This window comes from Cervus canadensis, chromosome X (genome assembly GCF_019320065.1).
Source record: "Cervus canadensis isolate Bull #8, Minnesota chromosome X, ASM1932006v1, whole genome shotgun sequence".
In the NCBI taxonomy this organism is placed as follows: Eukaryota; Metazoa; Chordata; class Mammalia; order Artiodactyla; family Cervidae; genus Cervus; species Cervus canadensis.
The window spans coordinates 109,329,288-109,401,376 of record NC_057419.1 but is presented as its reverse complement, the minus strand read 5'-3'; the positions used below and the strand labels follow the sequence as shown (position 1 = coordinate 109,401,376).

At 41.0% G+C, this 72,089-nt stretch overlaps 1 protein-coding gene, 1 long non-coding RNA gene and 1 pseudogene across 2 annotated transcripts; 1 reads left to right on the top strand and 2 right to left on the bottom strand.

Moving 5' to 3' along the window:
- The first annotated feature begins 20,334 nt into the window (after positions 1–20,334).
- On the top strand, positions 20,335–21,089 carry LOC122434529 (annotated as a pseudogene).
- Positions 21,090–39,598: 18,509 nt separating this feature from the next.
- LOC122434531 lies at positions 39,599–46,979 on the bottom strand. Its single transcript, XR_006267398.1, has 3 exons — positions 46,779–46,979; positions 45,047–45,466; positions 39,599–41,246 (listed from the first exon to the last, which is right to left on the bottom strand). It is a non-coding gene; the product is annotated as an uncharacterized LOC122434531 (long non-coding RNA).
- A 153-nt stretch (positions 46,980–47,132) lies between these two features.
- Positions 47,133–66,431, bottom strand: LOC122435686 (basic proline-rich protein-like). The gene is made up of 4 exons (XM_043459813.1): positions 66,387–66,431; positions 60,182–60,973; positions 52,298–52,887; positions 47,133–47,380 (listed from the first exon to the last, which is right to left on the bottom strand). Exons 1-3 carry the CDS (start codon positions 66,429–66,431, stop codon positions 52,867–52,869), a joined length of 858 nt encoding a protein of 285 aa, XP_043315748.1. The 3' UTR covers positions 47,133–47,380; positions 52,298–52,866.
- Between the last annotated feature and the right edge of the window lie 5,658 nt (positions 66,432–72,089).

The window sequence follows — 72,089 nt, the reverse complement described above, 5'->3', positions numbered from 1 at the left end:
CATAACAGCTAATAGCCTCTTCTTCCTATCCTGGAGAAGTGTGTACTGAGAGATTTGACCTATTTAAGAAAGTATGGAAGCTTTAGCTGAGATCTGAAAAGTGAAAAGGAATTAATTAGGGTACGGCGGGGTGGGAGCATAGATAGCCTCAAGGAAGAAGAAACAACTTGTGGCAAATACCTGCAGTGGGATCTATCTAAACAGGCCTGAAATAAGGCCAGTGTGACTGCAGTGAAAAGTGAAACTACACATAGCTGTGATTACATTAATATCAACTAATTAAAGCTCTAAGTTTAACATCAAAATTTTCCTTAAGCCTTTAAGTTCAATGTAAAGCTTTGTTATTCTATTCATAAATCTGGTATGTTTGTACAAAAATTAAAAAAAAAACACTTTCACTTGTTCTTTCAGTAACTCTTAATATATTTTCCCTTAAATTTTTTACTTTAAATACATTTGGAAATTGAATAAATTTGATTCCCACAGACGTTTCAAATACTTGACAGGGTTATCTTGTGTGCATGTTTAGGTGCTCAGTCAAGTCTGACTCTTTGAGAACCCATGGACTGTAGCCCACCAGGCTCCTTTGTCTGTGGGATTCTCCAGGCAAGAATACTGGAGTGGGTTGCCATTCCCTTCTCCAGGAGATCTTCCCAACCCAGGGATCAAACCCAGGTCTCCTGCATTGCAGGTGGATTCTTGACTGTGTGAGACACAAGGAAGCCCAAGAATACTGGAGTGGATCACCATTTTCTTCTCCAGGGGATCTTCCTAACCTAGGGATTGAACTTGGATCTCCTGCATTGTCAGGATTGTTGTTGTTGTTTTTTTAACCACTGAGCCACCTGGGAAGCCCCCAGGGTAATCTTACATACCTAATAAACTAAAATGTTTCTAAGTCCTATAGTAATGCTGATAAATTTAATTAACCAAAAGGTAGCTCACATGGGAAAGCGTCTGTCTATAATACTCCCCTGGTGGCTCAGATGGGAAAGCATCTGCCTACAATGCGGGAGACCCAGGTTCGATCCCTGGGTGGGGAAGATCCTCTGGAGAAGGAAATGGCAACCCACTCCAGTACTCTTGCCTGGAAAATCCCATGGGAGAAGCCTGGTAGGCTACAGTCCATGGGGTCGCAAAGAGTTGGACACGACTGAGCGACTTGACTTGACTTCACTTTCACAATGTGGGTAGACCTGGGTTCGAGCCCTGGGTCGGGAAGATCCCCTGGAGAAGGAAATGGCAACCCACTCCAGTACTCTTGCCTGGAAAATTCCATGGATGGAGGAGCCTGGTAGGCTACAGTCTGTGGGATCGGAGTCAGATACGACTGAGCAACTTCACTGGTTCACTGGATAATGGTCTAAATCACATTCTGATGAGCATTCAAACTTTGTATATACAGATTACAGAATTCTCTTACTCGTTTTAGTAGTTTAATGAAAATTAAACATTTCAAATTAAAAATATAATTTCAGAACCTCCAATGGGTCATTTTTTTTGAAATGTCTTAAATACCTTGAATTGCAAATTCGCAGGCTAATCAAGATAATAACAAAGCGGATTCCTAAAATGAGAAGAGTTATTTACTAAGGGTTTGGTTTGCTTCAATATTTATATACTTATTCCTGTATCTTACTGGCTATTAGGGTTGCCAGATTTAGCTAATAACAATAAGATACCTAGTTAAGTTTGAATTTCAGGTGAACAATGAATAGCTTCAATAGCTGAAATTTAATTAAAATGGGTGTCCTGTATTTTATCTGGCAGCCCTACTGGGTTTGCAAAATCACTTACCCTAGTGGGAGAGCAGAGTTAGTCCATTTCTGATGGACTGCACTCACTTGCTCAGAGATTTGTGGTCATAATATTGTTATAGTGTCAAAGATTTGTGACTATAATATGGATGCAGATTAGGGATCCTAATCAGGAATTATAGAGATCTGGGTTCTATTTCATGGATGGTTCTACCCAAGTCACAGTTTAACATACTGAGATATTTCAAATTACCTGAATGTGACCTACTATGTCAATGGTGACGCCAAGTCCATGCATTTTAACTGGGATATAGTTTTGTAGCCATGGACATCATGGATTCTTTTGGGTATCTTATAGGTTTCACCATTATCTAATTTTTATTGTAACTGGTCTTAACTGTTTGTATCATTTGAGTTGATGGAATTGTATGCTTTGAAGTGATGGAATTCAGCCAGCCTCTGACCCAAATCTGACCATGTAAGACCTTAGAGGTCACTGGAATAATGTGACTTCCCCCTCCACCCCACCTCATAAAAGTAATGGGGAACCAGAGAGGAGTTTAAGCAACAGTGTGACATGACCAGATTTTTGTTTTTTGAAAAAAAATCACACCGGTTGCTGCACAGAGAATAAATAGGAGGGGTTTGAAGTGGGTGATGGAGACTATGAGGCTTTTGCAGTAGAGGAACTCAGAGATTATGATAAACTTGGTTGATGCTGATAGAGAAACAGGACAAATTTGAGGCAGAATCAATAGCAAATGGTGATAGACTGAATACAGGCAGTATGAGAGAGGGTGGTATCAAGCGTGATTCCCATGTGTCTGGTGTGAGTGACTGGATGAATATTGACATTATTCACCCAGACAAGAAACAAGTAAGGAGATGAGCCATTTGTTTTTAAGTTTTTCTTCATTTGTTTTGCTCTCTTTTAGCAAAAGAGGGGAGAAACAATGAGTCCAGTCTGGGTATATCTTAAAGATACATATGGGCCACGTAAGTGGAGATGGTCAGCAAACATCTGGAAATGCATGTCTAGCTCATCCTTTGGTTTCCGTCTGTGACAATTGAATCCAGAATGTTCCACAGCAACATAATTACAGTTTGTGTTTTCAAAGGCTTTCTGCCTGGCCATGTTTCTCCAAAGAAACTTGTAATGTGCAAAGTATCCAAAATCAATTTTAGTATTAGAGCAACTGTTCTGAACTGGAATATTCTACTCTCTTGTTGGTTGGTGATAGCATTTTAAAACTGTCACTTCATTGATAGATTCAGGGTCATATCCCTATTTTTGGTATTTATTTGAATGATGTGTATTTATTTAAACCAGTATCCAGAAAAACATTGTCTATATGACTTAATTTAGACTTGAATTTTGTGCCTTGTTACTCTGTTTAACGATGCTAAGCTATTTAGAAGAAGTAGGTAAATAATAAATCTTTGAGCTTGGATGGCCTGTTTACAGTCAATTGACTTCTACCTTCAGGAGATGGGAAATTAATGAGCTCTATCCTTTCTGTGACAACAGATTTTACTCAGTTCTTTTTAGGTGTTGCAAAGAATTCTTGTATCTTTTTCAATTAGCCAGTACTTCCTCACGGTGTTTTTAATTTAGGGAATCCCTGCTCTTCAAGACATAACTCTATGGTTTGTACACTTTGCTGGTATGCTTTATGTAGACAGTGGCTTAAATAATATTTTGGTCTCTTTCTCACTTTGTTTTTCCAAGCCCATGCATTTTCCACTCTTATTCAGAATAAGTAGTTGGAGGTCTTGATGGCAGTTTTCATTCATTCTTTTATTTATTTATTTTGTGTAGGATATCTTGGGATAATTACAAAGATAGAGTCCTAAAAATAGCTTGCTTCTAAAGTGAACTTTTATAACATATGCTAATTATTTTGATTTTTATTCAGCTGCAGAAAGCCATTCATCTGTTCTATTCAAGCTATTTTTCTGATTACTGAAAATGAGAATATAATTATTATTTATTAACTACCCCCAGTACTTTCTCTGGGATACAAAGCATTGCTATTTCTATACAATGCAACTTTTGACTAATTAATTAGAATGTATGCCCATATTATCAAGAGTGTTTATTTTTGGAAAGAGGACAAGAACACTTTTAGATTTCTTTTTTTTTTTTATTAGTTGGAGGCTAATTACTTCACAACATTTCAGTGGGTTTTGTCATACATTGATATGAATCAGCCATAGATTTACACGTATTCCCCATCCCGATCCCCCCTCCCACTAGATTTCTTAACATGTAAATTCTTTGCAGGCCTGGTTCCATAGCTAGTCTGGGCCTTAATAAATCATCTTGAGAGTAAATTGCTAACTGGTAATAGATGATGAATAACTCAAGTATTTAGAGTTATTCTTAAGTAACAATTACTCTTAACCTGAAACCTTTCTTCCCAAATAATGAATGGTTAATAGAAAATAAAAGATAACCATGATGTCATTAAAAAGTTAAATTAGTCATGAGATAGTTTTTAGGAAACAGAATTGTACAGTAAGGAACCTTTCCAACCTTGTGGTTAGTTTTTAAAGTACTTTGCTGGCTAAAGCAGGATCAGGGGTGAGATGATTACAGTCAAATTTCAAAGATACACAAGTGATCAAGCCAGAAAGGAGTGGGAGTCAGAAGCAGAGACAGAAGAAAAATGAAAGAAGTATGCCTTGAGAACAGTAGTCCAGAGACTAAAATCCAGAGGGAGAGGTAACATGTGAGATGCGGGTAATACTAGAGACATCTCAGGAAGAGGGGAGCAGGTCCAAGCGAGGCTATAATACTGTTGAGACCACTTTTTTTGACCACATTGTGTCTTCATTGCAGCACGCGGGCTCTCTCTAGTTGTGGCATCACAGGCTCTAGAGTGCCCAGGCTCAGCAGTGGCAGTGTGTGGGCTTCTCTAGTTGTGGCACACAGGCTCTCTAGTTGCAGCATGTGGGTTTAGTTGTCCCACGGCATGTTCCCCCACCAGGGATCAAACCCCTGTGTCTTCTGCACTGGAAGGTGGATTCTTGACTGGGACCAACATCTACAACATAGGTTTAAATTTTCCCTTTACTTGCCTGGTCACAGGAAAATCCTCAAGAGATCATAGGCACAGGCTGAAGAAAACATAGTAGTATGATAAGAGGCAGATCAAGATAGTTAACACTCTGCCCATGCAACTTATTTTTGCCTTCAGTGGCTGAAAGTTAAGTGTGGTGCTTGACCATCTGGGGCCCACTAGACAACCAGGCAAAAAATAACGCCACAGTTTTTGCTGGGTGATTGATACTATGTAGGAGAACAAGGGTGCTGCAACATAGTGGGGCAGAGAAGAACATGAAAGGAATTTGGGGGAATCTCCTGGGTTATTCTGTTGTTCTACAAGTATGCCCACAGGTAAAGCATAATGGTCCACTACTAGAACCATACAAGTAGGGCAACTGAGAGCTCAGATCCCTCAGGAATGAAAACTGGATCATACCACTCAGATAGACATCCTAAATAACAAACAGCTGCCTACCAGGAGAATTGATAGGTGCTGGAAAAGTGGTGTTTATAAAGCCTTATGAAGAGTCGGACATGACTGAGCAACTTCACTTTCACTTTTCACTTTTATGCATTGGAGAAGGAAATGGCAACCCACTCCAGGGTTCTTGCCTGAAGAATCCCAGGGATGGGGTCGCACAGAGTCGGACATGACTGAAGTGAATTAGCAGTAGCAGTATGAATTATATATTTTATGCATATTAGATACAAATAATATTGAGCATAACATGTTTAAATAGTGATATCCCAAACTTGCTTGCCTTGGTTGGTGGTAGACTATATTTCACTGTGTTACCCATGAGGTATCAAAGCCCTTTACAAAAGGAAAATCTTATAAATTTGGATTCCAAGTAGGGAGAGACCTCCAGCCAAAGAGGAGATAAACTCCTGTTTTTTCCCTGCCTCCACTCTTGCTCCCAACTCTTGTCACTGCATTCAGAACCATGTGGTGTTAGGGAAAGGGCTCTGTCCACGAACACAGAATGCTCAGGTTAAGGAAATACAGTTATTCTCAGCCCTTGATCACCACCTTCTATTCATCTCCTGAGGTCTTTGTTCTTGTTCCCATGGTCTGTAGTGAGGTTAGCCTGTGTTCTGAATCTCTCCTATTACATGCTGATAGTAGACATCACTAAACAATTAAGGCATGATTTCCCATTGAGCTAGACTGGTTACACAGTCTAGTTAATCTATTTAATGTCTATTTAATCTATTTAATATTAATCTATTTAATGTCTTGCATTTTCCTTGTATCAGGAAAAGGAATTAGAAACAACTATAGGAAAGCCTGATCATCTGCTGACTCATTTCTTAGTAGGCTGACAGCAAAAGCATAAGGGTAGACAGTTGTGTCTATATATTCTAATGCCAGGAAACAAATGAAAAAAATAGATGCAGAGTGAGGGCAGTAGAGCAGAGAGCAAAATAAGCTATTAACTAAGTGAGGGCAGTGCTTTTCTAATTCACCCAGTATTAGGAAAGACCGCTGAATAAGCGTCTATAGTATTAATCAATAGGTTATTATCCCATTTGATAAAAAGTGACCAATTAAGAAGTGCAAGAAACTGCAATTATATGGCCACTCATCACCTAGAGGAAGGGAAGGGTGATTACAGGCATAAAATAAAACACTACAGCATGCATAGAAAGTACTTCAATTACACTATATGTTTGTCATACAAATAATTAATATTAAAAAAAAAATACTGTTAAGAATACCAGAAGCCAGGAATTCCCTGGAGGTCCAGGGGTTTAGGACTCTGTGCTTTCACTGCCGTGGGCCCAGATCTGATCCCTGGTTGGAGAACTAAGATCCCACAAGTCACACAGCCAAAAAAAAAAAAAAAAAACCAGAATTCAGAAAAAAAAAGTTTCCTTTAATGTTAACCCTAAACAAACTTTACCATTTTTGATCTACAACAGCTATGTCACTAACCATCAACATCAATGGGCTCAAGATTTTTCAGACCCAGCTGCCTTTTCCAGCTCCACCAGCCTCAGTAGCCCCACAATTTCTGAAAACACACTAAGGAGAATGCGCTCTCTGCTGCTCATATCTGATAGAAGTCAAGAGCTGGACTTTGCTAGACTATCTATTAACAAATTCAGTGAAAATATTTATCTCAGCAATATTGCAAAGGACAAATATGGTACTTAAATAAAAAAAAAATCAGAAACCTTAACTTCAAGACTGTCCCATTAGAAAACAACATACTAATTCAAAATACACAGTAGGCAAATAAAATATTTTTGGAATTCCTTCCTGAAAATTTCTTCATAGCGTGCCTTTGAATCAAAGAATTAAACATTGTCTCGTAATATCATAATTTATTTTTTAATCTAAAAAGATAATGTCTGGTTTATTCACTTTCTGTTTTGACTATCCTTGGCTCTGAAAGACTTTTGGTAGTTTCCAAAACGTAAATTCATCTTTAAGAACAAAAGGAATTCAAACTATATCCCTCGTGTTTGAAGATCCCCCCAAATACTTTGTGCAATAGTTGCTTCCCTGAAATGTGTTTAGTTTTCCCATATAAAAGTATGTATTATTTATTCATTTATTCACCCACCTAGTTATTTGACAAATGTATACTGATACCTATTCTCCTGGTAGATTTCCTCTAGAGGCTGGAGATGCAGGACTAAACAAACAAAAGACAAAGGTGTCTGCCTTGAAGTAGCTTATAGAAAAGTAAGTTAGATGAACAATAGACAATAAATATAGTGAATAATATATAGTAGGTGAGAAGATAATAAGTGCTACAAACAAAACAAAAGATGAATAGGGGAAGGGGAATAGGAGCCATGAAGGCTGGGGGTAAAAGGTTGTGGTAAGGAAAAGGTGACAATTTGAGCTGAGGTTTAAAGTAGTGAGAGTCTGCCTTCTGGATATTTGGGGTAACTTCTATAGGGAGAGGAATGGAAGTAAAGAACACATTTGATATGAAAGAACAACAAAATCAATGAGGATGAAATGGATTGAATAAAGGGAGAGTAAAAGGAGAAGAGGGGGCTTCCCTGGTGGCTCATTAGTAAAGAATCTGCCTGCCAATGCAGGAGACTCGGGTTTGATCCCTGATCTGAGAAGATCCCTAGGAGAAAGAAATGGCAACCCACTCTGGTATTCTTGCTGGGAAATCCCACGGACAGAGGAGCCTGGTGGGCTGCAGTCCAGGGGATTGCAAAAAAGTCAGGCACCACTGAGCAACAAAACAGCAAAACAAAGGAGATGAAGGCAGAGTAGTAATCGAGGACAGATCATGTAGACTGATGTAGGTCTCTTGGCTTTTATTCTGGATAATTTGGGGAGCTATTAGAAGGTTTTGAGCAGAGGTATTACATGGAAGATCCCCTGGAGAAGGAAATGGCAACCCACTCCAGTATTCTTGGAGTGAGTGTCCTGGAGAATCCCCATGGACAGAGGAACCTGGCGGGCTACAGTCCATGGGGTCATATGGAGTTGGACATGACTGAGTGCACATGCACACACTACATGGCTTGATTTCTATCTAAAAGAATCACTCTGGGAGTTTGACTTCTAGTATGTCTAAGTAGTTCCTATTGGACCTGCCTCTCCATAGCAACTATAAACTCTGGAAAAAACTGAATGAAGAAGAAAGTGAACAAAAGTGGGAGCCGGAGGGCACATGGAGAGGTTGGCACTTAGAAGAAGAAATGGATGAGGTTGACAGTCCCCTTTTTAGGTTTCAGCCCCAGAGCAGGCTGAATGCAGCGCCATAAAGTGACTAAAACTCTGACCGAAAACTTGTAGCCTTTCCAGTTTTAAGAATTAGAGTACAAAGACTGGGCAACCATGGCCTCAGCAGCTCTGGCTGATGACTTGAATCACTTGTGTGCAGGGCAGGCTTCAAGCAGCTGAGCTAAAGGTTAAAAGAAGCAGAGAAGAAATTATGAGACTTGAACAATAGCCCAAGAGACAGACTTGATGGACGATCAAGGGGAACACCTACTTATGGATGAGACGGAATTTCTTACTAAAGAGTTAACATTTATGCTGAAATCTACAGGATAAGAAGGAGCAAACCAATGAAGGCTAGAGGGGAGGGGAGAGGGAGAAACAGAATTGCAGGCTTTGGAAACACCACGACAGGAAATTCAAAGGCAGGAAAGAGCCTGGTGTCTTCCAGGAAATGCAAGGAGGCCAAAATGTGGAATATGTTCATGGAGAAATGGGTCAATTGATACTAAAACAATAAACCCTCTAAATATGCAGTAGGGAAAAAGCATTAAAATTGATCTCTATCCTCAAGGTGCTTATAACCATGTGAGGGAGACAAACATGCTAATGTCAATGAAACAACTGAACTTCAATACTAGACAGCACACAGTTGGCCAATGTTTTGAGTTTTCCAATCATATTTGCAAGAATCATCTTATTTGGTCCTCGTAATAGTCCCGTGAGGCAGGTACTCTTATTGTTGCTATGTTTATTTAACCTGGTTGTTTTCTCTCTGTCCCCACACGATAAGCCCTATGAGGGCAGAGCCAGACCTGTTCTCCTACCATTGCACTAGGCACAGCTTTGAGTTCAGAGAAGTGCTCAGTAAATCCTTGTTAAATGAGTAAGTTTAACAGATTGGAAACTCAAAGCTTTGAGGGGACAGGACTTAAATGGTCAAGGGAACACAGCATATCCAAGATGGAATCACCTAGAATTCATGGCTCTAGTCTCCTGGGCTAATATTATAACTTGACCAATGATATTCAAATTGCTCTCCCTATCTCTTTCTCTCCATCCCTCTTTCCCCCATTTTCTCCTTCCTTTTCTCTTTCCCTCCTTCAAGTAGCAGAATGCTTTGCTTTCAAACAATTTTTTTTCACTTGGATACGGAAACAGAGGGCTTTCCAGGTGGCGCTTGTGGTGAAAAACCCACTTGGCAGTATAGGAGACATAAGAGACGTGGATTCAATCCCTGGGTTGGGAAGATCCCCTGAAGGAGGGCATGGCAACCCACTCCAGTATTCTTGCCTGGAGAATCCCATGGACAGAGGAGCCTGGCAGGCTACAGTCTATGGGGTCACAAAGAGTCGAACATGACTAAAGCAACTTAGCACACACATGGAAACAAAAACTTCAGTTATAAAGACATTATAAATTCAATGTTATAGGATTTATTGTATCAGTCACTGACAATGATGACAGTTGTTGTGATGAACATAGAAATTAGGCATCAGGTGTTTAGATGATAGTGGCTGTCATGTGACAGGTTTGCCATCCAACTTATTAAGGAATTTTGTTTTGAATGCCCAGTATTGAGAAAATCCAGATGAATCCTAAGAAGTGCAGTAGCTAAAAATAGTAACAGGTGTTAAATAGTGTGCCAGCAATCTTAGGATGCTTAAACTCGACTGATCCTGAAACATGAAAGAGGATTAGGAAAGGATGTCTTTATTTTAAATTTGAATCACTAACAACATCTATTAACGTCCATGCCATGCTGTTAATACAAAAATCTGACAAGAAGCCTTTAGCCTGCTGCAATCCTTTATACTATGATAATACTTTCATAATGCAACATGTTATGTGTACGTTTGTCATTGCACAACTGACTATTATGCAGAAAGTGAGAACAAGCACTGATGAAATGACTGTCTTGTCTTGCATTTCATTGGATCCAATACATGTGTTCCATGATCCTCCTCTTATTTGTACAATTTTGTGTGAGTGAACCCACACAGGCTTGAAATAAAATGATGAGTGGAGACCTATAACTTCTCTAATCAGTGATATATGTCCATAAAGCTCAAACCCATAATAGAGGTGATAGGAAGAGTTATATTCTGAGATCTGCCGTCCAACATGTTCTACACTACATAAGAAAATATGTCTATGGCTTTCGGTGTGCTCAGACATGGTACATTTGAGTGAGCTTATTATGTTTACTATAGGAAATACCATGGACAGAGGAGCCTGGTGGGCTACAGTCCATGGGGTTGCAGAAGACTCAGACCCAGCATAGGTTAACAAAGAATTTAGGGTGGTTTTCTAAAATTAAATTTAATCCAAAATATTTGTACCCTTGAAGCACTTCAAGGTAGTCCAAGGGTTCTACAAAACTAAACCAGGCCCCCTGGCACTATGCTTTACCCTAAGCTACCTCCAATGTAAGTGGCATGACTTTGTGGTGGGGTAGGCAGCTATCACTCACACTCATCTCACACGCTAGTAAAGTAATGCACAAAATTCTCCAAGTCAGGCTTCAGCAATATATGAACCGTGAACTTCCAGATGTTCAAGCTGGTTTTAGAAAAGGCAGAGGAACCAGAGATCAAATTGATCCGATGGATCATCAAAAAAGCAAGAGAGTTCCAGAAAAACATCTATTTCTGCTTTATTGACTACACCAAAGCCTTTGACTGTGTAGATCACAATAAAGTGTGGAAAATTCTGAAAGAGATGGGAATACCAGACCACCTGACCTGCCTCTTGAGAAACCTATATGCAGGTCAGGAAGCAACATTTAGAGCTGGACATGGAACAACAGACTGGTTCCAAACAGGAAAAGGAATACGTCAAGGCTGTCTATTGTCACTCTGCTTATTTAACTTATATGCAGAGTACATCATGAGAAACGCCGGGCTGGATGAAGCACAAGCTGGAATCAAGATTGCTGGGAGAAATATCAATAATCTCAGATATGCAGACGACACCACCCTTATGGCAGAAAGTGAAGAGGAACTAAAAAGCCTCTTGATGAAAGTGAAAGAGGAGAGTGAAAAAGTTGGCTTAAAGCTCAACATTCAGAAAACTAAGATCATGGCATCTGGTCCCATCACTTCACAGCAAATAGATGGGAAGACAGTGGAAACAGTGTCAGACTTTATTTTTTGGGGCTCCAAAATCACTGTAGATGGTGATTGCAGCCATGAAATTAAAAGACACTTACTCCTTGGAAGGAAAGTTATGACCAACCTAAATAGCATATTGAAAAGCAGAGACACTGCTTTGCCAACAAATGTTTGTCTAGTCAAGGCTATGGTTTTTCCAGTGGTCATGTATGGATGTGAGAGTCAGACTGTGAAGAAAGCTGAGTGCTGAAAAATTGATGCTTTTGAACTGTGGTGTTGGAGAAGACTCTTGAGAGTCCCTTGGACTGCAAGGAGATCTAACCAGTCCATCCTGAAGGAGATAAGTCCTGGGTGTTCATTGGAAGGACTGATGCTGAAGCTGAAACTCCAATACTTTGGCCACCTGATGTGAAGAGTTGACTCATTGGAAAAGACCCTGATGCTGGGAGGGATTGGGGGCAGGAGGAGAAGGGGGTGACAGAGGATGAGATGACTGGATGCTATCACCAACTCGATGGACATGAGTTTGAGTAAACTCCGGGAGTTGGTGATGGACAGGGAGGCCTGGCGTACTGCAATTCATGGGGTCGCAAAGAGTTGGACATGACTGAGAGACAGAACTGAGCTGAACTGAGGCAGCTATGGCCTGGCCAGCCCTGGCAATGAGGTATTGTGGGAATTTTCGTCTAGTGTTCCAGATATGGATGTGCATTTTGCCAACAATCTCATGCACAGCCCCTGGAAAAAAAAAAACAATAGTCTTTTGCTTTCCAGTTTAAATGCATTGCTCTGTTCATCAAAATTTAGTTGGGGACCTGAGGGAATATTTGAATTTTTATAGTGTTGTTAATATTCTTTGCCTTCTAGTTAGCCTATCATCAATCTGTAAGGAGAGATTCTGGAATGTTGAGTTGAAAGCTATGTGATTAAAGTAGGTCATTTAGTTTCATTAACTTAATAACTGAATAAATAATTTCTCAGAAATATCTGTCACCAAGGCTTATTTGTCTTTATATAAATATTTTTTTCAATGAAATTGAGTGTTTTTTTATGCTCATGTAAATGTACTCTTGTGAAAAGTTTACAAGAAAAGGGCATTGAACCTATTTTGTGGGGAAGGATAAATGTGTGAGAGAGACAGACGAGGGAGCTGGACTCTGATTAGGTGGTTTGCCTTTTCCAGCCTTAACAGATCTGAGGTAGAAGATTTCTCTTAGTTATGACAGTTCACAGTGCAGTAATTCTCAGAGTCAGTGTGGGAATGGAGCCATATCAAATTCTGAAGGGCCTTGTGTATAGCTTGAAAATCTGGGAACTTTAATATGAGTGCTTTCTCGTAGCTTCTCAGCCTACTGAAATCCTACTGAGTTTTTGGGAGTGCCTCCATAAGACATCTCAGACCTTTCTTATATCTTATTCATCAACCATTCATCCCTTCTCTGAACTTCTACAGAAGTTATAGGGCCCATACTACTTAACCTAGCTTAATAAGTAGACCGAAAGGTATGACTCAAAAACGTGTACTTCATCAGGAGTTCAAAGACATAGATTTTGGTTTGTGCCCATGTGCCCCACTGGGCAAGCAACTCACTTATTTTGATTCCTGTCTATTAAAGGGGTATAGTAGTAATAATTCTACCTTCCTCATAGGGCTGTTATGAGGGTCAAATAAGATGATTCTTGTTCAGTCACTAAGTTGTATCCAACTCTTTGTGATCCCCACAGGACTGTAGCCTGCCAGGCTCCTCTGTCCACAGGATTTCCCAGGCAAGAATACAGGACTGGGTTGTCATTTTCTTCTCCAGGGGATCTTCTTGACCCAGGGATTGAACCCATGTCTCTTTCATTGGCAGGCAGATTCTTTACCACTGAGCCACATGGGGAGCCCAAATAAGATGATTCTTACAAATGTTTTATTTTTTTTTTTTTGAAACCCAAAGCATTGAGCAACTACATGCTCATATTGAAATTTAGTTGTTTCATTGACATCAGCAGTTTTGTCTCTCTGATATGGTCATAAGCACCTTGAGGATACAGATCAAATTTGACATTTTTTTTTTTTTTATTCCTTAGAGTGCTGCACATATAATAAATATTTAGAGCAGTTATTGTTTTTGTAATTATCATTTACATTTACATAGTGTTTCATTGTGGCTAAAGCATTTTCACATACATCATATCCATTTTTATATGCCAGCAGGCTGAGATTCTGGGAGACACAGTGACTTTTCCAAGGCCACAGAGTTAGTGTATTACACAAGTCTGCATGCTTGCAGTCTGTAGCTCTTTTCACTCTGTGATGAGATCTTTTGCAGTCTGGGCGCTATCAAAAAGGTACTTTGGTCCATCAGTTCATGCAGTTCTGGTTATAGAAGAGATTTGACTTTGTAAACCATGGAAGTCTTCTGGGAGTGACATTATTGATTCTCTACAGCTGACTGCACCTGTGCCTTTGACTGCTTTATTTTCTCTCTCAGTATACCAGCGAGTGTAGTTAGAGTATGGCATGTACCCAGAGTGATGCCTGGTTTGGGATGTTTCCATTTCAATGAAGCCAGTTCTTAATTTTTGAGATGGTGAATTTTCCAGGGTCTCTGTTGGGCTGGTCTTTTCCATTTCTGCTAAGGCCCACTTTTTGTACATGCCACTGTGAGCTAGAATTCTGATCAGAAGGTTAGCAAGCAAGGAGAAGTGAAGGTGACCAATTTCAGTCCTAAAATGTGATCCTTTTTCACCACTCTGGACAAAGTGTTTTAGAGAAGAGGTTGAAGTTATTGGACAGGCACTCATTTAAAAATTATCTGGGCAATTTCCCCCTCCTGGGCCTAATTTAGTATTGATGGGTCCTAATTTAGTACTGACTGTGTCATCCAAATTAATCCCAAACAAATGTAAACAGTCAATGAAAAAACATTGTATTCTGATTATTATAATTAAAACCTGAATTTAAGTCAAAATGTGCTCTTTAAATGACCCTAGAGTTTGACTAGGAATGATGATAATGGTGAGGCAGTGGGCTACTGACAAGACCTTCACAAAATTCTCATCAGTTTCTATAATGTTTTTGACATTTCATCAAAGCTCGGGAGGAAATGGAGCAATTATTTATTTGACTTTAAAAATCACAGGGTGTCAGAATGCACTCAAGGGACTTCAAATGAAATGCTTTGAAAAAGAAGAACTGCAGTGGGTGCACCACAACTGAAATTAGAGCAAGTGTCAATATGTCAGCGGCAAAGTGACAGGTCTTGCACAAGGCACTGAAGGTTAATGAGAGATGTTTAATTTGGCCAGAGTTACCAGAAAACTTCCAAGATGTGAGCTCATCTTAGAAAAGGGCGATTTATGGCCAGGATCTAGAGGAAGCAGATGTAGCTTTTAAGCAGCAGATTTCTATCATAATATAAGAGTACTGTTGTATTAGTATTAGTGTAAGTGTTAGTAATGATAATAATACAGCTACCATTTGTTTGATGCATACTATGTGCCGGGCCCTGTACACTAAAGCATGGACCCATGTGACCTGATTTGTCCTCACTCAACCTTATGTTGCTCCATTTACATCTGAGCGAGCAAAGGCTTAGGGAGTGAAAAGCTGGGATTTGAACCTGTGTCTGTCACAGTGTGGAAGCCAAGTTTCCTAATCCTTTATCAATGACATGGGTCTTGTGTCAGATCTAACATTTTCTGTACTGTTATGTGACCTTAGAGAAGGTACTTTCCCTCTCTGGAAATATCTCCATCCGTAAAATGAGGGAACTTAACTGTGGGTTTTCTCATCTCTAGTCTTTTAAGAATGAATGGGTGCATGAGACAAGTGCTCGGGCCTGGTGCACTGGGAAGACCCAAAGGGATTAGGTAGAGAGGGAGGTGGGAGGGGGGATCGGGATGGGGAATACATGTAAATCCATGGCTGATTCATGTCAATGTATGACAAAACCCACTACAATATTGTAAAGTAATTAGCCTCCAACTAATAAAAATAAATGGAAAAAAAAAAAAAGAATGAATGGGTACATGACCTTGGGATAGGGTGAAGTGTTGTGGAGGAGTAGGGGGCAGGAACTGGTATGAAAAAGGTATGCAGCTGAAACAGCAACTGAGAGCTTGGCTGGGCACTCTTGCTCTGTGATATGAGCCCCCACTCTGCTGCAGACTAGTTTGTACTTTTATCAACAGCCTTTGTTATTCTGGGCTTCAGACAGCCCTAGAGGGAGGGAGAAGAGTAACTGGACATGAAGAAAGAAGGTTCTCATTTGGCATTTCCTCTTATTATCACACTAGTCTCTGGAGGTGAACACATCCCAGTGGCCTGAGTCTGAACACATGGAAACAAAATGAAAGCCCTACACTGAAAGTCAAGAAAGTGGCAGTTGAAAAATGCTGATGTGAAGGCAAAAAATTTTTTTTTTCTTTTCTTCCAGCCATTAACAAATTCTTAACATAAGTAATTTAAATGTAATGTATACTGTTTTTAACATTTAATTTTATAGAAAATTAGATATATGTATACATAAAAAATGAAATTTAAAAGTATCTACAATCCCACTGCTTAGAGAACAGCTCTTGATATTTTCATGTATATTGTAACAGACTCCAGATTTTAAAAAACCAACTAGGCTATTACCAGAGTGTTTCATAATCTGCTTTCCATATGTGCTCCACTCCATCCAAAAGTTTCCATACTTTTATAATCATCTTCATAACTGTTTTCTAGGGCCTTGAGTACCATAAAAATAAATACTATTACTATACCTTATGTTCTTAATATTACAGTCTGCAATACTTGTTACCTACACAGATATCTTTTACTACAGGATATTTTTGTATGGTGGATTCTAAAGACATGTACACGACATGTTCTGAGGCATTTTCTTTTCTCATTCAAATATTTCCAGAATGTTTCTCTATTTCTCATCACCTTTGGGCAGGAGTGGGGTGGGGTGGGGGAACTAATCCTGTTATTCAGATTGCTTTTTTAAAAAAAAATAAAGGTGATTATTTGATATTAGTAACCTAAACTGAGAATGGGAAAGATAATATGGGTAATTCTGTACTATCATTCCCTGACTCATGACTGGTAGCACATTGTTTAGTCACCAATTGTCTTTGCTGATAATACTTTTAATCAGTTACTGGTTGATTATGTAGTTTTATTTCTCACTATATCTGTAAAAAGAAAATTTTTCAAGAACCAACTCCAAAATATACTATTTTTTTTTCCTTTATCTCAATTTGCCTTTTATCCTGAGAGATTTTTAGAAGAGTAAATTGGTGTTATTTTGTGTAACCATTTGTTCTCTGAGGTGGATCTCTTTAATTTTTAAGGATGATTTTGGTCTTCTCAAGGTCAGGCCAATTTTAAAACAGAATTTTCCTGAATATTATATTTTAGTGTTCTGAGAGAGGCAGTTTTCACACTCCTGAGGGACAAAGATTTCTGAAAACCTTTTTGATGGAAACTATGGTTCATAATGATCAAAGTCTCCTCCCAACCTGTTACTTTCTTTGAAAAGCTTAAAAGCACGTTGTTCCTCCCCTGAGTATATCCCCTAGCGAAATTCTTGCACATCTGCACAGAAGACATGTACCAGAATACTAGTTATGAGTCATGGCAAAAATTGTATCTTAACTGTTCTATCAATGGGAGAACAGTTAAATATTATAGATTTTTATATGCTACCTGCATTAGCATGAGTGAATTTCAAAATACCCCAATATAAAATGTTTTTGGTGTTAAAAAAAATGGTCAAGGAAAAAACTGCTGTATGATAAATACGGCAGAATATAATTTATACAAAGTTTAAAACTATGTAAAACATTTCTGTTTAGACAAGCTAAGTTATGCTACTTTAACAAACACTCTGAAATCTCAGTGACTTCGATCCATGATACATCCAGCACAGATTATCTGGGGCCTCTGTTCATGAGTAATTCAGAGTCCCAGGCTGATATAAACTTCATTTTATCACATGCTTCACTGATCACTTTACCAATGGGAAGCAGATAAAGTGACTTGCATGGTAGTTCTTAAAGCTTCTCCCTGGAAGGGGCACATTTCCTTTTCACTCATATTTCATTGTCCAAAGAAAGTCACATAGTCACACTGAACTTTAAAGGACTGGGAAGCATAATCTTACTATGTGAGTGTAAGATCACCCCAAGTATTTGGTTGTTGTTGTTTAGTCGTTAAGTCATGTCTGACTCTTTGCAACCCCATGAACTGCAGCACACCAGGCTTCCCTGTCCTTCACTATCTCCCAGAGTTTGCTAAATTCATGTCCATTGAGTTGGTGATGCCCTCCATCCATCTCATCCTCTGTCACCCCTTCTCTTCCTGCCCTCAATCTTTTCCCAGTAATGAGTTGACTGTTCGTATCAGGTGGCCAAAGTACTGGAGTTTCAGCTTCAGCATCAGTCCTTCCAGAGAATATTCAGTGTGGATTTCCTTTAGGATTGTGTTTGGTAGATAACTGTAGTAACTACCAGACTAAACAGTACTCTGTAGTGCAGATGGATATATGCAAGTATGGTAAAAGTACACAGTTTTGAATGGAAATACTGAACACTAAATTCAGATTAGTGATACCTCTGTGGATGAGAGGAAGAAGAGAGTGGGATGGGATGAGAAAGCTGAATAACTGATATCTGCCTCTTCAGTTAACTCTCTTCTCCACTCTCTGTTCTCTGCCAGGGGAGGCTGACATGTATCAACTGCATAAACGGGTTCTCCATGTTCTGTGGCTTCAGGAAGGATTTGGACAATGGGGAAACCACCGGGAATTCAGAAAGAGGGTGGAAAGTATTCTTCTGGCTCCCTCTCTGTGAGGTCACCTCAGACTGCCTATGTTTGACCAGAGGTCTCTGCTACACTCAGAAAGGCCAATTCTACATGATATTCTTTGGATTCCAGGCATATCTCCTTTTCTTATCCCTTTGGGTCTAAGGATGGTAACAGCTTTGTTGCTACTAATCCCAAATTTCTGCACTGTTTTTTTGTAGCTCTCTCATACCCACACCTTTGTAAATAGTCATTTTTCTATCAAAATCTCTTGGAATGATCTCATATTAAGTGTGTCACTATGTTTCTTGTTGGGACCCAGATGGATACATAAAGATAAACAGGAAGTTTTATTTATATCTCCAATGTTTATTTCATATGCTGAGTTGTTGGCACATAGGTGTTCATTATAATAGTCTCTATGCTTTTGGGTTAAAGACCTAAATGTAAGACTGGATACTATAAAACTCCTAGAGAAAAACATAGAATACCCTTTGACATAAATTGTGGCAATATTTTTGGGAACCGTCTCCTAGAGTAATGGAAATAAAAACAAAAATAAACAAATGGGGCCTAATTAAACTCAAAAGCTTTTGCACAGCAAAGGAAACTATAAACAAAATGAAAAGATAACCTACAGAATGGAAGAAAATATTTGCAAACTGTGCAACCAACAAGGAATTAATTTTGAAAATATGCAAACAGCTCAATATAAAAAATAAGCAGACAACCCAATCAAAAACTGGGCAGAGGATCTAAATAGACATTTATCCAAAGAAGACATGCAGATGGCCAACAGGCACATGAAAAGATGCTCAACATTGCTAATTGTTAGAAAAATACAAATCAAAACTACAATGAGGTTATTACCTCATTCCTGTCAAAATAGCCATCATCAAGAAGTCTATATAAAATATTTCATAATTAAATAACTGCAAAAATTCTGTCGAAGCACACCACAAACATCACACACAATACCCACCCCTCAAAAACCTTTAAAATTCTATTCTCTAAACCTATTCTATTGACAGTTTCTAAATATGGTGATTAAAGTTGCTTTTTGTTCCTTTTTCCTTTGTGATTTTGTTTCATAAAAATAAAGCAAAATAAATAAACAATAAACAGTAGAAGTTCTGTTAGCTGACCTCTGAGTGGTTTCTGGGTCCTCTACGATGCATGTAATACTTGTAGCACATGTAAAGCTCATGGCTGGTAGGCATCTCCTTGTGCGCTTATGTGGTCCTTTTCCTACTGGTTGAGGTGTATGCTTATCAAGAATCATTTGTATATTTGAAAATGTTTTTATATGCTAATTACACTTGATATAATAACAATTCAATTAAATGTCAAAGAAACCAATGTGATATAACTATAAAAATAAAGCTTTCTTTCATGTAGGAATGCTCAGATAAAAGCCTTGGGAAAACACAATAAAGGTGAGCTCTAAAATAAATCTGTATGAATCTGGAGTGAGAAAGAAAATTAAAAATTTGTAAAAATATTATAAAAATTAGAAGGCCTCTCTCAGATTGTTTGTTGCTTTTTAAGTTATTGCTTCAATGCAAGTAAAATGTAACTAGAAATAATAATAACATAGAAATGTAACTAGAAGTAAAATGTAACTAGTATTCACTGTTAGTATGCATTTCATAAGGATGAGGAACAGAACTCTGGATACATCTCAAGAGAAGACCTTGACTTCACCTTACAGGACTAGTTAAGGAACATACACTTTCATGTTTTATGTTAAAAATATGGAAAAGAACTACACAACTCTAATGAAAGGAATCAAAGCTCTAAGTAAATGGAGATGTTCCATATGCATGGATAGGAAGAATCAGTATTTTCAAGATGTCACTTCTTTCTAATTAATTTTATATATTCAATTCAGTCCCAATTAAAATCCCAGGAAAGCCCTTTCGGCTCTGAGTGGCACCATGGTGGTTGGCAAGAACCAGCACCTTGTGAAAGAAGGCAAAAAGGGAGCCAAGAAGAAAGTCATTGACCCATTTTCTAAAAAAGATTGGTATGATGTGAAAACATCAGCTATGTTCAATATAAGGAATATTGGGAAAACACTGGGTATGAAAACTCAAGGAACCAAAATCGCATCTGATGGCCTCAAAGGTCATGCTTTTGAAGTGACTCTTGCTGATCTGCAGAATGATGAAGTAGCATTTAGAAAATTCAAGCTAATTACTGAGGATGTTCAGGGCAAAAACTGCCTGACTAATTTTCATGATATGGATCTTACCCGTGACAAAATATGCTCCATGGTCAAAAAATGGCAGACCATGATTGAAGCTCACGTTGATATCAAGACTACCAATGGCTACTCTGTGTGGGTTTTACTAAAAAACGCAACAATCAGATTCGGAAGACCTCTTATGCTCAGCACCAGCAGACAAATGACTTGAAAGAGGTGGTCAATAAACTGATTCCAGATAGTATTGGAAAAGACATAGAACAGGCTTGCCAATCTATTTATCCACTCCATGATGTCTTCGTTAGAAAAGTAAAAATGCTGAAGAAGTCCAAATTTGAATTGGGAAAACTCATGGAGCTACATGGTGAAGGTAGTAGTTCTGGAAAAGCTACTGGGAACAAGACAGGTGTTGAACAAGACAGGTGTTGAACAAGACAAGCTGAATGAGCTGATGGATATGAGCCACCAGTCCAAGAATCTGTTTAAAATGCAGACTTTTAATGGTGACAAATAAAAGATCTTATTTGTGGTAAAAAAAAAAAAAAATCCCAGGAAATTATTTTGTGGACATTGACAAACTGACTCTACAGTTTTTAAGTAAAAGCAATAACCACGGATAGCTAACACAACGCAATCCTCAAGGAGAAGACAAAGTTGGATTGATACTACCCAACTTCAAGACTTACAGTAAAGCCACAGTAATTAAGACAGTGTGGTTTTAGTGAAAGAATAGAAAAATTATCAATGGAATAGAATAGAGAGCCCAGAAATAGACGCAATTAAACAGACCCAATTAACAAAGGAACAAAGACAATATAATGGAGAGAAAATAGTCTTTTCAATGAAAAGTGATAGAACGACTGGACATTGACATGCCAAGAAAAAAAAAAAGAATCTAGACACAGATCTTTCTCAAAAATTAACTCAAAATAGATCACCTACCTAAGCATAAAATGCAGGATTACAAAATTAATAGAATATAACATAGAAAATGTAGATGACCTTGGGTATAACAATGACTTTTTATATACCATTCCAAAGGCATGATCCATGATAGAAATAATTGATAACTTGAACATCATTAAAATTATAAACTTCTGTTCTGCAAAAAATACTGTCAAGAGAATGAGAAGACAATGCACAGACTGGCAGAAGATATTTGCAAAAGATATCTGATAAAGGACTGTAGCTCAAAATATATAAAGAGCTCTTAAAACTTAACAGTAAGAAAGGAACAACCCAATTAAAAAATGGACAAGAGACCTGAAGAGACACCTCATGAAAGAAGATATATACATGATGAATGAATATAGGAAAAGATGCTCAACAACATATATCATCAGGAAACTTCAAATTAAAACCACAATGAGATATTGCTACACAAGTATTGTTGTAGTTGTCCAGTTGCTAAGTCATGTCCTACTCTTTGCCATCCCGTGGACTGCAGCACACGAGGCTCTCTGTCCTCTACTATCTCCCAGAGTTTGCTCAAATTCATGCCCGTTGAGTCAGTGATGCTGTTTAACCATCTCATTCTCTGCTGCCCCCTTCTCCTTTTGCCTTCAATCTTTCCCAGTATCAGGGTCTTTTCCAATGAATCAGCTGTTTGCATCAGGTGGCCAAAGTATTGGAGCTTCAGCTTCAGCATCAGTCCTTCTAATGAATATTCAGGGTTGATTTCCTTTCGGATTGACAGGTTTCATCTCCTTGCAGTCCAAGGGACTCTTAAGAGTCTTTTCCAGCTCCTCAGTTTGAAGGTATTAATTCTTCGGTGCTCAGCCTATTTTATTGTCCAACTCTTACATCCACACATGACCACTGGAAAAACCATAGCTTTGGCTCTATGGACCTTTGTTTGCAAAGTAATGTATCTGCTTTTCAATATGCTGTCTCATAGCTTTTCTTCCAAGGAGCAAGCGTTTTTTTAATTTCATGGCTGCAGTCACCATGTGCAGTGATTTTGGATCCCAAGAAAATAAAATCTGTCACTGCCTCCACATTTTCCCCTTCTATTTGCCATAAAGTGATAGAAACAAATGCCATGTTCTTGGTTTTTTGAATGTTGAGTTTCAAGCCAGCTTTTTCACTCTCCTCTTTCAACCTCATCAGGAAGCTCTAGGTCTGCTTAACTTTCTGCCATTAGAGTGGTATCATTTACATATCTGAGGTTGTTGGTATTTCTCCTGGTAATCTTGATTCTAGCTTGTGTTTCATCCAGCCTGGCATTTTGCATGATGCACTCTGCATATAAGTTAAATAAGCAGGGTGACAGTATACAGCCTTGTCATACTCCTTTCCCAATTTTGAACCAGTCTGTTGTTCCATTTCCAGTTCTAACTTGCTTCTTGACTTGCATACAGGTCTCAGGGGACAGGTAAGGTGGTCTGGTATTCCCATCTCTTTAAGAATTTTCCACAGTTTGTTGTTATCCACACAGTCCAGGTTTAAATATATTCAATTAAGCAGAAGTAGATGTTTTTCTGGAATTCCCTTGCTTTCTCCATGATCCAACAGGTATTGGAAATTTGATCTCTGGCTCCTCTGCCTTTTCTAAACCCAGCTTGTACATCTGAAAGTTCTAGGTTCATGTACTGTTGAAGCTTAGCTTGAATGATTTTGAGCATTACCTTGTCGGTATGTGAAATGAGTACAATTGTCTGGTAGTTTGAACATTCTTTGGTATTGCCCTTCTTTGGGATTTAAATGAAAAGTGATCTTTTCCAGTCCTGTGGCCTCTGCTGAGTTTTCCAATTTGGCTGGCATATTGAGTGCAGCACTTTAACAACATCATCTTTTAGGATTTTAAATAACTCAGCTGGAATTCCATCACATCCACTAGCTTTGTTCATAGTTATGCTTCCTAAGGCCCACTTGATTTCACACTCCAGGATGTCTGGCTCTAGGTGAGTGATCACACCATCATAGTTATCTGGGTCATTAAGGCCTTTTTTGTATGGTTCTTCTGTGTTTTCTTGCCAACTCTTCTTAATCTCTTCTGCTTCTGTTAGGCCCTTACCATTTCTGTCCTTTATTGTGCCCATCCTTGCATGAAATGTTCCCTTGATATTTCTAATTTTCTTGAAGAGATCTCTAGTCTTTCTGATTCTATTGTTTTCTTCAATTCCTTTGCTCTGTTCACTTAAGAAGGATCTCCTTGCTAGTCTCTGGAACTCTGTGTTCAATTGGGCATATCTTTCCCTTTCTCCCTTGCCTTTTGCTTCTCTTCTTTCTTCAGCTATTTGTAAAGCCTCCTCAGACAACCTCTTTGCCTTCTTGCATTTCTTCTTCTTTGGGATGGTTTTGGTCACTGCCTCCTGTACAGTGTCATGAACCTCCATTCCTAATTCTCCAGGCACTCTGTCTACCAGATTGAATCCCTTGAGTCTATTTGTCACCTCCACTGTATAATTACAAGGGATTTCATTTAGGTCATACTTGAGTGGCCCATGGAAAAGAAGTGCAAAAAGGCAAAATTGTTGTCTGAGGAGGCCTTACAAATAGCTGTGAAAAGAAGAGAAGCCAAAAGCAAAGGAGAAAAGGAAAGATATTCCCATTTGAATGCAGAGTTCCAAAGAATAGCAAGGAGAGATAAGAAAGCCTTCCTCGGAGATCAATGCAAAGAAATAGAGGAAAACAATAGAATGGGAAAGACTAGAGATCTCTTCAAGAAAATTAGAGATACCAAGGGAACATTTCATGCAAAAATGGGCTCAATAAAGGACAGAAATGGTATGGACGTAACAGAAGCAGAAGATGTTAAGAAGAGGTGGCAAGAATACACAGAAGAACTGTACAAATAAGATCTTCATGACCCAGATAATCACAATGGTGTGATCACTCACCTGGAGCCAGACATCCTGGAATATGAAGTCAAGTGGGCCTTAGGAAGCATCACTATGAACAAAGCTAATGGATGTCATGGAATTCCAGTTGAGCTATTTCAAATCCTGAAAGATGATGCTGTGAAAGTGCTGCACTCAATATGCCAGCAAATTTGGAAAACTCAACAGTGGCCACAGGACTGGAAAAGGTCAGTTTTCATTCCAATCCCTAAGAAAGGCAATCCCAAAGAATGCTCAAACTACCGCACAATTGCACTCATCTCACATGCTAGTAAAGTAATGTTCAAAATTCTCCAAGCCAGGCTTCAGCAATACGTGAACCGAGAACTTCCAGATGTTCAAGCTGATTTTAGAAAAGGCAGAGGAACCAGAGATCAAATTACCAATATCTGCTTGATCATCGAAAAAGCAAGAGAGTTCCAGAAAAACATCTATTTCTGCTTTATTGACTACACCAAAGCCTTCGACTGTGTGGATCACAATAAACTGTGGAAAACTCTGAAAGAGATGGGAATACCAGACCACCTGACCTGCCTCTTGAGAAACCTATATGCAGGTCAGGAAGCAACAGTTAAGAGCTGGACATGGAACAACAGACTGGTTCCAAATAGGAAAAGGAGTAGGTCAAGTACGTCAAGTATATCGTCACCCTGCTTATTTAACTTATATGCAGAGTACATCATGAGAAACGCTGGGCTGGAAGAAGCACAAGCTGGTTATCAAGATTGCTGGGAGAAATATCAATAACCTCAGATATGCAGATTACACCACCCTTATGGCAGAAAGTGAAGAGGAACTAAAAAGCCTCTTGATGAAAGTGAAAGAGGAGAGTGAAAAAGTTGGCTTAAAACTCAACATTCAGAAAACTAAGATCATGGCATCTGGTCCCATCACCTCATGGGAAATAGATGGCGAGACAGTGGAAACAGTGTCAGACATTATTTTGGGGGGCTCCAAAACCACTGCAGATGGTGATTGCAGCCATGAAATTAAAAGACGCTTACTCTTGGAAGGAAAAGTTATGACCAACCTAGATAGCATATTGAAAAGCAGAGCATTACTTTGCCAACAAAGGTCCATCGGTCAAGGCTATGGTTTTTCCAGTGTCATGTATGGATGTGAGAGTTGGACTGTGAAGAAAGCTGAGTGCCAAAAATTGATGCTTTTGAACTGTGGTGTTGGAGAAGACTCTTGAGAGTCCCTTGGACTGCAAGGAGATCCAACCAGTCCATCCTAAAGGAGATCAGTCCTGGGTGTTCATTGGAAGGACTGATGTTGAAGCTGAAACTCCAATACTTTGGCCACCTGATGAGAAGAGTTGACTCATTGAAAGACCCTGATGCTGGGAGATTGGGGCAGGAGGAGAAGGGGGCAACAGAGGATGAGATGGCTGGATGGCATCACCGACTCGATGGACATGAGTTTGAGTAAACTCCGGGAGTTTGTGATGGACAGGGAGGCCTGGCATGCTGCGATTCATGGGGTCGCAAAGAGTCGGACACAACTGACTGACTGAACTGAACTGAACTGAGTGGTCTAGTGCTTTCCCCTACTTTCTTCAATTTAAGTCTGAATTTTGCATTAAGCAACTGATGATCTGAGCCACAGTCAGCTCAGGTCTTGTTTTTGCTGACTGTTTAGAGCTTCTCCTTCTTTGGCTGCAAAGAACATAATCAATCTGATTATGTTTTGGTGTTGACCATCTGGTGATGTCCATGTGTAGAGTCATTTTTTGTGTTGTTGGAAAATGGTGTTTGCTATGGCCAGCATGTTCTTTTGACAAAACTCTGTTAGCCTTTGCCCCACTTCATTTTGTATTCCAAGGTCAAAGTTGCCTGTTTCTTCTGGTATCTTTTTTAAAAAATTAATTTATTTTTAATTGAAGCATAATTGCTTTACAGAATTTTGTTGTTCTGTCAAAACCTCAACATTACTCAGCCATAGGTATACATATATCCCCTCCCTTTTGAACCTCCCTCCCATCTCCTTCCCCATCCCACCCCTCTAGGTTGATAAAGAGCCCCTGTTTGAGTTTCCTGAGCCAGACAGCAAATTCCCATTGGCTATCTGTTTTATTTATGATTAATGTAAGTTTCCATGTTACTCTTTTCATACATCTCACCCTCTTCTCCCCTCTCCCCATGTCGATAAGTCTGTTCTGTGTGTCTGTTTCTCCATTGTTGCCCTGCAAATAAATTCCCATTGGCTATCTGTTTTATTTATGATTAATGTAAGTTTCCATGTTACTCTTTTCATACATCTCACCCTCTTCTCCCCTCTCCCCATGTCCATAAGTCTGTTCTGTGTGTCTGTTTCTCCATTGTTGCCCTGCAAATAAATTCTTTGGTACCATCTTTCTTGATTCCATATATATGCATTAGTATATGATATTTATCTTTCTCTTTCTGACTTACTTCAGTCTGTAATAGGCTCTAGGTTCATCCACCTCATTAGAACTGACCCAAACATGTTCCTTTTTATGGCTGAGTAATATTCCATTGTGTATATGTACCACAGCTTCTTTATCCATGCATCTGTCAATGGACATCTAGGTTGCTTCCATGTTCTAGCTACTGTAAATAGCGCTGCAATGAACACTGGGGTACATGTGTCTTTTTTCATTTTAGCTTCTGCGGGGTATTATGCCTAGGACTGGGATTGCTGAGTCATATGGTGATTTTATTCCTAGTTTTTTAAGGAATCTCCATACCTTCTTCCATAGTGGCTGTATCAGTTTACATTCCCACCAACAGTGCAAGAGAGTTCCCTTTACTCCACACTCTCTTCAGCATTTACTGTCTGTAGAATTTTTGAGGTTTGTCTTTTCACCTTGCTTATAGTTTTCTTTGCTATGCATAAGACTTTAAGTTTAATCAGGTCCCACTTGTTTACTTCTGTTTTTATTTCCATTACTCTAGCAGGTGGTTCATAGAGGATCTTGCTTTGATGTATTTCATCAAGTGTTCTGCCCATGTTCTCCTTGAAGAGTTTAGTTTCTGGTCTTACATCTAGGTCTTTAATCCATTCTGAGTTATCTTTGTGTATGGTGTTAAGAAGTGTTCTAATTTCATTCTTTTACATGTAGCTGTCCAGTTTTCCCAGCACCACTTATCATTGTGGGAGACCTGGGTTCAATCCCTGGGTTGGGAAGATCCCCTGGAGAAGGGAATGGCTACCCACTCCAATATTCTGGCCTGGAGAATTCCATGGACTATATAGTCCATGGGGTCACAAAGAGTCAGACATGACTGAGCAACTTTCACTTTCTCCTATAATGATGAAGACACTTCTTGGGGGGTGTTAGTTCTAGAAGGTGTTGTAGGTCTTCATGGAACTGGTCAACTTCAGCTTCTTTGGCATCAATGGTTGGGGCATAGACTTGGATTACTATGATGTTGAATGGTTTGCCTTGGAAACCAGTTGAGATCATTCTGTCATTTTTGAGATTGCACCAAAGTACTGCATTTCAGACTCTTATGTTGACTCTGAGGGCTATTCCATTTCTTCTAAGGGATTCTGGCCCACAGTAGTAGATATAGTAGTCATCTGAATTAAATTCACCCATTCCTGTATATTCCTAAGACGTCAATGTCCAATCATGCTATAACCTTCTTGACCACATCCAATTTACCTTGATTCATGGATCTAATATTTCAGGATCCTATGCAGTATGGTTCTTTACAGTGTCGGATTTTACCTTCACCACCAGACATATCCACAGGTGAGCATCATTTTTGCTTTGTCCCAGATGCTTCATTCATTCTGGAGCTATTTGTAACTGCCCTCTGCTTTTCTGCAGTAAGATATTGAACACCTACTGACCTGGGGGGCTCATCTTCCAGTGTCATATCTTTTTGCCTTTTTTGTACTGTTCATGGGATTCTTGAGGCAAACCATGGAGTGGTTTGCCATTTCCTCCTCGAGTGGACCACATTTTGTCAGAACTGTTCCCTATGTCCTGTCCATCTTGGGTGGTCCCGCATGGAATAGCTCATGGCTTCATTAAGTTATGCAAGCCCCTTTGCCACGACAAGGCTGTGATCCATGAAGGGAACACAAGTGTTAGAATAGCCAAAATTCAGAGCCCTGAGAATGCCAAAAGTTGATGAGGATGTGGAGTAATAGGAACTCTCATTCATTGCTGGTGGGAAAACTACATGGTACAACTACTTTGTAAGACTGTTTGGCAGTTTCTTACAAAACTAAACATACTCTAATATTATCCAGGAATCATACTCCTTAGTATTTTCCAAAAGAATTGTCAACTGATGACCATGCAAAAACCTGTACCTGAGTATGTATAGCAGTTCTATTCATAATTGTCCAAACCTGCAGTCAAATGATGTCCTTCAGTAAGTGACTGAATAAACAAACTGTGGTACTTTCATACAGTAGAATATTATTCAGAGCTAAAAAGAAATGACCTGTCCAGCCATGAAAAGAGATGGTGGAATCTTACTGGAAGTGCATATTACTAAGTGAGAGAAGCCAATCTGAAAAGACTCTGTATGCTCTAAAAAGTAATCTATTAAAAATATTTAGCATAATTTTTGATTCTTATTTCAACTGACTTTTTAGACTGCTTACAATTAATAAGAGGTCTTCTATATTTGCATTAAAAAAGACTGAGAATAAATACAGATGCCCCTTGAATAACATGGGTATTAGTGGGACTGACCCCCCATGCAGTTGAAATTCTGTTTTTAACTGTACAGTTCACCCTCCATACCTGTATATGCACATCTGCAAATTCAACCAACTGTGGATTATTTGTTCTATACACATTTGTTGAAAAAAAATCCACATATAAGTTACCCATGCAGTTCAATTCATTTTCAAGGTTTCAACTGTATGTCAATATTTTAAAATCCCTCATCCCTGGGTGGTATATCACAGATGGATTTTTTTAAATTTTCTTTACATTTTTTTCATTTTTCATATTCTCTTATAATAAATGTTTACAATTTAAAGGTTATCTTTAAAATATCAAAGATAATGTGGAAGAGTAAAAATAGCTTGGACTGCAGGGTAATTTCTTAGTATTTACCTCAAGAATCCTTCTAGCATTCTGACAGTTGTAACATTTAAAAACTATATTTGAAATTAATATCCTATCCTGGTGTGACTACTTTGATATTGCAGCACGTTTTTTGTTTGCTGCTTTGTCCTTTTGCCATGAGCAGATAAGTGCCTGAAGTTCCTTTCCATTGCTCACATGATGTGTTATGGATTCTAGAAAATTTTATGTCTTCTTGGAAGTATGGCAAAAATTGCCTGCTTGTTATAACTATCAGTTTGTTGGGAGATATTCATAATGTTGGGTTTATGCACTGTCTGTAAATCCACTCCTTCCTCTTTTGCCTGAAGATATACTTGGAAATAGAGTGTTTCATCATTTAAGTAATTTTCCACAAAATATCAGAAATAAATTAGAGGAGAGAGGAGTACACTCAAGTGAAATATATTGACTATAATTGTGTATGTGTACTACAGAAACTGAACTTGAGAGAGAAAAGGGCATATTTTCCACAAGATACTCCAAGGGGAAAAGAAAATGCCATATTTTAGTAGAGAGAGAAATTTAGGAATGAAGTGTTCAAAAGCTGAAACAACCAGTGGATACAACCTTTAAGAACAAACTTGTTTCTAACAAAACACCAGTCAGTGACAGAGCCAGGATATGGACATCCTCAAGTTGTCTTGCTCTCAGTTGGCCTGCCGGAGTCAGTCACCTTTGGCTACCATTGTGCAGTCCAGGCTTCTAGTATTATGATCCCAATGGGGAGGAGGGGCATGGGTATTCTTATGCTGAAGGCAATCTTTGGTGCCCCCATATCAGTTTATTTCTACTCCTGAGTACTTATCATGTGTCAATATGTGCACTTAATTCTGGAATGTACAGTCTAGAAGGGAAGACTCTTCTGCATAAAACCTGTCAAGCCCAGGCAAATGGTAGTTGTCAGTAGAAAGGCAAAGTACTGCCAGTATGTGTGGATAAAGAGAGAAAACAGTTTGGAGAATGGAGAGGAAGGTAGTGGCTTCTCAGCTGATACTTGCAGGACCATGTGCACTCAGGGTCTAGTGGGAAGCTCGCTTTGTTTGGCATTTGGAATGCAAAAGTAGGAAGTCAAGAAACACCTGGAGTAACAGGCAAATTTGGCCTTGGAGTACAGAATGAAGCAGGGCAAAGGCTAATAGAGTTCTGCCAAGAGAATGCACTGGTCATAGCAAACACGCTCTTCCAACAACACACGAGAAGACTCTACACATGGACATCACCAGATGGTTGACATTGAAATCAGATTGATTATATTCTTTGCAGCAAAAGATGGAGAAGCTCTATACAGTCAGCAAAAACAAGATGGGGAGCTGACTGTGGCTCAGATCATGAACTCCTTATTGTCAAATTCAGACTGAAATTGAAGAAAGTGGAGAAAACCACTAGACCATTCAGGTATGACCTAAATCAAATCCCTTATGACTAAACAGTGGGAGTGAGAAATAGATTTAAGGGACTAGATCTGATAGACAGAGGGCCTGATGAACTATGGACAGAGGTTTGTGACATTGTACAGGAGACAGAAATCAAGACCATCCCCAAGGAAAAAAAAAATGCAAAAAAGAAAAATGGCTGTCTGAGGAGGTCTTACAAACAGCTGAGAAAAGAAGAGAAGTGAAAAGCAAAGGAGAAAAGGAAAGATATACCCATTTGAATGCAGAGTTCCAAAGAATAGCAAGGAGAGATAAGAAAGTCTTCCTCAGTGATCAGTGCAAACAAATAGAGGAAAACAATAGAATGGGAAAGACTAGAGATCTCTTCAAGAAAATTAGAGATACCAAGGGAACATTTCATGCAAAAATGGGCTCAATAAAGGACAGAAATGGTATGGACCTAACAGAAGCAGAAGATATTAAGAAGAGGTAGCAAGAATACACAGAAGAACTGTACAAAAAAGATCTGCACGACCCAGATAATCACGGTGGTGTGATCACTCACCTAGAGCCAGACATCCTGGAATGAGAAGTCAAGTGGGCCTTAGGAAGCATCACTATGAACAAAGCTAGTGGAGGTGATGGAATTCCAGTTGAGCTATTTCAAATCCAAAAGATGATGCTGTGAAAGTGCTGCACTCAATATGCCAGCAAATTTGGAAAACTCAGCAGTGGCCACAGGACTGGAAAAGGTCAGTTTTCATTCCAGTCCCAAAGAAAGGCAATGCCAAAGAATGCTCAAACTACCGCACAATTGTACTCATCTCACACACTAGTAAAGTAATGCTTAAAATTCTTCAAGCCAGGCTTCAGCAATACATGAACTGTGAACTTCCAGATGTTCAAGCTGGTTTTAGAAAAGGCAGAGGAACCAGAGATCAAATTGCCAACATCTGAAGGATCATCAGAAACGCAAGAGAGTTCCAGAAAAACATCTATTTCTGCTTTATTGACTATGCCAAAGCCTTTGACTGTGTGGATCACAATAAAGTGTGGAAAATTCTGAAAGAGATGGGAATACCAGACCACCTGACCTGCCTCTTGAGAAACCTATATGCAGGTCAGGAAGCAACAGTTAAGAGCTGGACATGGAACAACAGACTGGTTCCAAATAGGAAAAGGGGTATGTCAACGCTGTATACTGTCACCCTGCTTATTTAACTTATATGCAGAGTACATCATGAGAAACGCTGGGCTGGAGGAAGCACAAGCTGGTTATCAAGATTGCTGGGAGAAATATCAATAACCTCAGATATGCAGATTACACCACCCTATGGCAGAAAGTGAAGAACTAAAGAGCCTCAATGAAAGTGAAAGAGGAGAGTGAAAAAGTTGGCTTAAAGCTCAACATTCAGCAAACTAAGGTATGGCATCCAGTCCCATCACTTCATGGCAAATAGATGGGGAAACAGTGGAAACAGCGGCTGACTTTATTTTGGGGGGCTCCAAAATCACTGCAGATGGTGATTGCAGCCATGAAATTAAAAGATGCTTACTCCTTGGAAGGAAAGTTATGACCAGCCTAGACAGCATATTAAAAAGCAGAGACATTACTTTGCCAACAAAGGTTCGTCTAGTCAAGGCTATGGTTTTTCCAGTGGTCCTGTATGGATGTGAGAATTGGACTATAAAGAAAACTTAGCGCAGAAGAATTGATGCTTTTGAACTGTGGTGTTGGAGAAGACTCTTGAGAGTCCCTTGGATAGCAAGGAGATCCAACCAGTCCATCCTAAAGGAGATCAGTCCTGGGTGTTCATTGGAAGGACTGATGCTGAAGCTGAAACTCCAATACTTTGGCCATCTGATGAGAAGAGCTGACTCATTGGAAAAGACCCTGATGCTGGGAAAGATTGAGGGCAGGAGGAGAAGTGGACAACAGAGGATGAGATGGTTGGATGGCATCACTGACTCAATGGACATGGGTCTGGGTGGACTCTGGGAGTTGGTGATGGACAGGGAGGCCTGCCGTGTTGCGGTTCATGGGGTCGCAAAGAGTCAGACAGGACTGAGTGACTGAACTGAACTGATGTCTTCCTGAGGCTTATCATACCAGACCAAGACGATTGATTTTTGAATTTGGTTAGAGCTGAGAAGAACCACTTTAGAAAGAGTGCTCTGCTCTTAATTGTAGAAAGTGGGAAAGGGCTCGACTGGGAAATCACCTTTTCCTGTTAACCCTCCAACCCTATCATACCCTGCACCCTAATATGCCTCCATTGGCTTACTCTCCAAATGAGTAGAAAAGTTATAACACTTAACTCTTTTCTATCTAGCATCCAATCTTTGATAAGAGGCTCACATTAGGACATTCTTCAGATTCTTACTTACCTGGATCTTCCTATGGATACAAGAAGAAAAATACAACCATGTCATGTTAAAAAAATATTAAATATCAGTTTCTTGTTTCAGCCTTTACCTTCCCTATGTATAAATATATTAAGAAAGTATAAAGAATTATTGAAAGTGTAGTATGGATACATGGGTTTTCTGACTATGGAGTTTCTACAGCTTTTTTGCTTGTATTTGGATAATTTTTTGGCATCTGTAATTAGCTCTTATAATTACATCTAATGGAGATGAACAAAGGTCGGACAACCCAAAGAGACAGATAATTACACACCTCTGTTATTCTGAGTTCAAGTATCTTTCTTGACACATCCCTTCCTCATATCAGAAGAATTACCCGAGGATAGGAAAAGCCAAGATAAAAATTTACCTTCTTCCACTTAGGAGGAATAAGGAACTGACCTCTGTAGCCTCCATTTACATTTATAAAATGTTAGGAAAATCTGTCATTGTTTTGGAGACTATGTCTCTGAAGTTTACATTGTCTGGTTTATTGTCTTAGTGTCTCTTCCCTCTCAGGAGCATCGTTGGAAGGATCTTCTTGGAAGCAAATAGCTTCTTCCTCTCAATCAAATGAAGTTGTTCTAGTAGAGTATCCAGGTGTCCTTGGTTACAAAGATAGGCATACTATACAGAATGGAAACAGCAGAGTGGGCAGCCGGGTGGTAGTTGAGGTCTCAGTTCCAACTGTTTTGAGGACAGACTCACCCTTTGGTTTGGTTATGTGAAACATTAACATTCCATTTTCGTGTAAGATTAGAGTTGTTTCTATTACTTAAGGGAAGAGTCTCAAAGAAAACACTCTTTATCTGTTCACTCTTTTCCATTCCTACCACAACTACTCTAGTTAATATTCTTATGACCTCTTACATCAACTGTTAAAATAGCTTCCTGGCAAGCCTCCCTTTGTTCATGGAGGAAGTGAATATTTAATTGTATTTCATTTTATTGCAGGTCCCAGGTACCACAGGTCCCTAACAGGAAGGTGATGCTGGAATCTTGGCCCAGATTGGGGGCAATGATGGTGACAGCTAAAGCAGTAATAGTGATGGCATCATCAGTGGATCAGGGGGAGAGGTCGTACTTCACATGGAGTAAGTGCTGGGACCCAAGGTGGGACCTTGTCTTTCTCTTCTGTCCCCAGAACCTGTCCCTGTAGTGTTTGTACAAACTAACTCTTTGGCCTGAATGCCAGGACAAATGCAGCCTATGCTCAAGCAGTTAATTGGTTAGTAAATTATTATAAACATAAAAACATATTCTCGGACATTGTACTAACCATTTCAGGGAGTTATTAGAATTCTTCAAGGAGTTTAGATTTTCTGATTTTGAAAACTGCTGCAGCATTGCAAAGCAAATATCCATAGGCTTAGAAGGAAAAGTCAGAGTTATAGATCATTACATTTCACAGAAAATAAAATTATTTTCAGATGAAGTCTTGGATCTTAGCGTTTCTGCTTTTCTAATTGAACGTGGTAATATAATGTTCTATGAGGAGAGTCCCAGAAGTGTATTGCTTCTAGAAGGAAGATACCAGATAATGAAAGATACAAAAAAAAAAAAAGCAAAACACCAACAACCGAGCCTAACTTATAATTCACCATTTATAAATCTTTTTTAATCTACAAAAAAGAGAGGTATAGACCAGCACTGAACAATAACATTACTTTTGTGATAATGATGATGGAAATGCTCTCTATCCGTGCTTTCCAGCTCAATAGCTACCAGCTACATGTTGTTGTTCAATTGTTAAATCATGTCCAACTCTTTGCTATAGCATGGACCATAGCACACCAGGCTTCCCTGTCCTTCACCATCTCCTGGGGTTTGCTCAAACTCATGTCCTTTGAGTTGGTGATGCCATCCAACCATCTCATCCTCTGTCACCCTGAATATCTGAAGTGTGGCTATTATGACAAAGATGTAAATACTTAATTTTAGTTAATTTACCTCTAACTACAGCTGTTTAGTAGACAGCTAAGTTTAGTGTTTAGTAGACACTATGATATATGGGAATCTCCTGAAAGAAATAAGTATGTTATTTTGGACTAGTAGGACTTCAGTTTCCCAGGTAGCACTAAGGGTAAAGAATCTACCTGCCAATGCAGGAGACATAGAGACTGGGTTTGATCCCTGAGTTGGGAAGATTCCCTGGAGGAGGGCATGGCAACCCGCTCCAGTATTCTTGCCTGGAGAATCCCATGGACAGAGGAGCCTGGTGGGCTACAGTCCATAGGATCACACAGAGTCAGACACAACTGAAGTGACTTAGCATGTATAAGACCTGAGCAAAACATGTTGGCTGTTTTCAACTGAAGGCCATCTGAAGGATGGCCATGTGGTTGTATAGAAACGTTTATTGTGATTCCACAAAGCAGAATCAGAACTAATGAACAATCAGTTACACAGGGACCAATTATGGACTTTATGTAAGGAACTTTGTAACAAGTAGTACATCTAAAACTTCAATGGGTGACTAGACTAAATGTCCTTCAGGGTCTTTTTTCTGTACTGTGAATCTGTGATTGTATGATTTAAATGTTGGTAATGGTATACTGTGGGCTTCCCTGGTGGCTCAGTGGTTAAAGCGTCTGCCTGCAATGTGGGAGACCTGGGTTCGATCCCTGGGTTGGGACAATACCCTGAAGAAGGAAATGGCAACCCACTCCAGTATTCTTGCCTGGAGAATCCCTGGTGGGCTATAGTCCACGGGGTCGCAAAGAGTAGGACATGACTGAGTGACTTCACTTCTTCAACTTCAATGGTATACTATAGGGAGAATTTCTTTCCAGCTAAATAGCCATGTAATACAAAGGTCATTTAAGACACCCAGGCGAGGTGGCCTTGTCTATTTTCTTATTAAATCCTGGGTGAAGTATATTCTGTCAATCTCTGAGATTAATTGTTCTATTTTCTACTCAATATTTTTGAGAAAATTCTGTTACTAAAGTAATTTGTGGAAAAAAGAAAACTAACTTTTCAAGACCTTTTTCTTGAGGTTATCAACATATAAGTTTCATGATTCCTTCATTTTCCAGTTTTTATAGGTTTCTAAGATTATGTCTCTAAAATATTGACAGGTAAACATTGAGAACAGTGCAGTTCCTAGGTTAGATAATGGTTGATGCTAATTACTTCAGGTAAGAGTATAATCTGACTAGATGGAAGCAGTTACCTTAATTTCTGTGTTTACATTTGTGCAATCATGTCTTTTGTGTGATACTCAACCTAGGAAAAATTATGAAGTTAAAATAATTATGTATTTTATTTAAAAATTCAAATGCAATGGCAAATCAAATGATTCAAAAACAAATATTTACAGTGCACACTCTGATTGAAGCAATATACAGACACTGTGGATTCAGTGAGAGACATGGCATAGTCTACGGAGATAGACAAACTGTTAATCACATCTTGGAAATTAACTTGATGAGACAAGGAGCGTATAAGGGGTATGGGAACACAGAGAAGAACATTTAATCTAGCCTGGACTTGGGAAGGTGTGGAATGAGGACAAAATACATTATTGATTCTGTATCAATTTAGATATTATCTTTTTCATTTAATCTGTCAACATTGTATACTTTTCCTGGGCTTAACTGCCCTCAGATTCACCCCTCACTTGTCCTCCTCTCTGCCTTATAATATGTATGGGTTGAATCCTACCGTCTGCAATTCTTAGGCTGGCTAACATTTTGCTTCCATCTGAGTTCTGCCAACAGGCAAACCAGCAGGATATTAAACCCAGGAGAAAGAAACAGCCAGTTTTTCTCCTTCCTCTGCATCAAGTGGCTTCCCTTTAACAGCTACACATTTTCCACGGTTCCAGCCCTATCAGATTGATCCACCATGGCTCCAGATCCTATTGAACCTAACACTTCTTTATGTTGCTAATTATTGGATTCTCCAACTGTCCCCTGTTTAGCTTCTCTGTCATTTTTGTCACTAATTTTCTGCTTTAAGTATTTATCATGATTTCTATTTTCCTGGACAATCTCTGACTATTACATGTGTGGCCAATAATAGTGACAGATTTTCTAGTATTAAACCATCACATTCCTGGGATAAACCCAATTCTGTCACCAGCAATTAAATAGGCTTAAGTTTCTTCTATAGTTAATAAGGGCTTCCTTGAGAGCTCAGTTGGTAAAGAATACGCCTGCAATGCAGGAGATCCCAGTTTGATTCCTGGGTTGGGAAGATCCCCTGGAGAAGGGATAAACTACCCACTTTAGTATTCTTGGGCTTCCCTTGTGGCTCAGCTGGTAAAGAATCTGCCCGCAATGTGGGAGATCTGGGTTTGATCCCTGGGTTGGGAAGATCCCCTGGAGAAGGGAAAGGCTACCCACTTTAATAATTAATAAAAGAAAAAACATAAATACCCCTGGATCCTGAAACCTTCTCTATATAACACTATATATCTCTCATATTCTCCATCTTTTAATCAAAAATATTTTTTGCACTTCTAGTTTTTATATATATTTTGAAAAATTCTAATAATGTAAGTAATCAGATGATATAGTTAACTTTAACTGTGTGGTGCAACCCAGGTGCTACTCAGAGGGAAATATATAGCCTTAAATAGATGTATTTAAAAAATAAGAAATGTCTGAAACATCCAAGCCATTCAAGAAGCTAGGGAATAAATAGCATGTTAAACCTAAGGAAGTATAAAGTAGGAAATAAAGAAAGTAAATGCAGAAACAAGGAAATGGACAACAGTAGAGCCAAGTAACAAAAGCCCATTCTTTGAAAATCTTATAAAACAGACAAAATTTTAAAACATGATTACTGAATATAGCTGAGCACAGAAGAATTGATGCCTTTGAACTGTGGTGTTGGAGAAGACTCTTGAGAGTCCCTTGGACTGCAAGGAGATCCAACCAGTCCATCCTAAAGGAGATCAGTCCTGGGTGTTCATTGGAAGGACTGATGCTGAAGCTGAAACTCCAATACTTTGGCCACCTGATGCGGAGGGCTGACTCATTGGAAAAGACCCTGATGCTGGGAAAGATTGAGGGCAGGAGGAGAAGTGGACGACAGAGGATGAGATGGTTGGATGGCATCACCGACACAATGGACATGCGTTTGGGTGGACTCTGGGAGTTGGTGATGGACAGGGAGGCCTGGCGTACTGTGGTTCATGGGGTTGCAAAGAGTCGGACATGACTGAGCAACTGACCTGAATTGAACTGAATATAAAATCAGAAATAAACAATGTAATTTAAATAAAATTATACAAAATATTGATGCAGAAGAGATTTAAATGTTATAAGAGAACACAGCAAACATTACACCTTTCCCTCAGGATAAACAAATGATGGACAAAGAATAATTTCTACCTACAGTATAGGGGTATTTCAGCTAATAAATTAAAATAGAATGAGAGAATAAGAAATTATCACTCTTCAAGCCCTAAGGGATTAATGGAAAATTGTCATCAGTGACTGCCAGCATCAGCACAAAGAGAGATAACCAAACATTATGTACCCTCCTACTGGAAGTACTTGGGCTTTCCTGGTAGCTCAGTTGGCAAAGAATTCACCTGCAATGCAGGAGGCCCAGGTTTGATCCCTGGGTGGGGAAGATCCCCTGGGAAGGAAAAGGCAGCCCACTCCAGTATTCTTGTCTGGAAAAATCCCATGGACAGAGGAGCCTGGCAGGCTACAGTCTATGGGGTTGAAAAGAGTCAGACACGACTTGGTGACTAAACCACCATTGGAAGTACACAACATCACCTATGGAGTAGTCTTGGAAAACAAAAGAAAATACAAACAAAATCTGATCAAGTCTCTACCTCTAACTAGCAATGAAAAGAAGTACAGAAGGCTGAAGAACATGTTAAAAGACACTAAATTGTTGCAATCCACAAAATCCACACTATGGGAAACAGGACAGAACACAAGACATATATATGTGTTTCATTAAATAACAAAAATTAATTTCAATGAAAAAATTTTATGTGTGTGTGGGGAAACCTGTAGATTAAAAATAACTTCGGGGACATAATAAGCAATATCAATGTATAGATCATGTTTGGGCACCAATTTGAAGGAAACCAATTAAGAAATATATATATAAATAGAAACTTTTAGGGTTTATAATTGCACTGAGTTCTTATTTTATGAGTAATTATCTTTTAAAATGCATACTGAAGTATTTAGAGATGAAACTGTATAATATCTTAAATTTGTTTTACATTATTCAAGAAGCAAAGATTGGTGATGGTAGTAGATGGAGGTATAATTAAAACCATGTTGGCCATGCATTAATGATTGTTGATGCTGACTATCAAGTATATTGGGTTCATTATGCTATTCTCTTTACTGTTGTGTATGTTTTAGGATTTCTGTAATAAAAATTTTATTATAAATATCATGTCATTAAATATGGAATCCTAGGTGAAAGCAATTGCTTTTTAGGAAAAGAAAGATCAAATTGCCTCATAAAGAAATAGAAACTTCCAACTGAACAATAAAAACGGAAAGTATTTTCAAAGTTTAAGCCATCCTTATATGCTCCAGAACAAGCAGTTTGAAGGCCAATTTTATCAAATGGTCAGAGAGAGCCAAATCACCATGTCATGTAACCTCTTCTAAAGCATATAAAATGGTGGGAAGTTTTTCAACTATTTTTCCCAGGATAGCTCTCCTTAATTCAAAAACGAGATGAGGACTCCCCATGAAAATAACACTTGAGCCAAACTCACTCACATGGCAGTAAATACCTTAAATAGATTAATAGCATATTCAGCATAGCAGTGAATTAAATGAACAAAGAGATAGTGTCTGAGAAATAAAAACATGATTTAACATTAGGAAATACTTTCAATTTTAATTCCCTACATTAACAAATTACAGGAGTGTGTTAGTTTGCTAGGACTGCCATACAAAAATACCAGCGATCAGGAGGCTTAAACAATAGAAATTTATTTCCTTATAATTCTGGAGGCTACAAGTCTACAATCTATATGTTGTCAGGATTGGTTTCTCCTGAGGTCACTTTCTTCAGCTTGTAGATGACTATCTTCTCTTTCTGTCTTCATATGATCTTTATGTGTATCTGTTTCCCCATCCCTTCTTCTTATGAGAACTCCAGTCATATTGGATTAGGCCCCATCCTTATGACCTCATTTTACCTCAGTTATCTCTTTAAAGGCCCTATCTCCAAATTCAGTCACATTCTGAGTTGCTGAGGTTTAGGACTTCAGCGTATGAGTTCTGGGGTACACAATTCAGCCCATAACAAAAGAAAGCCATTTCATTACTTCAATGGGTACATTAAAAAAAAATGTTAGAAAATTTCAATACAAGTTCATGGGAATTCTTTTAGCAAACTAAGGTTACAAGGGAACTTTCATCCCCCCAGATCTACAACAAACATGCTTTAATGTGAAACAGTAGAAGCATTTCCATTAAAGTCAGGGAAAATAAATAGATACATGCTATCATCTTTATCATTTAAAATGATACTGGAACACAAAGTCAGAACTGTGGATATCAAAATAAATAAGAGGTATGAATATTGAAAAGAAAGTTATACTACTTGGTGATATCACCTATGTAGAGAATTCTAAAGAATAAGCATGTGGAATATTCAAATGAACAAGAAACCTCAGAAAGTATAAATTCACTATATCAAAAGCCAGAGGCTTGTCACATAAAAGCAGTAACAGATTAGAACATGTAATAGAAAATATCCCATTCACAACAGCAATAAAATCCAAAAAGTACCTTAAAAGAATCATCACAAAAACATTTTAGATCTTTATGGAGGCAACTATAAAAGTTTACTGATAGATTCAGGTAAAGTAAGTCTCAGATAAATAGGGCAGTATATCATACTTACTGATGGGATATACATCATTGTAAAGATGTCAATTCTCATTTACAGATTTCATGCCTTAGAGTAGCTGCTAAGATGACAATCAAACCTGGCCTGTTGTCTTCTCCCAAAATCAAGCCTGGAAAACCATAGAAGGTAGAATAAAAAGAAATCTCAAAACTGTACATAATAAAATCTAAGCAACAAAACATGAGAAACCCCTAGGGAAGACTGAGGACTGTGTTGAACTTGTGTTTGCATGAGGAAGTCCTGGGCCTAAGAGAGGTTGGAGAGAGTTTACAGATTATAATAGAAGGAAAATGACAGTATAGGGAGGAGTAAAGTTTAAAAGCTTCTGCTCCTACTTCAATATAGTAATCTGAGGCTGCACCTCAGACCCTAGATGCCAGTATCCTTGACAGCAGGAAAAATTGATTTAACCAGTATGACTTGAGTCTGCTAATAATCAGTTGAAACCCCTTTAGTGGGTAAAAGACTGGTCTTTTTTTTTTTAATGTACTATTTTAGCCCATTTTATAAAAAATGGGCTAAAAATGGAATAGTGAGTATCACAATGAATCACCCACAGTAAGGGTAGATATTCATGAAATACAAACACACACACATATATTCTACATATATATTTGGTAGAGATACACAATGTACAATATATTTCTAAGAATGAGGGTTATAAAAAAAAATCACCTCATTGGACAATGCAGAGTTAGATAAGCTCGAAAGAGGCAGGATATCCCATAATCACAACTGTTCAGCTTCTTCCATGGAGAAAATACATTTTGTAGAACAAAAGTTTCTAAAACCTAAGTCTGGCTAGTGAAGAGACCCATTAGGAAGTTGGGCTTCATCTCTCTCATGGATGCTGCGACTCTCTTACACAGCATTTAGCCTGGAACCCTGGTTCTGCCTCATACATGGGGCAAGGAAACCTGGCCACATCTCATAGCAGAGCTGGAAACCCCGCCCTGCTGCACAGAGCCATGAAACTGGGCCCTGCCCCACAGAAAGAGCGGGAACCCTGGCTGTGTCTCAGAGGTGGAGCTGGAAATCCTGCCTCTCAGAAAGAGTGGGAACCCTGGCTTCGCCTCACGGATGGGACAGAGAAACCTGGCCGTGTCTCCTAAGGTAGAGCTGCAAATCCGGCTCTGCCTCTCAGAAAGAGTGGGAACCCTGGCTTCGCCTCACAGACGGGGTGCAGAAACCTGGCCACTTCTCAGAGTAGAGCCAGAAACCCCGCCCTGCTGCACAGCCAGCCATGAAACTGGGTCCTGTCCCACAGAAAGAGCTGGAACCCTGGTTGCGTCTCATAGGGTAGAGCTGGAAATCCAGCCCTGCCCCTCAGAACGAGTGGGAACGCTGGCCGTGTCTGATTGGTAGAGCTGAAAATCCACCTCGTGGATGGGGCGGGGAAACCTGGCCCCACCTTAGCCCTGCAGCCATCCCTGGGAGACTACGTAGGACCCCTAGAGGTGGTGTGTCAGGACCATTTCTTCTGGAGTCTGAGGGACAGGAGGCTGCTCTGAGGAGCCGGGGAAGGAGTCCAGCTGTTGTCTATCAGGTGAGGACCCAGAAGCGGGAGAAGCCCACTGCAGGTCAGGTGGAGGGAGCCCCACCGGGTGCTTGCTTTCAGCTTTGAGAACCCACAGTAGGCTTCCTGGACATGCGGTGAGGCTTGTTAGAGGAGGCTGGCCTTGGGGCACCAAGGAACGAGCCCAGGCCCTGTCGGCCTTTGAGGCGAGGACCCAGAGCAGGGGAGAGCAGCCTCCTTAGCCCCCGGGGACGGGATCCTCTGGCACACTATGCCTCGGCCATCTTTCCCAGAAGGCCTCAGGCAGGGGTCCTCCGTGTGATGTGTGCTGACTTGCCCCCAGGGGACTCTGGGGCACTGAGGCGTCGGTGGAGGACTCAGGGTGGGAGACGTGGAGGTGAGGATGCAGAGGAAGGCTCCCTCTCCACCCTGTGAGGCTGAGGGGTCCCCCTGGGGACCCAGGGGCCCATGACGCCCTCCCCGCCTGCTCTCAGCCCGAGGCGCTGCGCCCATCTTTGTCTTCTGACTTCTGTCTGTCACCTCATGGCGATGGTGGTTGCAGGGTGAGGGAACGGCCTCAGGTCAAGAGAAGGAGGGCAGGTGTGCCCGTGGGGCGTGAATGTGAAACTCTGAGGGTTGGGGGGACCTTCCGCAGGCGAGGAGCCCCGCCAACCCCGCTCCACCACCCCAGTCACCCGGAGGACTTGGCCGCGGCGCTCGGGAGTGGTGGACCTCGCTCCCTCAGGACGTGGTGGGGCTGGTCTCCAGGGAGGGAAGCCTTTGCCTTCGGGGTGGTGGGAATACCCTAAGTGGGGCCAGAGCTCCCTGCTGCAGAAGATATGCTGGTCAGCCCCTACTATCAGCCCTCAGAGGTGCTGGGCGGAGGGGTGGGGAGGGCAGTGGAATGGGAAGGGGTGGGAGGTAGGGGAGGGAGGGTGTGGCCTCTCTTTACGTTTCTCTGGATGTCCTCAGCGGAGTGAGGACCAAGTCTGAAGGAGCAGGGGCAGTTCGGTAGAGGGAGAAGTTGCAGGCCTTCCCCACGGTAAAATAAAGGATTGAGGGCACCCCCTACACCAGAACACATGGGACCCAGCAGTTCTCTGCTCTTGCCATCAATACAGGAGAACCAAGGATGCTTACTGGATTTGGGCCCTGACTACTTTTTCTTCTGGGGGCTTCCCAGGATGGAAGACCTGGGTCTGGTGGGTGTGCCTGAGTTCAGCAGAGGGAGGAGAGCCACATGCTGTCAGGCACCCAGATAAGTACTCTTGAGTGAAGATCTACAGGACCTCCCACCCTGTGAATAGGGATCTCCCAGAAACCTGCCCCTGCTGTCAGCCCTGCGAGGCCATGTAGCAGGGATGCCAAACATGGCTTTATTGACTTCTACTCTGGGAGTCTCAGGGAGGTGAGACTTTTTCTGAGGGGTAGACCTCTGGATAACAGAGAGGACTGTGAGGGAGGATTGAGAGGACCTCCCTCCCCAGGTAGATTTGGCCTTGCCTGCCCTGAAAATATCTGTCTTAGAGAGAAGGGGCCCCAGCCCAGCTCTGCTCCTCTTGTCAGCCCCAGGAGACCACAGGCAGGGTTGGACAGATGTGGCATTTCCTAACTTTTACTGGGGAAGGGGGGGTCTCAGAGAGGTGAGGGCATCCCTTTGAAGGGGAGACACATCAGTTCAGAACAGGGAGGAGTTTCAGGCTCTGTCAGGTATCAAGGTAAGGACCACTGAGAGGCCTGAAGACCCCCTTTCCCTGAAAAGAAGGATGCCACAGAATCTCAGCCCTGGGAAGATACAAGTAGGGGTGAACAGAGGGGAGGAACTCTCACTTCTGCCACAAGCTCTACCAGGAGTTCAGGGGATGGAGTGTCTCAGGGAGGTGAGGTCTGGGTTGGAGCAGAAAGCTTCAGGTCAGCGGAGGGTAGGACAAGCCTTGCCAGGGGTACAGATGAATACTTTGAGCAAGGATTGAGTACATTCCCTATGCCAGAACAGACCCCAGGCAGGGGTGGCTGGACTTGGTGTCTTTTTAGTTGGTATGGGGTGTCCCAGGGAGATGAACACTTTGGTCTGAGCTGATGACATCAGCAAAGGGGGAAGTTCCAGAATCTGAGGAGTCAAGGTAAGGTAAAGGCCTTGAAGGAGGACTAAGGTTACTCCCTAACACAGACAGAAGGGGTCTCACAGAAACTCCACCCTGTCCCCACTATCCACCCTGGAAGGATCTAGGCAGGAATGCTCAGATGTGGTGTACCCTCACTCCCTGCAAGGGGTATGTGGAAGTGTCCCTGGGAGATAAAACCTTGGTCTGAGAAGGATGATTTCAGGTCACCACCTAAAGTGGGCAAGGCCCTCCAGGAGTAAAGAATACATTGATGGAAGACAGAATTACCTCAGAAGAGGAAGCCCAGCCCCTGCTGCCAGCCATGGGAGACCCCCAACCAGGGGTGGTTGGATGTAATGCCTCTTTACTTTTGTCTTGAGGGTGTTGAGGTCTTGAGACGAAGGCCTTGGTGTGAGTGAGAAGACAGGTCAGCTGACGGAGTCACATCAGATCAGAAGAGGGAAAAGTCCCAGACTCTACCAGAGTCAAGGTAAGGACACTTGGTGAGGACCAAAGGCACTTTCAGTGCCAGAAAGAAGAGACCCCGTGAAGTCTAGCTATCTCTTGTCTGCAGGCCTGGAAGGATTCAGGCAGGATTGGTTGTACATGATATGCCCCCACTTTATCCAAGGATGAGAGAGTTGTCTCAGAAAGGTGAGGTCATGGTCTGAGGCAGTAATGTCCAGTCAGCAGGGGATGGTTTAGGCCCTGTCGAGGTAAAAATGGATACCATGAGGGAGGACTGAAGATAGCCCTACCAAAGGACACATGGGGCCCAGCACTTGCTTTTAGCACTGTAAGGACCTAGCAAGGGTGGTAAGCTGTAGTGCCTCATTTTTGTCCATGGGTTTTTCAGGGAGGTGAAGTCCTTGTTCTGAGAAAGTGGCAGTCTGCGGGGAAACTACATCAGGTCAGCAGAGGGAAAAGTCCTGGACTCTGCCAGAGTTTAAGGTAAGATAGGGACCCTGAGTGAGGGCACACCCTAACCTGAGGACCCAAGGCATACCCAACTCTGCCCTGCCCCCGTGGTCAGCCCTGGGAGGCCCTGGGCACAGTGGTCAGATGGTGTACCCTTACTTCCTTCTTGGTGGTCTCAGGCAGGTGAGGGCTTGTTCTGAAGGGGCCAGACTCAGGACAGCAGAGGGAGTCCCAGAACCAACCAGCAGCAACGTGAGGAATGAGGGTAACCCTCAGCTAGGAGAGAGGGGGAACCCGCAAACTTCATTCAGCTCCTGCTGTCACCCTGGGAGGCCCTGGGCAGGTGTGGCCGAAAGTGTTGCCCTTCACTTCTCATCTGTCTCAGGAATGTAAGCTCTTGTCTTTAGCTAGTGGAGGTAGGGAAAGAGGGGGCACAAGCCTTGTTAGAGCAAAGGTAAGAACCTTAGCATGGAGGGGATCATCCACTCCAGAACAGCAATGACCTCACAGAACTCAACCTCTCCTCACTGTTGGGGGCTCCAGGAACTATGAGCTAAGGGCCTTGGTGTGAGGCACATGTCCTCAGGTCAGCAGAGCAGAGGAAGCCCAGGCAGTGCTGGGAAGTCAAGGTGAGGTGCATACTCTGAATGTCTACCAAGGACCCCAACTATTCCAGAACAGAAGGGACCTCACAGTGCCTGACCCCACCTGCCACAGTCATCCCTGGAAGCCTTGGGCTGTGCTGGTTGGCTGCACTCTGAGGAGCTTTCTAATATCCTTTTACAGGTTCCCAGGGGACAAACTGTCCAGGGAGACAGGAGCCCTGTGAGGCCCTAGAGAACTCCCTAAAGAGGAGATCTGTAAGCCAGCCTTTGTCAAGAGCTGCCAAGGGTACATTCCTCTGATGAGGCTGCTGACCCACTTTCTCTCTCCCTCAGGCCCGTGGGATCCCATCTTCCACCATCCTGCTAACACTTCTACCTGCTCCCTCCAACAAGAGTTATCATGCCTCACTCTCCAAAGCGTCCACGCCTCACATTTGAGCCAGGCTTTAAGACCCAAAGTGAGATACAAGGCCTGCTGATGGTTCAGGATCCCATACCTGAGGAGGAGGAGGAAGAGGAGACCTTCTCCATTTCTTCTTGCTCTTTCACCTTCTCCTACCCTTCTTCTTCCCCCCCTTCCTCTCCTCTGATATTGGGCACACTAGTGGAGAAGCAGCAGGAGGAGAAAAAGTGGGAGGAGAAGGAGCAGCAGGAGGAGAAGGAGCAGCAGGAGGAGGAGAAGGAGCAGGAGGAGGAGAAGCAGCAGGAGGTAGAGAAGGAGCAGCAGGAGGAGGAGAATAAGGAGCAGGAGGAGGAGGAGCAGAAGGAGGAGGAGGAGCAGCAGGAGAAGGAGCAGCAGGAGGAGAAGGAGCAGCAGGAGGAGGAGGAGCAGGAGGAGGAGAAGCAGCAGGAGGTAGAGAAGGAGCAGCAGGAGGAGGAGGAGATGGAGCAGAAGCAGGAGGAAGAGCAGGAGCAGGAGGAGGAGGAGGAGAATAAGAAGCAGGAGGAGGAGGAGGAGCAGGAGCCTCTGGAGAGTCCCGGGAGGTTCTTCTCTTCCACTTCATGGAGCACATCAGATGAAGACTCCAGCAGCCAAGAAGAGGAGGGCATAGGCTCTCTCCAGGCCTCAGAAGACACCAAATCCTTGCCCAGTAACCTGCTAAATGAGAAGGTGGTAAATTTGGTGCATTTCATGATCCTCAAATATCAACAGAAGGAGCCCATCACAAAGGCAGAAATGCTCAAGGTTATCATCGAAAGGGATAACAAACAATTCCCTGTGATCTTTGAGAAAGCTTCTAAGTGCCTAGAGGTGATCTCTGGCATTGATGTGAAGGAAGTGGACCCTAAAACCCACTCCTACATCCTTGTCAACTCATTAGGCCTCACCCATGATAAGAAAGATAGTGATGATCAGAGCATGCCTACAAATGGCCTTCTGATAATCATCCTGGGTGTGATATTCATAGAGGGCAACTGTGTCCCTGAGGAAAACATCTGGGGTTTCTTGAATATGATAGGCGTCCATGCTGGGAGGAAGCACTTCATTTATGGGGAGCCTAGGAAGCTCATCACCAGAGATTGGGTGCAGAAGAATTATCTAGAGTACCGGATGGTACCTAATAGTGATCCTTCACGGTACGAATTCCTGTGGGGTCCAAGGGCCTATGCTGAAACCAGCAAGCTGCAAGTATTGAAATTCTTGGCCAGGATCAAAGGGATGGACCCCATTTCCTTCTCACTCTGGTATGAGGAGGCTTTAAGAGATGAGGAAGAGAGAGCTGGGGCCAGAAATAACTCCATGGATAGTAATACTGCCATGTTTACTGTGCAGCATTTGCCAGTAATTCCTGACCCAACTGAAGGATGATGCACTGTGTTTGAAGAGGGCAGTCAGGTTTCTAGGTAGAGGACAGTCAGGGTCAGGCTGGGGAGAACACTCTGTGCAACAACTTTGTTTTCCTGTTCTGTATGGGTGACTTGAAAGTTTATTGTTTTTTCTTCCCTTTCAATATTTTTTCAAATACTCTTCTTTGTAATAGGTTTATTGACTTTAGAATCTGTTTATGAATGATGTTGATCACATTTATTGCTAAACATTTATCAGATTTAAGAATAAGAGTTGTGATATTTTGCAAAACAAATTGGGGAACCTTTCATTGTATTTTGTGACCTGGAACAAGATAACATGATATTGGGATTTTCTTGGAAATATGGAAAAACTCAGCAGGCAATAGAGAAAAAAAATGTAAAACGTGGTTCATTTTTGGATTCCCATACCACTTTAGTCTATTGTTCTGTAAAATTTAAGATATGTATACCTGGATTTGTACAGCTTATTCAAGAAAGTAAGAGTAATCTAAGCAAACCCTACTTTTTGGATTCTCTTAACCACTTTAGTGTATTTTCCTGTAATATTAAAATATATACCTGTCCTTGCTTGGCTTATTCAAGAAAATAGGCATAATCTTAGCAAATCTTAATTTTTGGATTCCCTTTAGCTATTTTAGTTTATTGTTCAGTAAAATTAAAAGATATATATTTGAATTTGCTTGGCTTATTCAGAAAAGTAAGAATGATCTTAATCTTAGTAAATAAAAAACGACTCACTGACTCATTTATTCATCAAACATTAACTGGATATATTTTCTTTAGAAAGCACTGTGATAACAGTGGAAATCTGAGGCTAAGCAAGACATACTCCTGCCCAGAGAAAGGAAGAGGTTAGGAGAAGCAATAATATCAGGAAGAAAGTAAGATGTCCTCCATTACCTAAACAACAGTTGAAAAAAGAGTAAGAGGTAGGACTCCAGATGCGAGCAGTCAAGTGGAAATGCCCTGAGCTAGGGCAGTTTGGGGCTTTGGGGAACTGCATTTCCTTCTATGAGAGTTAATTATTAGTTAAGCTATGGGTGATGGCAGAGGCCAGACTCTCAGACTGTGTGTTGTAGAGGTGAGAGAAGAGCATGGAATGGAAAATTGCTTAGTAGTTACTTTTGGATCAGGGATAAACCAGAGGGAAATCCCTACCTGGGGCAGGTATGAGAGGTACCCTGAACTCTTGTTCCAGTGCAGTGAATACAGTGCTTGAAGGTGTGCTATACATATCATCTGCAGTGATTTCTTGAGAATAGGGTGATACTCTCTTGAGGTGATACCCAGAAGCCACTAGGCTGGCATTCCTGTCCCTGGTCTAAGAGAGTCAGAGCCAATTCTGTTAAGATCCAGTTAAAGATGGGTTATTTTGAGTGTGCATGCGTACTAAGTCACTTCAGTTGTGTCCGACTCTTTCTGACCCTATGGACTGCAGCCTACCAGGCCCCTCTGTCCATGGGATTCTCCAGGCAAGAATACTGGAGTGGGTTCCCATGCCCTCCTCCAGGGGATCTTCGTGACCCAGGAATTGAACCCAGATCTCCCACAATGGAGGCAGAGTCCACCTGCGTCTCTTATGTCTCCTCCATTTGGCAGGTAGGTTCTTTACCACTAGCCCCACCTGGGAAGCTTGAGTGTGAAAGTGTTAGCTCCTCAGTCATGTCCAACTCTCTGCAGCCCCATGGACTATAGTCTGCTAGGCTCCTCAGTCCATGAAATTCACCAGACAAGAATACTGGAGTGGGTAACAATTCCTTCTTCAGGGGATCTTCCCGACCCAGGGATCGAACCCAGGTTTCCCACATTGCAGACAGATTCTTTAACATATGAGCCAGGAGGGTAGTCCATCCCATCTTGAGTGTAATTAGGCCAAATCTAAGCAAGGTCTAGACTTTGGTGGTAGTGAAATGAATGAAAATAGTATTTTGGATGGATGAGTAGCTGGGAGAGAAGGAAAGAATTTTACTTAAATTCTAGGAGCTTTGAGTTATGTCAGCTGGGGAAATTTACTCATACCCCAAATTAATAATCCTCTAAGAGGAAAAATTTAGTGAGTTTTGTGAAGCTGCATTTTTGCCTGATTTGATTATCTGTATATTATTTGGGATATCATGGATAAAAACAAAATCCCAGAGGAGAGGGTAGTAAGGTCTGGGGCAAAAATAATACTAAAAATATTTGCCATTCATTAAAGACCTAGTAAATGCCACTGTGCTAGATGCTTATCTTCCATACATTCCAGCAGTCCTATAAGAGGGCTTATCAAACCCATTTTATAGAGGATGCATCCAAGGCTCATAGTGTTGGTAATTTCCCCAAGATTATACTGCTAGTAAGTGACAGGGCTGAGATTAGACTATGGTCTGAATTCATCTAGGGCCCATAACCTCCTAGCTTACGGCAGGTCTTTCTTTTATTCCATTCTCTTCTGAGTACTGTGTAACCTCTCAGGTGACAAAAAGGAGGACCACGTGACAAGGTACTAAAAAAAAAAGGAAGAGAAAATGAGAATAAAACATAATTTGGGGATTGTCTGGGCTTTGTTTATCTAGGATCCTCTTGCTTAGAGACCTGGGATACCTTCATAGTTAACTCTACCCAGGTGCTGGCATTTGTGTCCAGTCCTAGCAATATCCTGAATTACAGCACCCTTCCCCTTATCCTCCCCAGTGTGCCCTCTTGTCCAGATCTGGAACCTGGTCTGCTGGACAGCTCCTCACTGTCTCTTCATCTGAAAGCTGTGCCCTGTTCCCAGTGGACGACCCAGAACCATCCCTGCCTTCCCCCTAACAGAGAACATTCCTACTCCATGCAAAAGTACCCTGGCTGTTTCATCTTCACTCTGGAGCCCTAATAGCAACAGCCCCTTCAACTTGGAAGTTCAGTTTGGAAAGTTCAAATAGACAGTATAGACTATACTGATCTGTAGTGAGTTAAATGGTGACCCCCAAAAGATATGTATTTAAGATATATATATATATACATATATATATATAAAATCTCCAGATAGATATCTCCAAGTCCTAATTTCCAGTATCTGTGTATGTGACCTTATTTGGAAATAGTCTTTGCAGATGTAATCATGTTAGGAATCTTGAGATTATCTTGGATTTAGGGTAGGCCATAAATACAATGAATGGTGTACAAATAAGAAAAAGGAAAGGGAGATTTGACACACACAGAATCACAGAGAAGGTGATATGAAGGACGGAGGCAGAGATTGGAGAGAAGCATTTATAATGCAAGGAATACCAAGGATTGCTGGTGATAACCAGAAGGCAGAAGAGGACCATGAGATGGAATTCTCATTAAGATTTACAGATAGCCCTGGGACGCTAATACATGTTCATTCCCCCTAGGTGTATTTAACAGAATATCAAAGTGTTTTCCAAATGTGCTTGTTAGTAGAGTGTGATTTGGCACATAATCTACTGGCTATTGGAATGTAACTCTGACGTTAGATATGCTATTTTTGAAACCAACGTAATATTTGCAGTAGGACTTTAATGGGATGTGTTTTTGAAACTGACCACTGAACACATACATAGATGGATGTGCTTATCTATCTGGTTAAAAACCAAAGCCTTCCTCATAAATAATAGATAAGGAAAGACCATAGAAATCTCTTGTGTAATCAAACGTCTACAGAGGCTAAATTCTTAAAATCTCTGTAGTCTTTCTGGGAGATGAAAATGGTTCCTTAGCAGACATGCTAGCTCTGTTTAAAAACAAAACAAAATCTTTGTTATGAACTGTATGTTTATGTCCCCCACAAATTCATATGTTGAAAACATAACCCCCATTGTGGTAGTATTAGGAAGCGGAGCATTTGGCAGGTAATTAGGTTTTGATGAGGTCATGATGGTGGAACCTCTATGCTGAGAGTAGTGCCTTTATAAGAAGACAAAAATAAATAGGCTAGAGATGTCTCTTGGCCATATAACAATAGAATGAGAAGATAACTGTCTTCAAGCCAAGAAGAAGGTCCTCTCCAGACACCAAGTCCAACAGCAGCCTGATCGTGGACTTCACGGACCCCCAGAAGACATATAAATTTCTGTTGTTTAAATCACTGAGTTGATGGTATCTTGTTAAAACAGCCTGAGCTGACTGACTAAAACAACCATCCTTCCACTGCCCATTGTCTGTGTGCCTGCTGCATAGGAAAGTCCTGGTTTGCGGTCTGCCAAAAGGCACCTACCTGTACAGGAATGTTCAGTCATGTAGAAGGTAGCAGAGGCTCATAAAAGATTCTGGCCATGTATCACAAGGAAGGAGAAACTTCTCAGTCTGCTGAAATTAGAAACATTATTGCAAAGAGTAGTGAAGTAAAGTATTATTGGGTGAAGAAGGGTGAGTTCTCCCTGCCGAGATTATAGAATCCTTTGACAACTAGGTGTGGTCTTCTATTAGAAAGCACCTTTCACATAGCAGGTTCCTGAAAAGCTGGTGAATCTCAAGGTAAATTGGGTTTTCTCAGAAACTCCCTTCAAGAAATGAAGAGAATCGTTATAACAAATTATAATTGCTGCTTTTTATTGAGCACCTCCTAGGTGACAGCTCATGGGAGAGAGAGTATGTGAAGGCTTATGGAAGAGACTACAAGAACTCACCCACATTCTGTCTTCCTCACCTTCTGGGTGGTCCACTGGTAGTTAGGCAGGAGCCAGTATGCCCTTTCCATGGTTCCTCTGCCATTCAGCAGCAAACATGGAGACCCCCATGTTGGAATAGTGGTGCTACAAGATGGAAGCAGCCTCTATCCTTGAGTTACCTGAAAGCAGAAAGTCCCTGCCAACCCAAATCAGAGTTTATGTGAACAACAATAACAATTGTGTTAAGTCACTCATATGACAGGTTTTGTCTACTGCATCAGCAAGCAGTTAATTTACTGATGAACACACAGCACCTATTTCTGCTTTTAGGCCTACTTAAATATTTTTCTTAGAAAGCTACTAGTTCATATATTCTTGTAAAAAAATTCTAAAAAATCAATCACAATTTTCCCCTTTACAAAGTTCCTTCAAAATCCATACCCCTTCTCAGTCGTTGTTCAGTCACCAAGTTGTGTCCGACTCTTGGTGACCCCATGGACTGCAGCACACCAGGCTTCCCTGTCCTTCACCATCTCCTGGAGTTTGCCCAAGTTCATGTCCATTGAATTGGTGATGCCATCCAACCATCTCATCCTCTGTCGCCCTCTTCTCTTTGTGCCTTCAATCTTTCCCAGCGTCAGGGTCTTTTCCAATGAATCAGCTGTTTGCATCAGGTGGCCAAAGTATTGGAGCTTCAGCTTCAGCATCAGTCCTTCCAATGAATAATCAGGACTGATTTCCTTTAGGACTGACTGGTTTGATCTCCTTCCTGTCCAAAGTACTCTCAAGAGTCTTCTCCAGAACCACAGTTCAAAAGCATCAATTCTTCAGTGCTCAGCCTTCCTTATGGTCCAACTCTCACATCCATACATAACTACTGGAAAAACCATAGCTTTGACTAGATGGACATTTGTTGGCTAAGTGATGTCTTTGCTTTTTAACACACTGTCTAGGTTTGTCATAGCTTTCCTGCCAAGAAGCAATTATCTTCTAATTTCATGGCTTCAGTCACCATCTGCAGTGCTTTTAGAGCCCAAGAAGTGGGAATCTGTCACTGCTTCCACATTTTCCCCTTTTATTTGCCATGAAGTGATAGGACAGAATGCCATGGTCTTAGTTTTTTTAATATTAAGTTTTAAACCATTTTTTTTTCACTCTCCTCTTTCACCCTCATCAACAGGCTCTTTAGTTCCTCTTCACTTTCTGCCATCAGAATGGTATCATCTGCATATCTGAGGTTTCTGCTATTTCTCCCGGCAGTCTTGATTCCAGCTTGTAACTCATCCAGCCTGGCATTTTGCATGATGTGCTTCGTGTATAAGTTAAACAAACAGGGTGACAATAAACAACCTTGTTGTACTCCTTTTTCAATCCTGAACCAGTCAGTTGCTCCAGACAGAGTTCTAACTGTTGCTTCTTGACCCACATATAGGTTTCTCAGGAGACAGGCAAGATGGTCTGGTATTCCCATCTCTTTAAGAGTTTTCCACAGTTTGTTATGATCCACACAGTCAAAGGCTTGAGCATAGTCAATGAAACAGAGTTAGATATTTTTCTGGAATTCTCTTGCTTTCTCTATGATCCAGTGAAATTTTGCAATTTGGTCTCTGGTTCCTCTGCTTTTTCTAAGCCCAGCTTGAACATCTGCAAGTTCACATAATGCTGAAGCCTAGCCTGGAGGATTTTGAGCATAACCTTACTAGCATGGGAGATGACTGCAACTGTCCAGTGGTTTGAACATTCTTTAGTACTGCCCTTCTTGGGAACTGGGATGAGGACTGACCTTTTCCAGTCCTGTGGCCACTGCCAGGTTTTCCAAATTTGCTGACCTATTGAGTGCAGCACTGTAACAGCATCATCCTCAGAGGTAACTACAAATAAAAATCTGTTGTGTATTATTTTAAAGGTTATGCTAGGCTTTTCCATAAATACATGTATTAAAATATATATTGATTTTCTTTTAACATACTTGGTAATTATGTATTAACCTTCCACTCACCTTTGCCATTTAATAAAGAAAATGCAAGTTCTTTCCTAGCCAAAAGACCAGGAAAAGTTTGGCCTAACAAGAGAAAATCTTTTAGCAACACTTGCCTCATGCTAGCCAAACACTAACAGACAAACTACAACATCCACACACCATCGGCACACTAAAAGGTTATTAGGAAGGAGTGGGGAACTGATCTTCCACTTCTAAGGCTGAAGGTGGTAGTGCCAGAATTCCCCCAGCAGGGTAATATTGGCAAGGCTTAACAAGGTATTGGCCTTCATATTCCCTGCCTGGCAGAAACACACAACATCCTTATTCCCCTCCAAGGTGGTGTGTGTGTGTTGGGGGCAGAGCAGAGAGCTGGTCTTGCAAGTCTTCCAGATGGCACAGTAGGAGGTGCTCTGACTCCCCCTCAAAGATAATGTGATCAGGATCCAGCCTCTTTCCCCTCATGACATTGGGCCACGCAGAGGTATGACATAGCTCTGAAGCAGAGCTATATGGCATACCTCCTCTCCACTTTCTTAGTATCACAGTGATACTGTGCCAGTGGTGAGCTAACAATCTACCCTTCCCTATAGGTTAGGTACCAAGAACTAAAAAGATCTCAAACTGATGAGAAAGGCAATGCACAGAGGCTAACAAGAGGATAATAGAAGCAGTCTGAGCCATCTCTCTTTCCCACTCATACTGGTGAGTAACCGTGTTACTTGGCAGAAAGACACGTTTACGTTGTGGCTGGGAGGTACCCAGGAAGTATGCATTAGTTCTTTATGTTTGCCAGGACAGTGTCAGTTCAGTGAAAGAGGGAGCTGGGCTTCCACTCTGTCTATAATAATGCTACGTGAGTCAGCACCTTACTTCTGCTGAGAAGATGTTGGTGGGGAGCAGAGAAAAGTTGAACATGGACCCGTCATGTATCGCAACAGGGGAACTGTCTGCTAAAAAGAAAAAAAAAAAAGGAATAGGATCTAGAATTCATAATATAATGTCCAAAATGTGCAGGATACAATTGAAAAACAGCTTTCATACCCAGACCCAAGTAAAGCACAATTTGAGAGAGCAAAGACAATCAGCAGATGCCAACACTAAGGTGAATAAAATGTTGGAATTATCTAACAAGAATTTAAAGCAGCCATTAGAAAACAGGTTCAACAAGTAACTACAAATTCTCTATAAAGAAAAGAAAAAGAAAAACTGTCAAAAATGAGATAGAAATTATAAAAAAGAAACAGAAAATATAAAACTGAAAAATACCATAGCTGATATAAAAATCTTGTTGGATGGTCTCAATAGTAGACCGGAGATGACAGAGGACAGAATCAGTGAACTTGAGAAGAGAACAATAGAAATTACTGATCTGAAAAGTAGAGGGAAAATACGCTGACCTTATCTAATCATCAAAATCTAGTCTGAAGACTTTTGCTTCTGACAACATGGAATATATATATATATTTTCTTATTATTCCTGCTGTGAACAACTAAAAATCCTAGACATTATATTCAAAACAAATATAAAAGGACTCTGAACAGTGAAAAGAATCAGCCAGACTGGCTAAGGGCCCAGGAGTCTGAGGAATGGCAAAGAGGTGAGTTCGCTGAGTTTCTTGCTTGCTTGCTTCGTAAGTCCCAGTCATGGAGCTGAAGAAACCAGCAATCAGGAAATACCAACAGATGCAGACAAAAAGAAAAGTCCCGGCAAAATCCTGCTTTCTCTAGCTTAAAGACAAAGAAAGGGGCAGTTTAGTAAGACACAAACCTTTTAGACAGTAACTGCTTTATTCCAGCCAAGCATGGCACAACTGTGGTGTCATCCCTGCACACAACAGCCAAGGCTGAGTGGGGAACACTCAGTAAAGTTAACTTTACTCTTAACTCTGCCCCAGACCCAGTTTTCTACCCATATCAGAATTACTGGGAACAAACAAGATAATATTCCTGTTGCCAAAGCTCCTGAAACACCTAAAGCTAAACTTTCATATATGTTTCAAAGAAGAATTTTAAGTGTCCCCGAGGGGCATGCAAGAAATGGTATGTTTAGCCTAATTGATTTAAGGTTGGGCCACAGTTCTTGTAACCATTTCCAACAAAAAGGAAGCTCCCAAGGCGGCAGGGAGGAGCATCTGGAACAATGAGGTTAACGACAGAAACTTCTGGGGAAACCATCTATCATGGCAGGAAAGTCCAAAACACAATGCTTCAGGGGCCAGATTTATGTTAACAACACAAATCACACAGCTGTAACCAACTCTCCAAACATGTTAGAGAGGGTAAGGTGAAGCTCCTCCGAGGACTACTAAGGCAGTGGTTTGAAGATAATATATGACCATGACAAAAAAACGCAGGAGTCTCCTGGAGAAAACCACCATCAGTTCAGGGCCACAGCAAAGATATAAATATTTTATAACATCATGCTGTGTCTAGAAAAATTTTCTCGGATTTGCAGCACCCAGCCTCCCTTCTTATGTAACTTCCTCCAAATAAATGTTCAAAAATTTTGTAAATGGCTGAGGCATTCGAAACAGACAGCAAGAGAAACTGAAAGCCAGGACTCCATGAACACTCCCACATAAGGCAAAAAAGGTGGTCTAAATCTTTCATTTTTACCTGTTCAAAACTGCCTGTGATGATGTTAGAGCATACCAAAAAATAAAAACAATTTAAACCAAAAGAAAAAGAAGGAGAAACAAAAATTGTAAAAACGTCACCTTGAAACAATCAAGCAGTCCATGGGGTTGCAGAGTTGGACACTACTGTGCAACTAATACTTTCACTTTTCCTGTAGAAAAGAGCTCCGAGTCAGGAATCTCTTCTACAGATCTGACAGCTCAGTTGTTTTCACTAAATTGCAATTTTTGAAAAGAACCATCTTGCTTGGTACCAAGACACAGGCAATGTGGAAGTCCCAAATGACAACAATCCTATCCCATTAGTAGACCAAAAGAAAAATGATTTAAACTTTTATTTCAGGCAAGTATCTCTCTAAATTGAAAATCATTTCTAGACACTAAGGAGGGCCTAGACATAAAACAATGTTTTGGAGTAGTTGTAAATTATTTTTAATGTCTCTTTCTTAAACATTTACTGAGCACCTACCATAAATTAGACACTAATCATAGCTAAATGTACAGTTACAATTCACAAAAAAGATGTATAGTCACAAAAAATGTATAGGCGTTAAATGTACAGTTACAATTCATACCATTAAAGGGTTCACTGTAGAGCAGAAGAGGCAGATATATAAATTAGTTCTTATAGTACACTGAGAGAGTTGTTATTGATTGAAGAAACATAAAGTGTTATGGGCACAGAAGAGCTAATGTTTGGAGCACTGAGTCACAGAAGAAATGATGCTGTTGCAGAATCTTGACAGATGATTATAAGTTGGACAAGAGAAGTGACGGCATCCTAGACAAAGAAAATAGTAGATTTGTAAAGGGCAAAAAAGTCTGAAATAAAATAATGTGTTCAGGAAAAATAACATGGTTTTGTCTGGTAGGATGCATAAAATACATAAGAGGAAGGAGCATAAGCTTTTTTAAAAGAGAAGACAGTGTGAGGTAGAGCATATTGATAAAGCAAGAGAGAGGTCGGTAAAAGTGAGACATTCTCAATAGTTCTCCTCTTCTACTTCTGAGCCCTCTCAAGAATAGCTCTTAACAGTCCACTCACTGGCAAGGAAGACTTTTTCTAGCATGCACCTCCAGACTCTTCCAGCCTCTGCCCATTACTCAGTTGCAAAGCCGCCTCTTTTTTTTTTTTTTTGTTAACAGCAGCAATCACACTTCCAGTACCAATTTTCTATCTGAGTCTGTTCTGTCTGCTATAATAAAATACTACAGACTGGATGGCTTATAAACAACAGAAATTTCTCTCTCATAGTTCTTCTGGAAGCTAGAAGTCTGAGATCAGGTTTCAACAGAATGCCCTCTTCTAAGTTACAGACTTCCCATATCCTCACAAGCTGAAAAAGGGCAAGGAAGCTCTCTTGGGTCTCTTCTATAAGATCATTAATTTCATTCATGAGGGCTCTGCTCTCATAGACTCATCACCTCCAAAAGGTCTCACCTACTAATACCATCACATTAGGCATCAAAATTTCAACATGTGAATTTTGGGAGGATGCAGACATTCAGACCATAACATGCTATTTACAGTATGGAGAACATCTGGAGGGTGGCAGGAGTAAAAATGGGGAGTTTTTGAGGAAATATTTAAACAGTAAAGTGATACAATATAATAGTTATTAAGAATCTGAACTAAACAGTAGTGGGAATGGAAGAGTCAATATATTAGAGTGTACTCACCAACACTTAGTTTGGTCAACCTTACTAATTTCAGTCATTTAGCAAGTGTGTAATGGCACACCATTGTGGTTTTTATCTGCCTATTCCAAGTTAGTATGTTGAGAATCTTTTCATGTGCTTATTGTCCAGTCACATAAATTATTGCTGATACGTCTGTTAATTTTTTTTTTTTTTTTACTTTTTATTGCATTGTTTTCTTATTATTGAGTTTTGAGAGTTTTCTATATACACTGGATACAAGCCCTCATTTGAATACATGATTTTCTAATATTTTCTCTTATCCTTTCATTCTCTTAACAATATTTTGGAGAGAAGTTTTGTTCTTATTGAAGCCAATCCTATCCATTTTTTAAAAATGGATTTGGTGTTTTGGTATTATATTTAACAAAATGTTGTCTGACCTGTGCTTAAGTCGCTTCAGTTGTGTTCGACTCTGCGACGCTGCGGACGGTAGCCCACCAGGCTCCTCTGTCCATAGGATTCTCCAGGCAAGAATACTGGAGTGAGTTACCATGCCCTCCTCCAGAGGATCTTCTCAACCCAGGGATTAAACCTGCGTCCCTTATGTCTCCTGCATTGGCAGGCTGGTTCTTCACCACTAGTGCCACCTGGGGAGCCGGTAGTCTGGCGTAGGATCCTCCAAATTTCTCTTTCATGCTTAGTTTTAGAAGTTTCATAGTTTCAATAGAAGTTACATAGTTTCAAGGTTTACATTTAGGTCAGTGTTTCATTTTGAATGAAATTTTGTATATGGTATGAGGTATAGATCCAAGTATTATCTACTTTCTTTTCTGGCCTTGTATTTTCTTCCATTTGTCTATCCTGATGCCAATTTGTTAGGCAACAGCGCGGTGGCCTCGCCCGCCGGCTCGCGAGCTTCCTCCACCCGAGCGGCGCGGGATGGGACGGAGGGAGCGAGACATCCGGAGGCCCGTCCCTCCGCGCCGGAACAGGGTCTGCCCGGCGGCCGGCGGTCGGGTCCGGTGGTCTTTCCGGTAGGGGAAAGAGGGCGAGAAGGTTGGGGGGCGGCGTGAAAAGGGTCTTCGGGCGGGAAGGCGGCTCCTCGCCTCCCGCCCCCTCCGCGCCTCCCCCAACCCCGTCCCCGCCACTCGACCCGCACGCCCCCCTCCCCCGGTCCCGGGTCGTCGTCTCCAGCGGCGTCTCTCTCCCGCCCGACCCCCCCGGCTACATACCTCCAGGTTGGGGGGCCGAGGGTTCCGGGGGACCGAGGTTCCCCCCGCTACGCACCTTCCCCTCTGGCGGCGGCCACGACTGCCCCCGGGCGCCACCGCACAGTCCGGGGCCTCCGGTGCGTCTCGCGGGCTGCGCGGCGGGGTGGGGGCCGCTCGCCTGCCGGTCGCCGCCGGCCTGGACCGGTCTGCCCGGCCGGTCGTCGCCTGTCCTTTGCTCGGCTCTCCGCCAGGTCGCCGGGCGCCTCTCCCCGCCCTCCGACCGGCCGGCCGGCCGGCTCTCTCGCGCCCTTCCTCCGTCGTGCCCCTGCCCGACTGCGCCACGCTTCCCGTCGGAGCGTCCCTCTGCCCTCGGTGGCGGGGTAAGGGTGCCTGGGACGCGGGTGCGGGGAGGGGCCGCGGCGGTGGGGGAAGAGGAGGGGGCCGTCTGGCCGCCAGGGGGGCTCTGCTCCTTTTCGGGGGAAATGGCGGGGGAGGTCGTCGGGGGGTGGCGGCGGCAGCTGTAGGACTCCGCGCGGCGGTTGGCCAGCGCTCGGCAGGCCCCGCGTCACGGGGCTGGTAGCGCCCAGGCCCGCGGGCGGCCGCGGTGGTCTGGGTCTGGGCCGCGGGCCCGTGGGGCGCCACGCCCCGGCCTCGCCCGCGTCCCGGCGCGGAGGTTTCAAGACCCCTGGGCGGGTCGGGGGGCGTCTGGGAGGTCGGGCCCGCCCTCCTGTCTCCCCGGGACTGCACCGCCCCCGGGGGCTGGGACGCTGCCCCTCGCACGGTCACCCCGGCCGCGGCCGTCGGGAGTTTTTTCTTTTAGGGGGAGCTTCCCGAGTGGCGCTAGCGGTAGAGAACCCGCCTGCCAATGCAGGAGACCTAAGAGACGCTGGTTTGATCCTTGGGTCCGGAAGATCCCCTGGAGGAGGGCATGGCAACCCCCCTGGAGTATTCTTGCCTGGAGAATCCCCATGGGCAGAGGAGCCTGGTGGGCTTCAGTCCATGGGGTCTCAGAGTCTGACACAACTGAAGTGACTTAGCACCCAGGCACATGCCAATGCCATGCTTTATTGCTTAATGTAATTTTGTAATAAATCTTAATATCAGGCAATATTTTGCAACTTTATTCTTCTCTTTCAAAGTTATTTTGATTGGCTACTCTAAATCCTTCGCATTTCCATATGAATTTTATAGTCAAACCGTCAGGAGCTACAAAATTTTTACTGGGAGTTTGGGTTTGAGTTGAATCTATAGATGAAGTTAGGAAGAATCAACATCTGAACAATATTGAGTCTTCCAACCCCATGAATATGAACTATATTTCTACTTATGTGGTTTGCTTTTAAATTTCTTTCATCGGTGCTTTGTATATTACTACATACAGATCCTGCCTGGTTTTGTTAGATTTACATACAAACACTTTACTTTTGGGTGGTACTGTAAATGACATTTTTTTAATTTAAAGTTTTAATTTCCAGTTTCATTGCTTGTATATAGAAATGCCATTGACTTTCCTGTATTGTCTTTGCACTAATTTGTATCCCACAACTTTGCCCAAGCATACTGGAGTGGGTAGCCTATCCCTTCTCCAGCAGATCTTCCCAACCCGGGAATTGAACCCTCGTCTCCTGCATTGCAGGTGGATTCTTTACCCACTGAGCTATCAGGGACGCCACAACTTTGCTAAATTCACTTAGTTCTAGATATTTTTTAAGAAATTTCCTTGAGATTTTCTGTGTAGACAATCAGATTATCTGTGAAGAGAGATAGTTTTAATAATTCCTTTCCACCATGCATGTATTTTACTCCTCTTGCCTTATTGCACTGGCTAGGTATTACATTTATTTTTAAGTAAAAATGTTAATATTCAGGGTTCTGGGATTAATTTTCAACACTACATTGGTAAAGTTTCTAGATATTACTGAATGATATGAGACTGATTATTGAAAGGGACTCCAACATTTCTTGGAGGGGGTTCCATTGTTGGTTAAGGAACCAGGGTAAATTTGTTGATGTTTTCTAGTGAGACAAGAGTCAATAGTAAAGTCTGCCCTCTGAGTCAAAGAGAGGAAACTGCCAAATCTGGGGGGAGGTGGTATGGTACAGATGTAATATTGCACTTCTAAATGTGTAGGTGATATTGCAAAGCACCCGTTTTCTCATTTGGTGCTTAGGATAGCTCACGGATGTTGGAATTACTAAATTCTTTTACATATGAGGGGAAAATTGGACTTCAGAAAACAGAATGTTGTACCTAAGCTTACATGGCTTTGTGAGTCCTCATTCAAGGCTCTAAGAACCACTTATCTATTCAGAGATCCCAATTTATGAATTGAGGAATCTCTGGCCTCTTCTCTAATTGCTGGGACCAGTCTATATTATGGGGCAGTTTTACATATTGTCCTGCTAGTGTACAAGGGTTGGAATAGAAGTTTCTGACAAACTATCCTCTTGCTTTTATGTAATCAATTGCACATCAGGGAGTTGTACTTTTTCTGACATTTGACCCTTTAAAAACGACACTGTGAGTACTCGATTCTTTGATAGCTAGGCAGATAAATGATTTCCACTAAGTTATTCTCCTGCCCTGTCACTCCATAGTTCTGACTGCATAGAAAGTTCAAGGACACAGAAGCGCTTCTGATACGTGAGGCTTTCAAACACGCAGTCGAGGGACATCAGAGTTAGACTTCATCTTGCTAACAGGTATAGAAAATGCCACAGCTAGTGTGTTCCATTTCCATTCCTGAAACCTCCAGATACACTCTGGGTTAGTTTGTGTATGACTGATGTCTTTGCTCCAGTGATATTGGCTTCAAATAGTAGTCCAAGTGTGTCTCTTTTTGGAAAAAGCCTTCACAAATCCCACCTCCTTTGTGTTCTGACCTCTTTTTGCACCTTTAGGACAGCACTTCGCACTGCATTGTAAAAGAGTTATAGTAGAGATATTTATGTTTCAAAGCTTCTGCCATCCTTTCTCACCAGGCTGTGTGCTTCTCGAGAATAGGATTCCTGTATTATTGATCATTGTATCACCTATGTTGACAGTAGGCCTACCTAGAACAAAATTGGGCACTGAATAAATATTTGGTTAATGAAATTGAAGAATAGGTTTTTTGTTTTTTTTTTTTTTTTTTTGGTTCTTGATATGATTAGCAACAAAATATCCTTTCAGGTTATTTTCATTATGAGACTTGCTTTCTGAATAGTTAAGCAGAGGGTAGTATAGAACTTGGATTGTAGATACCTCCAAGCTATGCTTCTAGCTACCCTATAAGGAAAAGAAAATTAGGAATTGTTTCTCCAGTTGAGTTGTCTCTGGTTGGGGCACGCTCCTTACACCTCACTGGACCATATGCTTCACAGTATATATTCCACAGAATAACTTAGTAGATGAGTGATTCTTAGAGCCTTGAATGAGGACTCCAAAGCCATCTAAGTTTAGATAGAACATATGCCCCACAGTATAAAAGACAAGGCCCCTGCCCTCAAAGAGCTTCTATTCTAGACAGATTATAAGAAAATAACCCAATAAAAAAAGAGAAAATAACCCAGCAAACAAACAAAACTATAATTACAGGTTGTTTTGATATGAAAGTAATGAGCAAAACAGTGTGTTAGGGTGTGGTAAGGAAAAGGTTGGTTGCCTTGGAATGACTTCTCAGGAAAGACCTCTCTGAAGACATGACATTTGTCCTGAGATTGGCATATTCTGAAAAAGGCCAACTACATGAGGAGCTGAGAAAAAGTGCTCCAGGCAGAGGAATCAACAAGCACACAGATGCTGAGGTGAGAAGGAGGATTGCTTCTTTGAGAAATAGAAAGGAGGCTTGTGCAATTAAAGTGAGAAGACAGATATAGGATGAGATTAAAACATTGGCAGGGGTCAGATTCTCCGGAGGTCATATAACCTATAAGAAGGACTGGGAATTGTATTCTGAGTGTGGTGGGAAGCTACTGATGGGATTTAAGCAGGAAAATGACAATCTGCTTTATGTTTGAGAATCAACTGCTGTTTGGAGTTTAGTAGACTCTTAGGTATAAAGGGCAAGGCTGAAAGCAGATATACCAATTAGCCAGCTGGTGAGAGGTAATTATGATTTGGTTTATCCTGACTGCAGTAAGGATGGAAAGAGGTGCATGGTTTGGGGGTATATCTTGAAGATAAGTTAACAAAACATGTGTTGGATTGGATATAAATGATGAGAGAGTGGGAGGAATGATGGCCTCTTGATTTTTGGTCTGAGCAATTGGGTGAATGATGCTATTCACTGGAACAGGAAAGACTGTGGAGTGAGCTGGCCTTGGTTGTGAAATCTGGATGCTGGGTCATATTAAGTTTGAACTTTAATAGAGAACTATATGAAGATGTTGAGAATATAACAATTTGAAGTTCACAGAAGAGGTTAAAGCTGAAACTATAAACTTGGCATATAAGTGATAGTTCAAAGCATATCCCAGGGTGAGATTTTTTTGATGGACAGACTATTTTTTTTTGAAGAGTGCACCTCAATATGGGGACTCTTCAACAATGAAAGGCCAAGAAGAGGAAGCTGATACAGCAAAGACGACTGAGAATGATTGACCAATTGTGTATGAAGACAGTCAGGAGAGTAAAACACCCTGAGTACCTAGAGATGGGAGTGTTTAAAGAGAGAGTGTTTAAGACAGGAGCAGAGAGGGGTCCACTGGATTTGCAAACATGGGGGATCATTGGTTATCCTTTGAAGAAGATTAGAGAATTCAAATAAGTTGCTTCTAATTTCTCAAAAGGAATGTGCTAAGTCCATCTGCTAAGAGTATGTGAGTGAGGTTATGGCACGTTTGAGGAAAGATGGAAAAGTTACAAAATGGATATGGTAAAAGCAAATTTATCAGGAGAATGTAGGATTTCCTGGTACTATAGAGTGCCTGTGTGAGGTTTGTGACTATGGATTTAATTGGACTTTTCCTCAAGTAACATTCAACTGCTAAGTTTTACATGTGAGAAAACGATACACTTGGGTTCAACCAAGTTTGAAATGTTACTCCTTGCTCAGAGGGATAGAAGGGTTAGTGTATAAGAAAGAAAATGACTGCAATGCTGGATAATTTGGGTAAAGAAGTGAGGACATGGAAATGGTGATGGGGTTAATGGATTGGAGATGACAAATTTGCTGAAAGATTGTTTGAGTGGGAGTAAGAGAAAGAATGAGAGGTTGGAATCAAGATTTCAGAAGTGATACAGTTATTGGTAATGTTAAACTTGAGTGCATGCACATGGGAGTGAGTGACTTAGATGAGGCAGAGGGAAAGAAAACTGGAAGAAGTTAAAAAGCTGTGGATCTAGAGTATTAGACATTCCATGTGTGTGATTATTGACATCTCTAAACATTATGACCTGAATAGAAATAGAAATGATGTCAGAGAGCCATGGCCAAAGCCTTTAATGAATGAAGAAGAGGCACTGGGAGGTCGGTGCTGGGTGTATGCTAAGTCTCGTCTAACTCTTTGTGACCCTATGGGTCATGGCCCACCTGGCTCCTCTATCCGTGGGATTATCCAGGCAAGAATACTGGAGTGATTGCCATGCCCTCCTCCAGGGGATCTTCCTGACCCAGGGATCGAACCTGTGTCTCTTTCATCTCCTGCACTGGCAGGCATGTTCTTTACTACGAGTGCTACCTGGGAGGTTGGTTGTTGGTAGCAACTAGGAGATGTAGCATTGTTTTATATATAATGGTATGAGTTTTATAGGGTCTTGAGATTTTTTTGAATAAAAGAAATGATTTTGAAGTAGTGGTGAGGAATAAGGCTGCCTCTGGCTCTGAGATTCAAAGGTTAGAGAAAAATATCCACCTTTTACAGCTTCATGTCCTCATGGGACAAGCAGGTCTTGATTAAGGTGAGGAGGTGGAGGGAGGTTGAAGAGGTTGAAGATATAGGAGAATAGATTGAATAGGGAACATGTTACCAAGAATTTAAAGGAATCAGTTGGTGAGTGAGTCAAATTAAGGAATATAGAGAGCAGTAGAGGAAGGAAAGTCTAGGTGAGTGAGGCAAAGAGTATGTATGGTCAGGTGGGAAATGCATTCAAATTATAGACCCAAATACCATATTTAGTTCAATGATTTGTTGGTTGTGCATATGAATGGCAAGAAGCTGGGGGTTTAGGTGTGTTCTCACCAAGAATGTGATGAGATCTGATCACCTTGTGGCTTGTGAGTAAGTAGGTAGGCTTGCAGTTTACCATGTAGTAGTTATGCAGGGCAGGAGGCCATGTGATGGACACCATCTCCCCCTAATGAAATATTTGAACCTCTCAAAAAAAACCAGGAGTGGAGCAGATTTCCCTTTGTGCCTATGAGTTTGGAGAAATGGTGGTATTTAATTTAGTGCCACTGAGCTCTGCATAATGTGCAGCTTCTGACCACTTGGAATGTGTTTTCTGCTGAGGAATGTATCATCCATCCTAAGCCAAAGAGATATCAGGTAAATGTTCTGTTTTCAGCACTGACCCTAATTCTTCAGAAATAGAGCCAAACCCTGCTCAGGTAGAATTTTGATTGCTTGTTTTGAAGTATACTGCAAGGACACATAAGTGTTGCTGTAGATTTACAAGAAAGGAAGCTTGCTTCTTACCTTCCATCACCATGGCTGGATGGCAGTGGCCATATTGGGAGGATTCCTACCCCTTCATCAGTCAGTTCAGTCACTCAGTCATATCCAACTCTTTGCAACTCCATGGACTGCAGCACACCAGGCCTCCCTGTCCATCACCAACTCCCGGAGCTTGCACAAACTCATGTCTATCGAGTTGGTGATACCATCCAATCACTTCATCCTCTGTCACCCCCTTCTCCTCCTGCCTTCAATCTTTCCCAGCATCAGGGTCTTTTCCAGTGAGTCAGTTCTTTGAATTAAGTGGCCAAAGTATTGGAGTTTCAGCTTCAGCATGAAGCTTCAGTCCTTCCAATGAATATTCAGGACTGATTTCCTTTAGGATTGACTGATTGGATCTCCTTTCAGTCCAAGTAAATCTCAAGAGTCTTCTCCAACATCACAGTTCAAAAGCATCAATTCTTGGGTGCTCAGATTTCTTTTAATTTCAACTCTCACATCCATACATGACTACTGGAAAAACCATAGCTTTAACGAGAAGGACTTTTGTCAGCAAAGTTACATCTCTGCTTTTTAATATGCTGTCTAGGTTGGTCATGGCTTTTCTTGCAAGGAGCAAGTGTGTTTTAATTTCATGGCTGCAGTCACCATCTGCAGTGATTTTAGAGTCCAAGAAAATAAAGTCTGTCACTGTTTCCCCATCTATTTGCCATGAAATGATGGGACTGGATGCCATGATCTTCGTTTTCTGAATGTTGAGTTTTAAGCCAACTTTTTCACTCTCCTCTTTTACTTTCATCAAGAGGTTCTTTAGTTCCTCTTCACTTTCTTCCATAAGGGTGGTATCATTTGTGTATCTGAGGTTATTGATATTTCTGCTGGCAATTTTGATTTCAGCTTGTGCTTCATCCAGCTCAGCATTTCACATGATGTACTCTGCAAATAAATAAGCAGGGTGACAATATATAGCTTTGATGTACTCCTTTCCCAATTTGGAACCAGTCCTTTGTTCCATGTCCGGTTCTAACTGTTGCTTCTTGACCTGCATACAGATTTCTCAGGAGGCAGGTCAGGTGCTCTGGTATTCCCATTTCTCTAAGAATTTTCCACAGTTTGTTGTGATCTACACAGTCAGAGGCTTTGGCGTAATCAATAAAGCAGAAGTAGATGTTTTTCTGAAATTCTCTTGCTTTTTCTATGATCCAACAAATGTCGGCAATTTGATCTCTGGTTCCTTTGCCTTTTCTAAATCCAACTTGAACATCTGGAAGATCTTTGTTTACATACTCTTGAAGCCTGGCTTGGAGAATTTTGAGCATTACTTTACTAGCGTGTGAGATGAGTACAGTTGTGCAGTAGTTTGAACATTCTTTGACATTGCCTTTCTTTGGGATTGGAATGAAAACTGACCTTTTTCAGTCCTATGGCCACTGCTGAGTTTTTCAAATTTGCTGGCATATTTAGTGCAACACTTTAACAGCACCATCTTTTAGGATTTGAAATAGCTCAACTGGCATTCCATCACCTCCACTAGTTTTGTTCATAGTGATGCTTCTTAAGGCCCACTTGACTTTGCATTCTAAGATATCTGGCTCTAGGTGAATGATCATACCATCGTAGTTATCTGGGTCATGAAGATCTTTTTTCCATAGTACTTCTGTGTATTCTTGCTTCCTCTTCTTAATATCTTCTGCTTCTGTTAGGTCCATACCATTTCTGTCCTTTATTGTGCCCAGCTTTGCATGAAATGTTCCTTTGGAATCTCTAATTTTCTTGAAGAGATCTCTAGTCTTTCTCATTCTATTGTTTTCTTCTGATTTTTTTTTTTTTTTGCATTGATCACTGAGGAAGGCTTTATTATCTTCTTTCTTACCCCTCCACAGTGGGAGGATTTCTACCTCCCATTCTAGGGTGCCAGCCATCCACATTTTTCTTCTCTATTTTTCTTTCCATCCTACACTTAGCCTCACATTCTTCCCCTAAAACTGGGAAGGGCTTCCTTTTGAGGCCATGCTAGATGTGCTTTCTTTGAACTCTGCCTGGTTTCCTAGGGCAGGATTGGACCTGTCTCTGCCAGCTGTTGAACAGTCATTTCCTGATTCCTGTAATGATTCAAGGTAGAACTTTGACAGTTCTACCCCTGCTCTCCAGTCTGACATTTACTTAAGTATACTTCTTGTTGAAGTAGGCATGAATAAAGAAAGCTACACAAGTCAAAACATGTAATTCAATGCATTTGGACCATAGAAATATACCTATTTATGCATCAATCATATCAAAACACCCCTCATTTCCTCTTCACAGTCCTTCCCTGTCATTACACCCCTCTACTGAAGTAGTTGCTATCCTGAATTTTATACTCTTAATGTTTAGGCTGGTATTAATTCTACTTGCTCTGATATCAAATGCAAAATGTTTTTCCTTTGTTCAGAAGGCTATCTTAACTACTTGGAATGTCCAAATTGTGCAACAGGACTGTGTCTTGATTGGCAATGTAGTGGACTGGCTGTATTATTTTCAACTTCTGAAAGCAGTTAATCAGAATAACTTTCTTGGAGCTGATCTTTCACCCCAGTTATATATGTTTAAGACTGGCCTCTTTTTCACTTGCATTTATCTAAGGGGAAGCATAGGCAACTAAAGGTCCTGCTATTAATAGATCATCATAAAATGGAGAGTAAATCTGGTGATGTGGTTCTGGTGACATTCATAGCATATATGAATCAGGAAGCATCTACTATCCATTCCCAGTATTCTCATTGGGCTTAATTTGGAGTCTCCTTATTGGAAGTAAGACTATATTATGAACTCCTTGATTTTGGATATTTAAAGCACTTTATCCAGCAACCCAAATTAATATTCTTTCTCAATTTCAATGGATCCAGTTATGGAAAATATAAAGATAAACTAAATTTCTTTCACAACACTTGGGCAGGAAGAGGTGCATGCCAGTCTTTTAAAAATTTTTTTATTTTTTTCTTAAATTTGATTTATCTTTAATTGAAGCATAATTGCTTTACAATATTGTGTTGGTTTCTGCCTTACATCAACATGAATCAGCCATAAGTATACATATGTCTCCTCCCTCTTGACCTTTCCTCCCACTTTTCTAGGTTGTTACAGAGCCATGGTTTGAGTTTCCTGAGTCATAGCAAATCCCTGCTAGCTATCTATTTTACATATTGTAGTGTATATGCTTTCATGTTACTCTCTCCATTTGTCCACCCTCTCCCTCCTCCCCCTACCCCCATGTCCATGTCTGTTCTCTGTGTCTGCATCTCCACTGCTGCACTGCAAATAGGTTCATCAGCACCATCTTTCTAGATTCCATATATATATGTTAATATACAGTATTTTTTTTTTCTCTTTCTGACTTACTTCACTCTGTGTAATAGACTTTAGGTTCATTCACCTCATTAGAACTGACTCAAATGCATTCTTTTTTAAGACTGAGTAATATTCCATTGTATATATGTACCACAGCTTCTTTATCCATTTACCTGTTGATGGACATCTAGATTGCTTCCATGTTCTAGCTACTGTAAATAGAGCTGCAGTGAACATTGCAGTGCATGTGTCTTTTTCAGTTGTGGTTTCCTTCAGGGTGTATGCCTAGTAGTGGGGTTGCTGGGTCATATGGTGGTTTTATTCCTAGCTTTTTTTTTCTTTTAAGGAATCTTCATACTGTCTTCCATAGTGGCTGTTATCAATTTGCATTCCCACCAACAGTGCAAGAGGGTTCCCTTTTCTCCACACCCTCTCCAGGATTTATTGTTTGTAGATTTTTTTGATGATGGCCATTCTGACTGGTATGAGGTGATATCTCATTGTAACTTTTATTTGCATTTCTCTAATAATGAGCAATGTTGAGCATCTTTTCATGTGTTTATTAGTCATCTGTTTGTCTTCTTTGGAGAAATGTCTGTTTAGGTCTTTTGCCCACTTTTTGATTGGGTTGTTTGTTTCTCTGGTATTGAGTTGTATGAGCTGCTTATATGTTTTAGAAATTTATCCTTTGTCAGTTGTTTCCTTTGCAATTATTTTCTCTTATTCTGGGTTGCAATGGAAGCAATCTAGAAGTCCATGTTCACCTTGTTTATAGTTTCCTTTGCTGTGCAAAAGCTTTTAAGATTAATTAGTTCCCACTTGTTTATTTTTGTTTTTTATTTCCATTACTCTAGGAGGCGGGTCATAGAGGATCTTGCTGTGATTTATGTCATACAGTATTCTATGTTTTCCTCTAATAGTTTTATAGTTTCTGGTCTTACATTTAGGTCTTCAATCCATTTTGAGTTTATCTTTGTATATGGTGTTAGAAAGTGTTCTAATTTCATTCTTTCACATGTAGCTGTCCAGTTCTATCAGCACCACCCATTGAAGAGACTATCCCTTCCCCATTGCAGACTCCTGCCTCCTCCATCAAAGATAAGTCACCCATAGGTGCATGGGTTTATCTCTGGGGCTTCTATCTTGTTCTATCAGTCTATATTTCTGTTTTTGTGCCAGTACCATACTGTCCTGATGACTGCAGCCCTCCAGTACAGTCTGAAGTCAGGAAGGTTGATTGCTCCAGCTCCTTTCTTCTTTCTCAGGACTGCCTTGGCCATTTAGGGTCTTCTGTGCTTTCATGCAAATTGTGAAATTTTTTGTTCTAGTTCTGCGAAAAATGCCATTGGTAATTTGATAGGGATTGCACTGAATCTGTAGATTGCATTTGGTAGTACCATAATTTTCACAGTATTGATTCTTCCAACCCAGGAGCATGTAATGTCTCTCCATCTGTTTATGCCGTCTTTGATTTCTTTCAGCAGTGTCTTACAGTTTTCTTTATACAGCTCTTTTGTCTCCTTAGGCAGGTTTATTCCTAGGTATTTCATTCTTTTTGTTGCAATGGTAAATGGGGTTGATTCCTTAATTTCTCTTTCTGATTTTTTGTTGTTAGGGTATATGTATGCAAGTGATTTCTGTATATTGACTTTGTATCTTCTGACTTTAGTAAATTCACTGATTAGCTCCGGTAATTTTGTGATAGTATCTTTTAGGGTTTTCTGTGTATAGCATCGTCTCATCTGCAAACAGTAAGAGTTTTATTTCTTTTTTTTTACAATCTGGATTCCTCTTATTTCTTTTTCTCCCCTGATCACTGTAGTTAGGACTTCTAAAACTATGTTGAATAATAGTGGTGAGAGTGAGCACCCTTGTCTTATTCCTGATCCTAGAGGGATGCTTTCAGTTTTCCACCATTGAGGATAATCTTTGCTGTGGGTTTGTTGTATATGGCCTTTATTATGTTGAGGTAGGTTCCTTCTATGTCCATTTTTGAAGAGTTTTT

What these genes read in the sequence shown, in the direction of transcription:
- LOC122435686 (XM_043459813.1), bottom strand. Translation starts at nt 66,431, where the DNA reads ATGGTGTCCATCACATGGCCTCCTGCCCTGCATAACTACTACATG. An exon ending in CCCTGCATAACTACTACATG is followed by an intron (nt 60,974 to 66,386) that starts GTAAACTGCAAG and finishes TCCCCCTAAAAG; the next exon opens with AAAAAACTCCCGACGGCCGC. An exon ending in CTCGGCCCCCCAACCTGGAG is followed by an intron (nt 52,888 to 60,181) that starts GTATGTAGCCGG and finishes TTGGGTTGGCAG; the next exon opens with GGACTTTCTGCTTTCAGGTA.